General features: G+C 38.8%; 7 protein-coding genes across 8 annotated transcripts; 3 read left to right on the top strand and 4 right to left on the bottom strand.

Moving 5' to 3' along the window:
* Positions 1-300: 300 nt before the first annotated feature.
* On the bottom strand, positions 301-19,253 carry LOC128855357 (protein Skeletor, isoforms B/C). Its single transcript, XM_054090210.1, has 9 exons — positions 18,575-19,253; positions 9,753-9,826; positions 9,533-9,681; positions 9,107-9,454; positions 6,039-6,456; positions 5,835-5,970; positions 3,605-3,827; positions 1,369-1,525; positions 301-1,192 (listed from the first exon to the last, which is right to left on the bottom strand). Exons 1-9 carry the CDS (start codon positions 18,747-18,749, stop codon positions 689-691), a joined length of 2,184 nt encoding a protein of 727 aa, XP_053946185.1. The 5' UTR covers positions 18,750-19,253; the 3' UTR covers positions 301-688.
* Positions 19,254-24,630: 5,377 nt separating this feature from the next.
* LOC128855356 (protein fem-1 homolog A) lies at positions 24,631-33,550 on the bottom strand. Its single transcript, XM_054090209.1, has 8 exons — positions 32,814-33,550; positions 29,725-30,047; positions 29,478-29,658; positions 28,995-29,170; positions 28,836-28,931; positions 25,648-26,393; positions 25,459-25,584; positions 24,631-25,389 (listed from the first exon to the last, which is right to left on the bottom strand). The coding sequence occupies exons 1-8, from the start codon at positions 33,026-33,028 to the stop codon at positions 25,165-25,167; spliced, it is 2,088 nt and encodes a 695-aa protein (XP_053946184.1). The 5' UTR covers positions 33,029-33,550; the 3' UTR covers positions 24,631-25,164.
* Positions 33,551-35,267: 1,717 nt separating this feature from the next.
* On the top strand, positions 35,268-36,626 carry LOC128854958 (uncharacterized). The gene is made up of 5 exons (XM_054089490.1): positions 35,268-35,476; positions 35,537-35,830; positions 35,891-36,006; positions 36,067-36,389; positions 36,578-36,626. Exons 1-5 carry the CDS (start codon positions 35,371-35,373, stop codon positions 36,624-36,626), a joined length of 888 nt encoding a protein of 295 aa, XP_053945465.1. The 5' UTR covers positions 35,268-35,370.
* A 310-nt stretch (positions 36,627-36,936) lies between these two features.
* Positions 36,937-38,030, bottom strand: LOC128859593 (uncharacterized). Its single transcript, XM_054096531.1, has 4 exons — positions 37,711-38,030; positions 37,497-37,589; positions 37,159-37,437; positions 36,937-37,093 (listed from the first exon to the last, which is right to left on the bottom strand). The coding sequence occupies exons 1-4, from the start codon at positions 37,744-37,746 to the stop codon at positions 37,019-37,021; spliced, it is 483 nt and encodes a 160-aa protein (XP_053952506.1). The 5' UTR covers positions 37,747-38,030; the 3' UTR covers positions 36,937-37,018.
* Positions 38,031-40,318: 2,288 nt separating this feature from the next.
* On the bottom strand, positions 40,319-41,198 carry LOC128855355 (pre-mRNA-splicing factor SPF27). The gene is made up of 2 exons (XM_054090208.1): positions 41,028-41,198; positions 40,319-40,959 (listed from the first exon to the last, which is right to left on the bottom strand). Exons 1-2 carry the CDS (start codon positions 41,100-41,102, stop codon positions 40,363-40,365), a joined length of 672 nt encoding a protein of 223 aa, XP_053946183.1. The 5' UTR covers positions 41,103-41,198; the 3' UTR covers positions 40,319-40,362.
* Positions 41,199-44,022: 2,824 nt separating this feature from the next.
* LOC128855353 (single-strand selective monofunctional uracil-DNA glycosylase) lies at positions 44,023-45,863 on the top strand. Of its 2 annotated transcripts, none has more exons than XM_054090207.1 (4): positions 44,023-44,172; positions 44,352-44,814; positions 44,876-45,142; positions 45,207-45,863. In XM_054090207.1, the coding sequence occupies exons 2-4, from the start codon at positions 44,380-44,382 to the stop codon at positions 45,465-45,467; spliced, it is 963 nt and encodes a 320-aa protein (XP_053946182.1). In that variant the 5' UTR covers positions 44,023-44,172; positions 44,352-44,379; the 3' UTR covers positions 45,468-45,863. The 2 variants fall into 2 exon arrangements, with proteins under 2 accessions (XP_053946182.1, XP_053946181.1); XM_054090206.1 differs by having other exon boundaries at positions 44,300-44,814.
* Positions 45,864-47,417: 1,554 nt separating this feature from the next.
* On the top strand, positions 47,418-48,754 carry LOC128859584 (tRNA-specific adenosine deaminase 2). Its single transcript, XM_054096521.1, has 2 exons — positions 47,418-47,519; positions 47,575-48,754. The coding sequence occupies exon 2, from the start codon at positions 47,585-47,587 to the stop codon at positions 48,083-48,085; it is 501 nt and encodes a 166-aa protein (XP_053952496.1). The 5' UTR covers positions 47,418-47,519; positions 47,575-47,584; the 3' UTR covers positions 48,086-48,754.
* The last annotated feature ends 12,194 nt before the right edge of the window (positions 48,755-60,948 follow it).

Below are 60,948 nucleotides of genomic sequence, written 5' to 3'. Positions count from 1 at the left end.
ATTAAACGACATTCATCGGGAGACTCTCACCACCTTCTTAAATTTCCAACTACGGAATACCGTTATCGGAGTCCAACCACCATCCATTACAAAGGAAGAGCTTCAGCTCCCTCTTGAGACCCGCGTAACTTTGGCTCAATTACGTACTTATCCAGAAGCGACCCCGCCATACTCAATACATCTCCGACATGTGAAACTGCAGAGCCATCTCATCTAGTTAGACGATGACCTTCGCTGACTACACCGCAGTGGCAGGGCTTAGTGAACTGTTGCAACAACAAAAAAATATAAATTTTCCATTTCTATTATTTGCCAATTGAAGTATGCATATATGGACATATCTACAATTATCAAACATTTTCTTTATTTACACAGAAATGCGCTAAACTACAATACATTGTGACTTTTACAACTAGTGTACACTCTGCGATGTGGGTAAATATGTACGTGTACGAGTATGCGTAGGTGTGACTTTATGCGAAATTCTCATGATCGTCGCATATTCGTATATTCTTATTCACGCGAGTATTTTTTACTGTTTTTATTTATGCATAATGAATGAAATAGTTTCGAAATCAGTCAATCATTAAATATGAAAAAAGAGCTGCAACTTGTTGCTTCATAGTCCTTGCCCCTGCAAAGGACTGGGGCTGTGAAAATGATGTCGCAGGTTTCCTATACCTGTACATTACTGACCAGCAAGTATTAGGCTTGCACTGAATCTAAAACACCACAACAACAACACTAATTTCATTGGCACCATGACGACCGCCTGATGAAGTGCTCCATTACGCAAATTTGAAAAACTGTCGATGATATGTATTTTCCAGCCCATATTGGCGTGTGTGAAGCTGTTATAGTACACAGTATCGGGCCAGGTGATGTTTGGTGTAATCTCCAAAGTGGCGGGCTCTTCATTGGGACAAATGTTGATTAGTGAACGATTGAATTTCTTGAAACTGGGAAAGTTATCATCCAAACGACGATCATAATTAATGGGATATTTGGAGAGGCACAACGGGCCGGCAGCAGTAGGTTTGGGTCGTCCACGTCGTGTAAATTCAACACCCGCCAGCACTCGAATTTCGCTTTGTTTTGCATCGCTGAGACGATCGTAGCCGCCATGTGGTTCATCCGTTATCACCATGGGATGGTAATGCTCCGGCGAATGTGGGTTATTGCCACCGCGAACCTAAATGGATGAAAGAATTCGTAGCTGTTAATGTGGCCTTGGTCTACATCCTTATAATATCAACTTAAATCCACTTGAAGCGCTAAAAGCTTTCGGATTGGGCTCTGCAAAAGTTCTATTACAATGTGTGTGTGTTCCCTTTTTATAAGGCCCTATAGAATAACATATGTATGTACCTTAAAGGTGTATGTAAGTCCACGTTTCAAATACAGCTCAGGTGTCATGTAACCGTTTATGTACCAAGCCAAACCACTGGAAACGTGCCCGGTAATCCCTTGATAGCCGCGTAAGCCGCCGGAAGGTCCCAGATAGGCTCTGAAAGTCCGTTGTGTACTGAAAGCATATAAAATAATGATGCGATAAGTGGAAAATTCATATGTCGAAACCAAAAATACCGAGGCTTAAGCTGAGGTAGAAAATTCTGAAAAAAAAATCGAAAATTACCTTTATAAAGGGTCTTTCAAAAGACGCACCTAGATATTGTTTTAAAATATAGGCTTGCCAGAAAAAGTATCTGTACACAAAGAAATGAAAGTAGGTAGGTAGGTGGGGTAGCTGTCCCAATGACACACTTAGACCTTTCATAGGTTCATTGTGATATAACTGGAACTTATCCTTACCCTATGGGTTCCTTTTCAAACCATCCGGTAGCTTTAATTATCGAGCAAGGCTTCGTTAGTTTTAGATGCCTTATGTCCGCTACATCAAAAAAAAAAAAATATTTCAAGAGTGCGGAGCCTCCTTGTCGCTAAGCTTTCACACTCACTTAAAAGGTGTCTGACTGTTTCCTCTTCTTCTGTATTTAGACAGCTTCTACAAAAATCGAAGTACGGGAGTCCTAACCTTCTAGCGTGGCTGCCTATTAGACAATTACCGGTTAATACCTCGATCATTTTTCTTATAGCTCCTCTGTTAAATCTTAATAAGCTTTTTGATCGACCGCTGTTCCATTTCGGCCATGTCTGTCTGCTCAGTTCGCATGTTGAGAGGTTTTGCCAACTTGTATTTACCTCATTGATGGTTTCCCTATCTATCAGTAATTTACAAGTGGCTATATGCATAGGTATCAGCGTCTTATCCACTTGGAGGTCGAGCGTTGTACCAGTTCAAGCAAGTTCATCTGCCTTGCAGTTCCCTGCTATATTCTTGTGGCCTGGCACTGAAATAAGGTGTACTTTGCAGTATTTCGATACGTCATTTAGAAGTTTAAAACAATCTATGACTGTTTTTGACGAGTGTGTTTTAGATTCTAGCGCTTTTGTTGCTGATTGACTGTCCGAGTATATGAAGACTTCATTTGTGGATAATACTCTCGTTTTTATTACTTCCGCCTTTTACTTCCTCTGTGACTTCCGCCTGAAATACACTGCAATGATCAGGGAGGCGAAAAGATTGGCTAACTCTGAGTTTATCGAAATAAACCCCTACACCTGCTCTGTTGTCAAGTTTTGAGCCATCTGTATAGATGTTTAAGCCATTTTTCTTAACAATAAGCCTGTCATCCCATTCCTCTTTGGAAGGAAATACTGTGACGAAGGATTTATCTAAGGTAGTATCCTTGGTCTTACAGAAACCCATTGTAACAGGAATGCAGGGGAATTTTTCTAAAATTGAAGAGTGTCCTCTCTGGTTTGTTCTGAGTATACCGATTTCCCTTAATCGGCAGCTGTGTGCTTGCCGAAATGCTCTATTGGTAATAGGTTAAGCATAATGTTTAGTGCCTCTGTGGGTGTGGTCCTCAGGACCCCGCAGATGCAAAGATTGGCCATTCTTTGTACATGTACCATGGTTTTTTTATATATAACTTATCTAAAGCCGGCCACCATACTAGTATACTGTATGTTAGGATTGGTCTTACTACGCTGTGCAAAGCCAATATACGATAGATGAGGAAAGGCCCCAACTTAGTCCTATTTATTATGATAGCTGTTTACATGAAAGTAATGTATTAAGAAATTCATTGTAAAAAAAACTAAAACATTTAAAACTTTTATGAGAAATGGATTGGATTTCTACAATTTTTCTATCAATTACGTTGGATTTCATTCGGGCGATTATATTTATATAATTGGCGCGTACGCCTCTTTTTTATATACACTCGGACGATTATTTCCACCAAAAAATTATGAATTGTGGGATTTGTTGTTCTTAAAGATCGACCCTTTTCAGAATAAATTTCAATAATTTGAACACATTTTTCTATCGTATATATTTTGTATCTGTCTATTTGGCAAATGTCAAAGATGATATTAAAAAGGTGCCGTCTAGGAATTATTCACTACTGACATCTAGGCGTCACTTTTGAAAGACACTTTGGTATATTTGCGTTTAAACTCTTCTACATATGTTGGGGACTTCGAGTTCCTTTTTTGCCGAAAATTGCGAAATACAGTTGAATACATTTATACTTACGGGTCATATAAGCGTACTCGTTCCCATATTTGTATGGGTGTTTCGGGACGTTTTGTAAAGCTGAAGCAATCATTTACAGGCTCCGTTGTATTGAAATCGATGAGGATATCACCTTTTGGATATACAAAATGGAATGCCGGCTCTGAGTTAGAATCCAACTGCCCCAAAGCCCAGACTATGTAATTACTTCTGTCGAGCCGGATCTCCTTGTCACCGGAATCCGCTATTAGGAGACACCAAAAAATAGTTATCAATTTTGGTATGTTCTTAAAATGAGTAAAATTTTAGGATGAATGAAGCTAAGAAAAACTTAACCAATAAATTAGGCGTACTTGTTGAAGCATTTAAACAGTTGATTATTTTTATTTTATTTGCTTAAACAGTCACCGCTTCAGTGATTCAAATGCTACAGTCGTTAGCCTAAGCCCTTTCCCACTTAGTTTTTGTAAACACTAATTAAGTAAGTAGGTAGCAAAAAATATTTGGTATTTTGCCCACTATATTTTTATATTGACAAAGTAAAAGGATGCCTTCGTTGGAATGGCGAACGATTGCGATTAATTACGTTGGTGAGAGTGAAGATTTTCCGTACCAGCGCTAAACTGCTCTGTTAGTTTCGCTTTTTCCAAACTGGATAAAGAGACAAAGCGAATGGGTCTCGTGGTGAACGAGGACAAAACGAAGTAGCTCCTGCGTATCAGTACCCACGTAGTTATGACAAGTAGGCAATTGAGTAGTAAAGCCTTTTCTCGGCGAACAAAACTAACACTCTACAAGGCTCTCATTATGCCCGTCCTATTGTATGGCGCTGACGTTGGCAATATCCGATGAGGCTTCCATTGTAGTATTATATTTGAGAGAAAGATTCTGCTGACTTAGATCTTTTGCACGTTGGCGAGGACGAGTATCGTAGACGTTGGAACGATGATGACCTTTACGACGACATAGACATTGCGCAGCGAATAAAAATCCAGCGGCTTCGTTGGTTGGGTCATGTTGTCCGAATGGAAACGATCCGGCTCTGAAAATATTTGATGCTATGCCAACTGGTGATAGTAAAGGAAGAGGAAGGCCTTGTTAAACTCGGTCAAAATCGCTTAATCGGTTATCGAGCCAATCAAAAGATGCAGAAAACAAAGCAAAATTGGTCAGATTTGGTGTAAATAACGAAACCAAAAAATAAGTACGACGAGCGGTGCCACCTGTTGGGTGCAGAGGAAGAATATAGCTTTTTGTTTTGGTTTGTTAACAGTAATAGTAGCCCCGCCAATGTCGGGCATATCACCGGTCGTCTTCGTCTAGCTCATCTAAAGGTAGGCCCAGGAAACAGCTGTTTCGATGGGTTGGGTCCAGAGGGAGAGGGGTGTTAGATGAGTCGGTTTTAGGTGGTTAGTGTCGTGCGGGGTGCCTTCACATGCCGGACATATGTTTGGTATGTCGAGGTCATTCTGGATAAGTAGGAGTTTAACCTGCTACAATATCCAGAACGTAATTGTGCCAGTGTTACACGTGTCTCACGAGGAAGCTGGAGCTCTTCATCTGCTATAGGTGGTGGTTGGACTCCGATTACGGCATTCACAGGACAGGAGTCCAATATATAGAATATAGTATTCTTAGGGTGCCTAACACATCGATTGAACGTTTCATATAAAGCGTAGTTGTCATGTTAAGACTGAGTTTCCGTCTGTCCCTCTAATGTTACAAAATATAAGTATGTAACTCACATTGCTCATGAGTTCGTTCGATTACAAAAATTAGTAGTCAGTCAAAATTAAATTTTACTAAAATGTGTGCGTGCATTTAAAGTTCGGTCTGCTCCGAATTGGGATTTCATCACTTGTTTTAATTAAATTCTTTGTAGTCAAGACTATTCATCACTGTTATGGCGAGCTTCAACGAGGAATTTTTGCTGGCACTTGGCGCTCGAAGAACGTAATGACTGTATCTTTGTTATTATCCAATTATGAGTCATAGTGAAAATAATTCTGAAAGTGTGGACAAGATCAGACCGTTAACCGGCTCTCAGCGAATTTGATAGAACCAGTTGAGGCGCTGAAGTAGCAACGGTTATGAATCAGTTTGTGAATATATATTCGTAACTACCTTGGTAGTGCTCTAACTACATATTGCACGTGTATGTTTTGAATAAAGTTTTAAAGACTACATACGTACATACATATGTATTGTTTTATATGCATGTGATTATGAATGCTGATTTGTAAATACTCACACGAAATCAAGGTGCGTCGAAAAGTTATGGTGTTGATGCCATCCTTGCGACTGTACGTATTAAGCTGAAAACTGTCCAAACCGCCAACCACATCGTCGCGACATACACCTTTATTTTGACCCAAAACTTGCACACACTAAAATATCATATAAAATCAAATTATTTTACCTTTATCGAATAAAAATGTGTATGCCTGTCTCTTACCGGCGCTAAGGACGTAATGTTGTAGTCCACTGAATAGCCGCGAATATCATCGATATATGCCACAACCACATCGGCGCCAATCATTTGACTCGCCGTCTCCGAGCCTGATATACCGAACGACATATAATCATTCTTTTCCACCTGGCCGGATAGTTGAAGTGTAATTTGTGGACCGAATACTTCCCAGGAGACTTGAAGGTTCTTGTGCAACTGCCGGCAGTTAGGCAGAGAAAATTCATAGGGTGTTATTTTCACCAATGACGGTGGCACGTTCAGATTGTCGGAAATCAAGACATGTCCAAAATTCTCATTATCGGCCAAATCGTATATACTAATCCAGTCAATGTCAAAAATTGTTTTATCGCCGGGCAATTCTAAAGTTATAGTTTCCCCTTCATATTTGCGAATGGGATCCAAGCTACGTTGAATAAACAAATGTATGAGATGAGAAACCCGAATGGGTAATGTTTTAATAGTAAAAACTATATGGCACATAACTCGAAAAGTACTCAGAATTTGTCAAAAAAACGAAAAAGGTTCAATTATTTATTGATATTTATTTATTTTATTGCCTGCAAAGAGATCTCTTTGAACACTTCATCCTCCACTTCCTCAAAACACTTTTCATAAGAAGATTTTAAAAGCTTTCCGCGAATTTCTTTTTAACGCGCGAGGTCAAGTTAGTTAAACTCGGAGCATTGTTTTTGGTAAAGAAGAGAGGTGTAAGTTGGTGCATTGTCGAGCATGGTGAGCAAACAAAGAATCGGTTCTCTACCATTCTGGGCTCTTGCTAAAAATTCTCCCTAAAACACTTCGGCACACTCACTCTTTATTTACTGTTTGGCCTGGTAGAAGGAATTCTGAGTCGCCCACAACAAGGCAAATAAGGAAATCCATCAACAAAGCTTCAAATTCAGAGTGGCGTTCCATCTTCCTCAATACAAAGTCTATGCTTGTGTGCCTGCGTCCACATTCCACTTTTTCATCCGGAGAATTTTTTCCGCGAAACCACTGATGTTGTCCCACGTTTACTCGCTGCTTAGAATCTTGTCGATTATATTTTCAGTGGCTATGTGACCCACTGCATTCTCCAGCGTTCGACGTTCTTGTTCCCAACGCATGCATTGGAAAAAGTTTGTTCAGCGTCATCTAAGGGTGCGTCACCGTATTTGAATGAGGAGTGTTCACATTACCCTATTTTGCACCCCCCCAAAGCATTTGGGTTGTATAAAAATGGACTTCACCAAAGTTGCTGCAATACCATGTAGTGACGTTTCTTATTAGTCTGGCCGTCCATCTGCCGCGTATTTCGATTCTCCAGCGGTCTTGTCTTAATCTCAGCGTTTCATCCTTTCTTTCGCAAGCTGCAAGTTGGATTACTCTTTCTTCCATCTTCTCGTTCTTTAGTGCCCACAAATTTTTCCTCTCAAAGCCTAGTAAATCTATCGGTATTGAACCACTTATCACTTAAACAGCTGGTCCTGATATTGTGTGGTAGGCAGACACATCTCTCGGAGCTGCCGTTGGTTATACCGATGCTAGGAGATTGCATCGGTGATTTGCCTTTAGCGCAATTGCTCACATTCATCATTATTTCCCGTTTCCTTTGGGTTGGTCCTCCAATGTTTGCCATCAGCCTACTGAGTAAAGATGCCATATTAGCGGTTTTCTCTGCTGCGTGTTTTGTTTGGGCACAGAAGGTTAGTCTTGGATCCAATCTTATGTCTAGGTATTTTAGAACTTTTTCTGTAGTTAGAGTATTTGAGCAAGTTTGCATGCTTTCTTCTTACGGGATGTGCTTCTCGGTTAGAAGCATTAACTCCGTTTTCTCTGTGACTAATTTGAACCACGTGAATCTAAACACGTTTGTTTAAGTATCATAACTTGGATAAATTTTCTACGAATTTCGTCAAGGTTTCGTGCTGTGATGACTGCGGCGATATCGTCTGCGTATCCGGTTAGAAAGATACCATCGCAAATTTCTATATTGAATATCTCGTATTAACTAATATTCCGCAAGTCGAGCCCAAGAATTGAGCCTTGTGCCGCTCCTGATGTGACGTCTATACATCAAAAATCCTCTGGGGTTTGATAGATGAGTTTGCGATCCCATAAATTTCTCTTTATGCGCTGTACTTATGCTGGAGTTTTGAACCTTTGCTCTAAGGCGGCCAAAATGTCCGCCCGTATTACGCTGTTGAAAGCGTTCCTTGTCTCTAAGGTGACAAGGAGGACTATGCTTATGGATTAGATACTACCCTGTTGCACTGCTTCTACGCTGTTTATGACAGTATCGGTTTGCCCCTATTGTAGACTATCCGCGTTAAAGCCGTTCTGTCTTGCCGAAAGTCCTCCGGCATGGTCTATGGCTGCGGCCGCCTTCGAGGCTTGAACAGTCTTTCAATGCGCTTTCCTGCTGTGTTACCTTTCCCCTTGCTTGTAAGCACGAGCTGCTGCTTTTCCCAGATTTCTGGAAAAATTCAATCTCTTATACAGGCGTCGTAAAAGACTAGTAAGACTAGTGGTCGTATTTTTGCGATCTCCTTGAGGACTTCTGTGGGTACTCCATCCGGTGTTAGAGCCTTGTTGTTTCGGAGCTTGCCCACGGCTAACTAGAGTTCCTCACTAGTGAATAGTGGAGGTTCTTTTGTCACATTTATTTGACACTCCGTTCCTTCTTGATTTCATGACTTGGAAAGAGTTCATTTACTATGTAATTCATCACGTTCGAGCTTAGTTCCGGTGTAGCTGCCCAGGCTCCCAGTTGCTTCACTACAATCTTGTGCTCAAGTCCCCAGGAGTTGGACGCATTGAGCGAAACAAATCAACAACATTAGCATGGCCCACCTTAAACTCTTTGCACTACTCGTAATTAATGGTTTCAACATTGTCGTGTCCCCATCGTCTAGTTTTCAAATTTTCCACACACACTATCTAACAGATTGCTCTCAAGAGAACCAACACAAGCAAAATTAATAATTTGCAGAATATTTCAAACACGGCTCGTTTGCATGACAAATTTCGGGTACTTTTTGATCAGAATATATACCATTGTTTTTCACACTTACTATCCCATTTCGTCGGGTATCTTACTACCGCGGCTTGACGGCTGCGCTCCCACGCCAGTCCAAAAGAACGTACGCTTACCCAAGCCATCATAAGTGAAATCTTTGATACTTATCGTTTTCGAGTCAATGAACTCGATGGCGGTGCTGCTGACATTGTGACTACGGCGAGAGAATGTACCGCCCGCCTGTGTCCGTGGTGGTTCGAATTCTTCCGGTATGTAAACATCACCGAAATTATTCTGATTGTTAAGATCGTAAACAGCCAACCATTTGATTTCAGTTATCTTCTTTCGGTCGGGCAGGGTGAGCGTAAAGTCTTTATTGTGATAACGGTCCAATATGTTGGCTCTGTGAAAGCAGGCCGTGTAATTGTCGTTCGAATAGAGACAGCTTTTGTAGCCGTGCACAAATATTTATAGTACATACTTGCCATATTCATCCGGTACAATGAATCCCTGTGGTCCGGGACGATTTGATGCGCCGGCCCAAAAAAACGTATCAGCGCCATTGCCGTCATAATTAAAACCAATTATTAAAAAAGTGTACTCATTTACGGCGTACACATCGCCGGATACCTACAAAAAATATATATAATTTTTCTTAAGAGAATTTTTTCTAGTGAGCGTGGGAAACTTGATTAACTCACCTGATGATGATATGAATTTATTTTACCTAAATATTTTCCCCGATATGGGCCATCCTCCCCGTCTTCGTCAGCCACTGAAGTATTATTGGAGAGAATAGAAAGAATTGCATTACTTGAATTGGAAAGCAGTTATATTAATAAACAATAGATTTTTTTATCCACTATAGTGACCAATTACTGCGAGTGAATGGCATTCAGATACATCTTGGGTCTGTGTTGGCAGTCGGAAAACTCGATATGCACTAAAAAATCTATTTCACCCCCAAAAAATCCCTTAGGCTTACTACAAATTTTGAAGGGCACATCAACTAACCTTTACATATGTACAGATATAGGCCTGAGAAGAAAAGAACAATGAGTTTATCAGCATGAAGAATTGAACTATTATGCTAAAGGTTAGGTGAAAAACCTTGTAAGTTTGGCCTAAGACCCATATGACTACTGTGAACTCTTCAAGTGGTTTTGCCTTTGGAAGAAAAAAGTTGCAATAAAGTTAATTACTAGGTTGTACAACAAGTTTTGCGATTCGATAAGAGAGGGGGTTAGGTTAGGTTGAAGCGATTGTCCTGTGGCACACAATCAGGATCATAGCCCATGTGATGTTGGATGAGGAACGTGTCCTTATCTCTACTAAAAACAGTGTATAATTTTCAAAATTTTAGAAGATCCCTGATTTCCGCAGAACTGAGATCTTCCAATTCATTAAAAATTGGCACCTAAAATGGTTTACCTACGCCTGGGTAGAGCAGGACAATGGCACAGAATGTGCGAGATATTTTTCTTCCATATCTAGGCAGCTGCTGCAGAAGTCATGTGTTTGCACGCTCATCCTCTGGTAGTGTCTACCTATTAAGCAGTGTCCCGTAAAAACTGTACTTATCTTGGCTCAGCAGAGATTCTGTGCGCTTAGCACTGAGAGTCGGTCTCAATTGACGGGCGATTTTGCAGGTGGTTTCGTTACGCCATCTTTCGTTCGCTGCTCTTTCGAATAAGGATAAGTAGCTGACATGTTTGTAAGGGTATGCTATATAGGCATTTGTCTTTGTACTCAGAGAGGGCGTTGCTACTTTTTTTGTTATATTCGTACACTCTTCATATGAACGTATGGGAAGTTTCGTTTCAATCTGTCAATTCATTATTCGTTTACAAGCCATTTAGTACCGACGTGTCTCAGTATTTTCTACAATGGAAGAAGTCAATTATCGTACAGTGATTGAATTTTTATCTTTAGAAGATTTAAAAGCAAAGGAAATTTATGAACGAATGTTGAAAGTGTAGAAGGACTTTTCGTCATCATTTAGTACAGTAGAAAGATGGGTTGCTGGTTTTAAACGTGGCCGTACAAGCCTTGAAGACGATCCACGGGCAAGGACATCCAAAAACAGTAATAACACCAGAAATCATTAGAAAGAATACAACATATCGTATTGGGAAATCTTCGAGTAACTGAAAGAGATTTGCATCTCATTGGGCAGTGTAAGCAATATTTTGACTGAAGGAACAAAAACACATTCGAGTGCGACAATGCGACTATCTCAACAACATTTAGAAAGTTTTGTGAAGCATAAAATGAATTTTGTGCTTCGAATCTTCACTATGGATGAGTCTTGGGTCAATCACCATGATCCTAAAACAAAGCAAGTAGCAAAAGAGTGGTGTGAACCCTCGGCTTCGAAAAGAGTTCATCCACAAATCAGCCATGAAGGTGTTAGCTCAGTTTTTGGTATGCGAATGGAATTTTGTTTGTGGATTACTTGCAAACTGGTAAAACAACGTATTCTGAATATTATTGTAACCTCTTAGACCAGCTAAAGGAAAAATTCGTGAAGAAAGACCCAGTTCGCAAAAGAAAAAAATATTTTTATCATGACAATGCACAGTGCCGCAAGTGCATTTTTACAATGGCTGAAATCCATACATGAAACTTCGAATGGTTGGAGCATCCAAGAGTATTCACCATATTTGGTCGCCGCTAGCGACGCCCATGAGTTTCCAGACCTACAAAAATGCATGCGTGGAAAGCATTTTACATCAAATGGTGAGGTCATAACAGCTGTGGAAGCGTATTTTGCAGCTCTTCCAGGTTCTCACTTCAGGGATCTAAATCATAAATTGGAATCTCGTTGGAATGCGTGTATTTTGTTTTTCTTATCGAACCGCAAAACTTATTGAACAACTAATAGTAGTGTAGTGCGGTTACGCGTGCCGTAGAAACAAAGTAATTGACATATTTTTGCTTGCTTAATCTAGAATCCAGGAATCTATTTTATGCAGTGGTTACGCATGCGTCAAACTTTAACGATCGCCAAATGCTTATTCTTGCTAGAATTCAGACGCCCACCTGCGAATTGGCATCCAGAATATGCTTAAGTTATAGACAGTTCCATCCACCATTCCTTGAGCTCATTTCGATACCCGTACGAACGGACTGCGATGAAGTGGTAAGGTACATGCATTAGCTATCAAAATATGGACGAATAAATGCATTGTTATTGAATAAAAGGGTGATCCTGCAATCTGCACAAACCCCAAAAACGAATCAGATTCTTAAAACGATTATTGGCATTCATAGGATATAACTTCAAATCGTCAATAAAATATTTTTTTAAAACTTGATCAGATCCAGTTGAGGCAGCCATTCAAATGAACTGCTGCTTAAAGAATTCACGGAAATTCTAATTTAAACGAGTCCTTTCGAAATATAGTAAAAATATTTGTTTTCTTTTTGGGCGCATTTATATGTCAATCTGTAAGATAGTAAAGGGTTTTCCAATAATAGGTGTTACAGGTGAATGGATTGCGCTATCGAGAGATTTTTAATGGCGGAATTGGATGGTCTTGATCTGGACAACGTTTATTTTCAACAAGACGGCGCTACGTGCCACACAAGCAACGAAACCATTGATCTTTTACGGGAAAAGTTTCCGGACCGTGTTATCTCTCGAAGAGGTGATCACAATTGGCCACCGAGATCTTGTGATTTAACACCTTGCGACTTTTTCTTTGGGGTCACGTGAAAGAGAAGGTTTACGCCAACAGCGCGGGGTCGAATCAAGACCTCAAAGATGGAATTCGTGAGGCTATCGAGGACATAGGGCAGCCACTTTGTAATTCGGTTATGGAAAATTTCATGAAAAGGATATTGTCCTGTAAGCGTGGTCGTGATGGTCATTTGCCTGATGTTGTTTTCCACTATTAACGGCATACCTTCCTCTTCATAATTAAGTAAACATCCGATAATTTAAAAAATAGTTTTTTTCTTTGAATATCAAAATAACACCTCTTATTGGAGAACCCTGTATATGCGTTACAACTTTGTAGCAGTAAACGGCGCTTTGATACCATTATGAGACCTCCAAAAGGCAGATATCTACAGTCAGCCAGAGCTGTTGATTTAATGAAGAAGATTGATGGGAGAAAGGAGCGCCCAGTGACCTTAATCGGCAAGCTGCCAAACCTGGACATTTACAGAGAAAGACCTCAACAATCCTCTTCTCTTGGGGGCTAAATGGTAAACCTCGCCTGTGAGCCGATTGTTCAATGGCCGGTAAACACAACTACTAGTTTGGAGATTGAATGGCGTGGAGTCTCCAGGACTTTTTGAGTCCTCCGTATATTGTACTGGAGCCACAGGATCGAAATAAGGCATGAAGAAAAGGAACTCCATCTCTACTGCGCTTTTCTGAGAAATATGATGTGCAATTCCCTTTTAAAAACAGTCAGGGGGATGCCGATGGCCGGATATGAGGTCGCTGAGAACAATTCCGTCCCCATCATCGCAAGCTCATCAGCAAATTTACTTCCCTCCATGTTTCTATATCCTGGAACCCGGATCAGAGAAATGTTACCTGCACACCTATGAGATTTGATCTCCGCCTTACAGGAGTTTACTAGTTTCGTTCTGCACCATGCCGTCGTCCGAGCCTTGATAGCGGCTCGGAGAAAATTTTAATATCTCCGTCGCTCCCTCGTTCCTTTAACATTTTACATGCCTGCAGGTTCGCAAAGACTTCTGCTTAAATAACACTAGCAGTATTTGCAGTTTAAAGGAGATAGACATATTGGCTGATTTAGAGAAAACCCCTACTCCGACTCCCGTCAGTGAAGACAGAGGTGCAAGCTTCGGTGCAGATTTTCCCCAATGGTAAACCTCCGAGTGTATTTCTGCCATGAAGAAGCTTCTCAAAAAAAAATATCTGGCATTTGAAGTGGGCTTGAAATTGTAGGTCCCTCCATTTGTGGAACAACATCAAAGCGCTCGCCACTCATAAGAGGAGGAGCTCGGCCAAACACCTAACAGAAGCGTACGCGCTAATTCTAATTTTTTTTTAACTCGATCTACCGTTATATGTTGTCTCTAAGCTTTTACAACGAATAGCGTTATTTTCTAGCCTTTGAAATTATTTATGGCACGTGCAAAGAGAGAGATACCACACTAGACATGCGTGACATGACGAGCAGGCACTTCAAGTTGTCCTAATTATTTCGGGAAAATTATATTATTTGTGGTTATTTTTATCGCTTCTATATACAAAATACATACATACATACAAAACGCATTAATATGACTCATATATTTTAAGCCAAACTTGAATTTGGTAAATGAAGGCATACCTACATATGTATTGTGTATATAAATATAGCATTAAAGAGTGTAGAGTGGCTATCTCCATCGTTTTTGATAAAACAAAAAATGCACACGAATGCCTGGAAAGTTTCTTTGTAAAGCTGTGAAGAATTGCTCTTTTTATTTATTTACGTACCTACTCATTTGCACTCTCTTGACGGCGGAGCCGACACGTCTCTCACACATTGAGTGTGAAAGCAAAAGAGTTACGGCACAAACTTGGTACTCATTGTTCACATGGAAATGAATAATTAAAAGTGTAGAAAAAACCACCAACGCCTGTACATATACAAGTGTGCACATATGTAGATTCAAGGCGGAAACACACAATTGCCTCAGTGCATATGAAAATATGTTTCTTGTATAAATATTTGCTCATGCATTTGCTTTGGATTTAGTTTAATTCTAATTTCAAAATCCGGCCTAAATTTATTTCGATTGCACCAATTTAATGCTATTTGCAACGTCGTACGGCATTTGCAAATAAAAGTGGGCAGCATTGTTTGGTATTTTTCTTGTTCACATACATACATATATGCACATGTTTATCAAGCATCAAAACATTTTTCGTTCCACGCCACCAGTTTCACAGGTTTTGCACTGAAAGTGAATTGGAATTTCGCTTCTGTTACAGTTAACTTATCTTTCTTAGTTTCGTGTCTGCTAAGCGCTGTCTAATTATTAGCAAAGAAATAAAGCTTGAAAGCGAAAACGGTTGAAGCAGTCGAAAAGAAATGCACAGAAGTTAACGCATACATATAGACATATTGTATATACAGTGCTGGGCAAAAGTATACATTCACCCACAATTTTCGTGTTCGTTTGAAAGCCCAAACTCTTTATTCAACATTGTATTGATACAGTTTTATTTGAAACATTTTTTGAATCACAATAAACTAAAACAATCAAAAAATTTTATATAAAATAACACAGTTATGAGGGAAATATGCCAAAACAGCGCTGACAAAAGCCTACTTACAGTACAAAAATAACTTACTATAGTGTAAAAACTTTACTTAATCCTAGATTTTGTTGCTTTTTAGTATTTAGTTGGTCCACCGTTAACGTCAATAACCGCTTAAAGCCGTCGTGATGTCGAGATAATTAAATTTGTCGGCTCTGCAGATGTTATACTCTTCCAGGCTTCTATTATACGCTCTTTGTGTATTTATAATCTGGGCTTTACGGTGGTGTGTTTAAGTTTCGGTAAACCCCCTGTGTGACTGATGTCACCCCACCAAATAGTTGATGGGTTGTAGTTTATCTATTTCTAATATCTGGAAATATACCGTTAGCTGTATTTTAGCAACGTTGATTTTACTCTTCGTATTCATGCAGTAAGTTCTCAGTATTTAGTTGGCGCCCCCCGTATTTGTATATGTATATACGAGGTGAAGTCCAAAATAAACAAGATTGAGCTAAAATAGTCTGTTCTGATAACTAAAATTGTTCTGATAACTTCGAGTTTATTTATTCAAAATAGTCCCCTCTGGCCTCGATACCTTGTTTTGTGCGGTCTAAAAACTTTTCGAAAGAGTGTTTCACACCGGAATCCGGAACGTCCTTCAGGAGGTTGGTACAAGTCTTTTGGATCGTCTCTATGGACGCAAAACGTTTTCCTTTCATGGCCAAATGCAATTTTCCAAATTTTCCGAATAGGTAGAAGCCACAGGGAGCCATATAAAGTGAATACGGTGAGTGATTGATGGTTAAAATGCGATTTCTTGTAAAAAAATCAGTCACCAGAGTGGATCGATGAGATGGTGCATTATCATGCAATAAGCGCCAGCTTCCGCCTTCGCGGTATTCAGGGCAAATTCGACGAATGCGATGCAACAAACGCTTCAAAATGACAAGATAGAAATTTTCATTGATGGTTTGGCTTGTTGGCACGAACTCCTTGTGGACAATTCTCTTGGAATCGTAAAAATAAATGAGCATCGACTTGATTTTTGACTTCTCTAAACACGATTTTTTGGTTGGTGACTCGTCTGGGGCCTTCCATTCGGCACTTTGACGCTTAGTTTCAGGTTCGTGTTCAATACACCTCGTTTTATCACCAGTTACACCACAATGGTGTAAAGGAAGTTCTCGTCTTCTCTCGCCTCTTTAATGAGGTCTTACGAATGTTGAATTCTGAGCAGTTTTTCGTGCTCAGTTAACTTGTGCGGAACGAAACGTGCACAGACCTTTCGTAAACCCAAATGATCAGTTAAAATGCGATAAATCGATGTTTTGGAGATATTTAACTCCGATTGCATGAATTTCAACGATGTTTACGGTTCAGTTTAGAGAAATTTACGAACAATTTCGATGGAGTTTTCGGTGATTACTGGTTTTGGGTGGTATGTTCATTATCATTTACCATCTCAGTCCTCACAACCATCTCTGAAACATGTAAACCTTCATGAACTCTGGCACGAGATAAAAAATCATCGCCATAAACTTTTTTTATCAATTCAAATGTATCGGTAAACGTTTCACCGATTTTAAAACAAAATTTCATATAAGCTCTTTGTTCAGTGCTTTGTAAAGGTACTTATTTATGTATGTTCCTTAGAAATACGTGCAAAAAAAGTAGTGTAAAAAAATGCATGCGACATATGGTAAATTTCGGGTAACTTTAAATATTTTCGCAAAACACCGCACAAAAGAAATAATTAAGAAGTCCATATTACCTAAGTATTTATAAAACAAAAACCATTCATTTTTATTACAAAAATATTAAAATTATTATAGTGTGCAGGGAAAATTCCATCCATAACATAAATACGAAATATGTAACAATTCAAATTAAAATTAGAAAAAATAAAATCCATAAATAATAAGGACTTGGCTTCACTTGGTGTGCCCAATTAGCGCCGGTTAGTACGATAAAGAAAGGACTCGCGCACTTTGCTAAACTCAACCAAATTCGTGTAAGCGTTTATCGCGAAGACGAAGAAGAAGAAATGAGTTGGAACTCTAACTCCACTAATTTTGGGACCACAACTGCTGAGGTGTGAGCTGCTGCGTTGTCGTGATGGAATAGCAAATTCACTCGACTTCCTCGATTCAAACGAATGCCAAACACAAAGAATTCGACCTATTTGACTGAAAGTTGGTGTGTATTCGTCCAAGAGATGCTATTAACTACACTTAACCAAATCAATTCATTCGCAATCTGCTTCAACCCCAGTATGCCGTAGTCAGGATCTTACTGGAATCAATCCTGATGGCTCGCAAGCAACTCCACACCATTACAAAGTCAGGCGTTCCTAACATGGAGAACAGACGCTGACCAAGTAACCGCCCACTATGAGTCAGTCGCTCCTGGATTTTTCTATTGTTCACCATGCTCGTACATGATGAAGGGAACATTCTTTTATTTTTTTTTTTTTTTTTTTTTTTTGTTGAAAGGCCTCATCGAATCACCTTTAACACAGAAACCTCATCGAAATAGCTCACTTTTATACGCGCGTTCTCTTATACCGCGCTCTGCGTTTTTGACGTTTAAGGTCAGAGCGCACTTTGAGGGATTCTGTTCCTCGTTTGGTATCGAGATTAAGTCTTCGGTCAGACTTTGTACCCGAAGACACTACCAGTTGAGCTGCCATACTGCTCAGGGACTGGTCACCCTCGATTTTAGTCACCTTTTACTACAGGCATACCTTATCTCGGGCAAATTCTAACCTCTGACCCGCTGGGGTCACTAAACATAGCCCCGATATGCGCCAGTAGTGCCATCTCTCTGACTTTGCACAGACTTTTCAAACGATCAATTTTTAATGGTTAGGTGTACAAAACACGACTGAATTCAGTATTGGTGAAGCTGCAATACGAAATACAGCACATAATAAAAGGAATGAAAAAAGGTGCTTACTTTACCCACCCTATGATAACACAGCATATGTAGGCTTTTGGCAACGCTGGTCTTGCGTTTTCCACCTCACAACTTTGTTATGTTGCATAATTTAAAGAAAAAATTAAGGAATGGATTTTTTTTCTCTATTGTGATACGAAAAAGGTTTCAAATAAAACTGAGTAACACAATTTTCAATAAATTGTTTCGGCTTTAAAACGAACGCAAATAATGGGTGTATGTATACTTTTGCCCATCACTGTATGTACGTATTTTCATTGAAACATGCTTGCGTACACAGCCACATACACTCGCACTCATCGAGACTAATTTACTAATGTTGTAGGTACTTACAGCCAAATTGGAGTAAACATCCCGCCAGTAGTAGGAGTGTGAGCAAAATTTTCTCGCATAATTGCTGATTCCCATAGAAATTTCTTGCATGACCGCCATAAGTTTTGCAATTGCGTGGCCTCGCCAGTTTGCAGTCGTCACGATTTCCGTTTTTGCGCGCTTTCGATAAAGACATATCACCACCGTATCAAATCACTGTGTATTTGTATATTTGTATTGGGCCAAATAGTTTCAAAAACTATTGCGATTTATATATAAAAATACAATATACTAAAATATATACATTAATATATTTTTCTAAATGGTTATACTATTTCACTTTTTCGGTTTCTGCACATTTTTGCATACATTTTAAAGAAATGAATCACTTTCACATACAAACTTATATGTATGGCGTACACTACAAGAGCAAAATGAACCAACAAACAGCGCAAAGAAAACGAACTCTATGGTCGTCGCCGAAAGCAACACTCTACCATTGCTGTTGTCCGCACAACCGCCCTACGCAACACATACGAATATGTGCATGTCTATGTGTGCGAGTACAGAGCAAAATCAGCGGCGCATGCGCGTATGTCTCTATATTGGCTGTGTGTATGTACGCGCGCGTGGATGTGTTTGTATGTCCCACCACAAATTGTATCAGCAACAATATTGTTGACGCACTAACTCGTCAAAGTTTCCGCAACGACTGAGTGACCACTCTTTGGGCTTTTTCATTTCAACCTGTTGATTGCGTTGGCGCTGAGCGAGGGCAGAGACTGAGCTGCTTTGTTCAGAGCGAATTTTTATAAGAATAACGAAAATAACGTTGCTTAACAGCTCGACGTGCGTGAGTATTTCTTGAGCCATAGCCAATGGTCATAGATGCAAAGGGGAAAGAGATAAAAGAGAATTGTTTTTAACAAATTTAGTTATCATAACAAAACAAAACTTGATAAACAAAACCAGCGACAACGAAAGAGTATCCGGAAGTAACTCTATTTATTTAATAGAATATTGTCTTAAACTACATATATATTTAAGGGCAGTTTTTAAGCGGCGTAGAAAGGTGGATGGGTGGTCGCCATAGCCGAATGGGTAAGTGCGTGACGACTATTCGGGAGTGCTTGGGTTCGGATATCCGTGCATGAACATCAAATAATAGCGAAAACAAGTTTTTTTCTAATAGCGGTCGCCCCTCGGTAGACAATGGAAAACTTCCGAGTGTATCTCTGCCATGAAAAAGTTCTTCATAAAAAACCATCTGCCGTTCGGAGTCGGCGTGCGACTCCCTCCCTCCATTTGTGGAACAACATCAGCACACCGCAAATAGGAAGACAAACACCTAATTGAAGTGTACGCACCAATTATTTTTATTTTCTTTAGAAAGGTGGATAAATGGATGGATATCAATAGGCCGAGAGATCTTAAATGAAAATAAAAGAAATTTAGCATAGCAAGTCATTGTAGTATTTGAATATAAACAAGATTAATTCCAACTTTCTGACTCCTTAAAGAATTCAAGATCTAGGGTTTTCCAAACAGAGGTGTTATTTTGATATTCAAAGAAAAATGCTTTTTTTTTATATAATATTATATAAGTGATGGGATGTTTATTTATTATAAAGAGGAAGGTATGCCGTTAATACACGCTTACAGAACAATATCCTTTTCATGAAATTTTCCATAACCAAATTGCAAAGTGGCTGCCCTACTATTTATATGTCCTCGATAGCCTCACGAATTCCATCTTTGAGGTCTGGATTCGACCCTGCGCTGTTGGTGTCCCTTTCACGTGGCCCCAAAGAAAAAAGTCACAAGGTGTTACATCACAAGATCCCGGTGTCCAATTGTGATCACCTCTTCGAGAGATAACACGGTCCGGAAACTTTTCCCGTAAAAGATCAATGGTTTCGTTACTTGTGTAGCACGTAGCGCCGTCTTGTTGCAAATAAAAGTTTGTCAAGATCAATACCATCCAATTCCGGCCATAAAAAAACGTTAATCATCTTTCGATAGCGCAATCCATTCACCAATAACACCTCTTATTGGAAAACCCTTTATATTATGATACAAAATGTAGCCAATCCAACACCCAGTTCGTTGCGCTGAACAACACAATTTCACAGAGTCATTTGAAAAGTCCGTGCAAAGTCAGAGAGATAGGTTTAGTTAGTAGCATCTCTTAGTGGAACACACACCAACTTTCACCCAGATCGGTCTATTTCTTTGTGTTTGGCATTCATTTGAATCGAATTCTAATTCCCATTTAATTTGCGCAAACACCTTCGCCATTGCAGACTTCAAAGCTGGAACCCTCTCGATTTACCTTTTTTCGACCTTGGAAGAGTTCGTAATATAAATTTTTAGTTTAAAAGTGACTCTGGATTTTTCCAATGCTCTCTCGAAGGCCGACTAACGATATACACTTGCGAAGACGAAAATATATTAGCAGTACCAAAAATATATTAGACTTAAAACAAAATGTTAATTTATGATTATTATTTTGAAATATTACACTATTCTTTGACTGAACACATAATTAAATCGATTCTATAACGAAAAACAAAAATTTTTATAACAATAGAAATTCATATTTAACATTAAAATAGCAGTGGTCATATAAACAACGCATTCTGACAAAGTTTATAAAAACATTGAAAAAAAACTGCATTGACATAGTTTTCAGATACAAAGTTGTAACTAATATTTAGTTGGATTTCCCTAATTCTTTTATTACGGCTACCACAACGGCGGGACATTGAGTCCACAAATTGCTCAAATCGCTGCTTCGGAATCTTCAGCCATGCAATCTTAAAAAATTTGTGGATGTTACTCGGTCTTGCATTGTGTACAGCTCTTTTATATTTAAGGGGTTATAAAGGGTTTTCCCAATAACAGGTGTTATTGGTGAATGGATTGCGCTATCCAGAGATAATTAACGAGTTTTATGCCCGGATTTGGATGGTATTGATCTGGACAACGTTTCTTGAAAAAATTTATTGATCTAAAAATTTGTACAATTATGTTATCTTTTAACTGTATTTTAAGACTTAGTCTCAGTAAAAATATTTATTTGGAAAAGAGCTACAGCTGATCTCCGTGAGCTCCTCTCAAAAAAGACGTCTTGCGATGACCACTATATCTCTGAATTGAATCCTCTGAAGTTAAAAAAAAACCAAACAGATTTCGTTAAAGTAAATGTAAATCCTAATCGAATGAATTAGCAAAATAAAATTTGTTGTCAAAATGGCAGTTTCTCAAAACAAACCCGATTTTTGATCCAAATTTCGGCCTTAAATTGTTTACAAAAAAAAAATGTATCGGTGAGAAAAAATCTTCGATTAATTACTTAAAAATATATTTAAGAAGCTCGTGTTAAAACTTTACAGTAATCGGTTTAACCATTTAACATTTTCGAGTAATGTTGGTCACCGACTTTGAAAACACCATTTTGAGAAAAACGTGTTTTCAAATTTGCGTGTAACCTCGAAAATATTCACCGGAACGATATTAAATTTTCTGTGTGTATTCTTAAATATACAATAAGAGAATAAAATAAAAAAAATCGCTTTTTGTTTGAAAATTCCAACTGGATACAACCCCTTAATGGATTCAGACGGCCAATCTTCTACGGCTATAAACCCAGGAATATTGTTTTTCAGCCACTGCTGGGTGGTTTTTGCTTTATGGGCTGGAGCGGAATCTTGCTGGAAGATCCAACGCTCTGCATTGAAGAGAGGAATGCTCAACTGCTTCAACACGCCGTCTAGGACATCTTCCTGGTACACTTTTGCCCCGGGCTTACTCCATTTTTGGGAGAAATGAAGAGATGTAACGTTTTTACAAGACACTCCCAGCCACACCATTACGGAAGCTGGACGGTGGCCACGCTGAAACCTTGGAATAACATTTTTTGCGTCTTTAGAAGTTTTAGCATAGATTTTGTTGTTTTGCTTATTAAAAATTCTTCAACAGTGAAAATTTTCTCGTCTGCGAAAAGAATATCTATTTTGATGGCAGTTGGCCGCGTGCCACCGAAAAGCTGTTTGCATCTGTTGGGTCTCATTTTCTTTAAGACACCTTTCTGGTCTAGAGACGTGAAAATTGAAGGCGTTAAAATTGAGGAAAAACAATTGGTATCAATTGAAAATCGTCTTTATTCATTAGATCAATTCTTTATTTACAAAAACAAAAATATATAATTATATTTTTTTTCAATGACAATAATAAAACAAATTGCTTCCCCTGACGGGCTGCTCAGGTATCATACATCTAAAAAAAAAAATTCGGTCGAATATTCATCAGGCGATATGTCGCTATGGTGGGTAGCAGATTTATAAAAAAAATGTTTCTAGATATCTGTTTATTAGAAAAACAAAAAAAAGATTTTTTCACGTTTTCGCTCTTAAAAAATAAAAAAATTGATTATAAAATTATAATTATGCTACCCGCGAGAGCCACAAGTCTACTCAATAACATATAAATAATTCAAATCAATCCGTTCAGTACTTTTTGAGAAATTACCAACGCCAGCTCGAAAAAAATAGTTTCGAGAAAAACACAGTTAACGCGCTTATACCTGGCGTCGTACTCCAAACCGGTCTCGTTTTAAAGGACTCTAAACTATGTATGGCATCTTCGATTTCGTGTTTTAAAGCATCAATCGTCTCTGGATGGTTTGCATAGCATTTGTCCTTAACGGCTTCCCACAAAAAATAGTCCGACGGGCTTAAATCACAGCTCCGAGACGGCCAATAGATATCGGAATTTCGGCTGATTATTCGGTTCTGAAAAACGGTAGCCAAAAGTGCGAGTGTAACTTTGGCAGTGTGACAAGTTGCACCGTCCTGTTGAAACTAAATGTCGCCCATGTCATCCTCTTCAATTTTTGGAAACAACTCGTTGAGCATGTCACGGTAACGCCCGCCATTTACTGTAACCGCGGTTCCTCGCTCATTTTCGAAAAAAAATGGTCCGGTGATGCCGTCAGACCAAAAAGCGCACCAAACAGTGACTCATTGTGGATGCATTTGCTTCTCTACAGTAACGTGGGGATTTTCTGAGCCCCAAATCCGACAATTTCGCTTATTAACGTAGCCACCGATGTGAAAATGAGCTTCATCAGAAGAAGACTCACCACTTTGGAAATAGGTTTTCAATATTTCCCAATTTTGTTCAAGCGTATAGCGTCCCATTTCGTAAATGTCAAACCTTTAAGTAAATTATGAACACATTTGACATATCATTTGTGTTACTATTCTCAAAAAAATAGGTGGTTCAAAAAGCAAACGCTATATGTCCCACCCTGTATCATAACATGAAAAAAAATCGATTTTTTCACATATTCTAGATCAGAAAGGTGCCTTAAGCGCGTTGTCAAACGATGACCAGAGCGACGGAAGGCTTTCATGTGGAGATCATCTCTAATTAGTCTCCACATGGATCCGATCGAAACATTCATTTACCTGGACATGATTTGATGCTTTCTAAGTAGATTTCTGCGAATTCTTTCTCGAACGGCTTTTATGGCTGCACGGGCTCGAGCCACGCGAGGATGACCACATCTTTTTCTGTCTGCCACTTCAGACGTTTGTGAAAAACGATTGATCGTGCGGTAAAGAAACATTCTCGAAATATTAAGTTTTTTCAGCAATTCGTAAATCTAACTTGCACTTTTGTCACACTTTTGTAATGCAATCCCCGCAAAGCGGTTTTCCTTAGCTCACCACTCCATTGTTAACAAGCGAAATTTGCCACAAAACTGAGTATAATTTATGAGTAGACAACGCATAGGAACCAAAGCAAACGTAACTTTTTTCTGCGAATTCGTTCTCGGCGAATGCACTGTAAAATGTGTCACAGAATTTATGGCAAGACTAATTGTGTATCCATTTCTGCAGAGTATTTTCATCAATAAGTTGTTATTGTTGTCGTTTTGCCAGCATAAACATTCACCATGTTGGGAATGGGAGTGCTGCTGGAGTTGCAGTTATTGGCCGATTCATGCCGGTAGCATAGGCTCAACTGTCGTGGGGAAAGCCCCAATATAGTTAATAAAAACACTTTTTACATTAAGTTGTCTGTTAATATTTTTATTAATACAATAATTATATTGGTGAGTTCAAATGAGAGTATACGTAAGTGTTATTATTTCATATATGGAAATATGAACTAGGATATTTTAATGCAGCTACGTATATTATGATTGATCAATTGGGATGAATTTTAAATATTATATGTATATATGTATGTATGTATGTATGTATATCCTTATGTATTGTACAATAGTACTGAAAATGTCAATCACCCACATTTAAATAGTGACTCCTATATTTATCGTTATTTAACTTATTTGAAAATCTTAATTAATTTTATCTGTGTTTAAAAATTATGAAAATTACTGCCTTTTTACTCAATTTTAATGATTTATTATCTTTACTACCATTTACAAAGCATTCAAATTAAATTATATATCACTAGTCAGCTTTTTCTTTGCATCTTCATTCCTTTAAATCGCATACTACTTAGGTTTGTTCATGGACATATTAATTGCGTTCGAAACAAAAATTGTATCAGATATTTTGCTTTGGCATGTACGTATACTTTCAAGGCTCATGTTGTTTAACGAAATCTTCGAGCAATTTTGGTATTTGATTACGATACGGAATTTTGTATTTACTTATTATTGTAGCAGTTAGACACTTGAGATTCACATAGTTCATTAAGGGTATCGTATTGGCTGGGTTGCTTACAATCAAATTAAATGGGCGCTCATCCGACTTATTGGGCTGGTCTAAATCTGCGCCGTGTTCTAACAACAATAGTATAATCTGGTAAAGAAAACGAAATATGATTACTTTTCAACGCTCATATGAAAAACTAAACATTCTCACACTCACATTATTGCTATAATTATACGGTTGCACAGCAACATGCAACGGCGTTGATTTAGCCTCATTTTTAGCATTCACATTCATACCGCAGTCGAGTAGCAATTTAATCACGTCTGCGTTTGGAAACACAATCTACGGTAAAAAAAAATTAGAAGTAGTTTCACGACGACAAAAATTATCACTACGTTAACTTACCGTTAAATTGTTCTCATCGGTAAGGTAGCCACTCTTTATGACATTCAGCCGCGAAACGCATAGATGCAGCAAAGTGTCGGATGTGCAAGCACTGCGCACAGTCGCGCGAACCAAATCACGCACAGCACAGAACACAGACTTCTTTTGCTCATGCGTATTCGCCGTGCTGATTAACAAGTAAATTAGATGCGCTATGCACTTCAAAATGCGATCAAAATTTTCTTGCTGTTTTCGATAGACTGGTCGCACTTGGAGTAGTTCTTGTGAGTCAGCGATGGTTTCAGTTAGCAGGCGAAATACGCCGAATACATCTTCGAATAGCGGTAAGTGATCTTCCTTTATTTCATCCATATTGTCCTCGTCGTCATCCAGTGCGGCGGGGCCCTCTGCGTTAGCTCGTTGATTCCTGTTGCGTTCGTGCAAGTCAATCATTAAGCGTACCAATGCTTGAGCGGCATAACAAGTATCGAAATGTAGTATTGAAAAATGCGTTACTCGCACTTCCAGCAGTAGGCGCCACAAATCGATACAACGTTGCAGTTGCAGTGAGTCGGCATATGAAGCGCCACGAAAAGTTAAGCGGAAGAGCGTATCTTTGTGCGTTATGCCGAGTATGCGCTCACAAATCATCAAACTTTGAATACGCATTGCATCCATATCTGTTGCTATGTTGTCGAGCTCATCGAGTGTGGAAAATTCAACGGCATTGCCGTAGGCAGGACGCAGTGGTACCCTGGGTTCTTTTTCTGCATGCAAGATAAAGAAAGAAGGCAGAGAAACAATACATCAGATTAGTTTTGTAAGATAATAGCAACTCGTGATACTGGTACACTGTGTTACGATATCTGCAGACGACTTCTACATTTTCACTGATAGCCAGGCGGCGATGAAATCCCTCACAAAACAGTCGACAACCTCCAAGGTAGCAATGAAATGGCGCATATCTCTTAACAAGATGGCTGAGTCATTTCACTTAAGGGCAACATGGGGTCCAGGCCACTGTGACACTGAGGGAAACTGTAGAACCGATGAACTCGCGAGACTCGGCACCAAATTGACCGATGAGTACACAGACAATTACAGAGGCATACCCTTACAGACATTTAAGCCTTTTATCATAGAGGAAATTGTAAAAGCAGCAAATGAAAGATGGCATAATGAAACCACCTGCAAAATCGCCCGTCAAATGAATCTCTGCTGAGCCAAAATAACAGTCTTAGCACACTGATTTCAGTTTTTACGAGGATTGATGTGCAAACACATGAAGCGGAAGCCGTCCAGATAAGGAAGAGGTCGAGACGATCCCGAAACCTTTTGTGCCATTGTCCTGCTCTATCCAAACGTAGGTATACCATTTTAGGTACCATTTTTTAATTAATTGGAAGATCTCAGTTCTGCGGAAATTAGAGATCTTCTAAAATTTTGCAAATTACACACTGTTTTTAGTAGAGATAAGGACAAATTCCTCATACAACATCACAATGGGATATGAGTCTGAGTATATCCCACAGGGCAAACGCTTCAACCTAACCTAACCTAGTAAACGCTTCTATATTAGACTCCACCAGCTTCAGATTGAAGTGGGTGATGAGATAAATTGAAATGTATATTGGTGAGGTAGGGGTTTTCGTAGTAGAAGTTTTGTTTTTGCTGTAACTGCATAAAACATTCGCCATAAATGTTTGCGGAATGCTAATGGAGCGACAGCGCTTGGCCGGATATACATCCGGGTCGTACCGGTAACTTAGAGCCAACTGACAGACCCGTTAGTCCATTAATTGCCGCCCTCGTCGGTGTAATCCAACAATACGACCCAGGGACGTTCCCACGACAGTCGGTTCTACATAACCGGGACGACCCAGATTTATATCCACTATACAATTATGTCAGTGTAAGGCAGAAAAAATGAGAACGAGTTGCCTGTTTGTTGTTGTTGTTGGATATATACATATATATATAACTGACGCGTACATCCGTTTTAGGTGATTAGCCGAGCTCCTCCTCCTATTTGTGGTGTGCGTCTTGAAGTTGAACGTAATAGGACCAAAATTACGCGGGTCTCGCGAGACAGTTGAAGCTCTTCGTCTGCAATAGGTGGTGGTTGGACTACGATAACGACATTCGGGGGTCGGGAGTTAGGAAGGTGGTAAGGGTCTGCCGATGAATGTCGTTTAATGTTTCTCTGTATACTGTCTGGTCCAGTAGTTGTAATTGAGTTTTGTCCTGGGTCTCGTTAGAATAGTTGAACAGATTCCTCCTGCAGTGCCTGGGAGATGGCTAAGGTGGTGCATTCGCTAGCAGCCTAGAAGAATTTGTTTGTTGAGGATTTTGTTGTACTTTTTAACTGAGAGCATTGATGCTTCATGCGACGTTCCCATAACAGTCGGTTCTTTCTAACCGGAACGACCCGGATTTATATCCGACTAAGGACGGTCACTTCAGCAGCACTCCCCGTATATGTATGGGGAATGATTATGCTACTACAACAACAAAAACATGCTTCATGTGGAGTTGTTGTTGCAGAGAGGACACCAGGAGGCATCCCGTAGCTATGCTGATTGCAGTATTCCCACATATCTGGGGCTTTGTCTACTGCGTATCACTGGTGCCAGGCGACCAGACAGGCGCTGCATAATTCAGTTAATTAAATTCAGGCCAATTGCCTAAAATGTCGCCAGCAGCATTTGTTTGTCTTTGCCCCAAGTACTGCCGGCTAGCTATTTGAGGACATCGTTGCGGTTTTGGACCTTAGTAGCCATTGCGGTTGTATGCGCTGAAAAGGAGAGCAAACTATGAAAGGGGACATCCAGAATTTTGGAGTATATAACATCAGTGAAACTTCCCTACCAGTTCACCAGTTCAATTGTCGCGGCGGAAAGAGCACAAGCAATTGATTAAACCGTCTAAGTTCAGAAATTTTATTTCGAAAAGCTACCTACGATTGTGGATCGCACAGATTTTAGCCACAGACAACCCCTTCAAATCAACAGAGAGTACTTTTTTCGAAAACATGTAGTTCCACGGCAATCGCCGACTTGAAGTGTGATCATACAAACAAGTATCCTCAATTGAAATATGACAGGAGTGGTTAAGGAGATAAAAAAAAGTAGGAAACTTCTAATACTCAACTAAATTCTTATATTAAAACTGTCTAAAAACGTCTGAATTATAATCGTTTAAAGACTTACCTAAGTAAGGTGTAAAAGAAGCGCGTATAAGATGGGCTAAACGCCAATGACGTACCGCCAGTCTACTTTCATTATGTTCATCCAGAAAAGTTGAACCTAAATTTAGACCAAACAAGTTTTTCTCAGCTATAATAAGAGCAAATCTGTTTAACTTATTACCGATTAACTCATTAGCCTCGATCATCATCTGAGGCGAGTATGAAACATGAGATTTCAAATAATCATAAATTTGTTTTGCTCCTCTAACGCAGGCTGTTCGCAGGGCATCATCGCCATAACGACTCTTCATGTAAGGATCGGCGCCATGCTCCAATAATAGCTTGGTAGTTTCTAATCTATGTAAATAATAATAATATATGAAATAGTATATATTTACTGCTTAAAACACACAACAAATGTTCATAACGGAAGTGTTCTTGTATATTCAACCTCTCTTACAACAACAATGCAATATTCTGATGATTTATGTATATAAATATTTGCATCGTTGTTGACTTCAAACTAAATTCGAAAATCGACAAAATAAATAAAATTAATATTATATTAAAAGCCAAAATTGTGTATTTTATCTAAATTGTGGTGTTAAGCTTAGGTTGAGCTATTAATGATACTGATTAAATATATTTAAATTGCTTTAATAACCTATGTTCCTGTATGGCGTAATGTAGGGCAGTCTTTTCTTGTATGTCCTTGGCGTTGACATCAGCGCCTTTTTGAATTAAATATAAACACAATGTCACTGATTGCACAGAATTTATCAAACAAGTGCCACCATTCATGTTGGGCTTTTTGATATCGGCACCAGCTTCGACCAAATATTGTACTGAAATATAAAGCATATTCGATTAAAAAACAGGAAACGCATTAAAGCAGAAATAAGTACGCTTACCGATTTCAAGATGTGTCATAAAACAGGCACTACGCACTGGAGTTGACCCTGAATCCGAGGTGGCATTTATATCACAGCCAATGCGCACTAAATATTTCACCATTGGCAACTTGCCAGAGACAACAGCGCACCAGAGTGGAGTGACGTAATGAAATGTGCGATCTTCAGGTACCTCATAGAGGCCACGCTGTTCGATATCGGCCTCGCAGACGGTAACCAAATACTCAGCTATAGGTACGCAGCCCCGTTTACATGCAATGAAGAGTGGTGCGCAGCCATTCCGCATTTTCTTAACAATTTCACGGCGGATGTCACGACTGCAGCTAAAAGATGTATAAAAATATAATTTTAATAGTTGTTAAAAAACAACTTAAGTAAACAATGAACGATGAACCACATCAGAACTGTAACTAAAGAACTGTAATAAATTTATCTCAAAATCTAATGAAAGTACACACAAATGGTCAATAACCACGTTCACCTCGAACTTTAACAGAAACATAGAACTGAAATTTCGTTCAAAAAAAAAAAGCACTCAACCCAAATTAAATTTTGCTAAAACGTGTCAGTTCTGCCAAAGGACATTATGCATATTCAATGACACTCTCTCTCCCACCGGGACTAAGAAGGTGATCCGCAACGTTTCCACGACAGTCGGTTCTACGTTACCGAAACGACCCAGATTTATATCCGGCCAAGGACTGTCACTCCAGCAGCATTTCCCGTATGTAAGTATGGGGAATGTTTACGCTGCCACAACAACAACAACAACAGGTGATCCGCAAATGAACTGTGTGGTCGCACTCAGTATTATTTCGAGTCAATATTTCAATAATATTTCGAGATCAATCTAGGGGTGTCGCAACGTCGTATCCTTTCCCCTTATTTTTATATCCGCCCAAGGACTGCCCCTCCAACTGCATTCTCCGTACATAAATCTTATTCTTGATTGACGCGATAACCGCTTAAGCAATTTTGGCCGAGTTTAACAAAGCGCGCCAGTCGTGCTAACCGGCGCCAGTTGGACACACCAAGTGAAGCCAAGCCCTTCTCCACCCGCTCTTTCCAACGCAAAGGAGGCCTTCCTCTTCCTCTGTTACCACCAGCTGGTAGCGCAACGAATACTTTCAGAGCCGGAAAATTTGCATCCATTCGGACGGCATGACCCAACCAACAAAACCGCTGGATCTTTATTTGGTGCTATTGTTCACCAACGTGCAAAGATCCAAAAATCTTCCGCAATATCTTTCACTCAAACACTCCAAGTGACGCCTCATCGGATATTGTCGAAGCCTTTGCGCCATACGTTAGGACGGGCATGATGAGAGCCTAATAAAGTGTTAGTTTTTTTCGTCAAGAGAGGACTTTACAACTCATTTGCCTATTAAATCCAAAGTAGCACGTGTTAGCAAGATTGGATTTCAAGGCTGACATTGTTATCGGTGTTAACGGTGGTTCCTAAATAACCGAAGTCTCTTAGAACCTCGAAATCATAACTATCAACAGTGGCGTGGGTGTCGATACGCGAGTGCACCGATAGGAGGTACTTCGTTTTGTCCTCGTACACCAACAGACCCATTCGTTTTTTCTACTTTATCCAGTTTGGAAATGGCAGAACTAACAGCGCGTTTGTTAAGGCCAACGCAGTCAATATAATCGGCAAAAGCCAACAATTATACGCTCTTATAAAAAATTTGAAATTGGCAAAAAAAAAAAAAAATTGTGTGTATTCATTCTCCTTTCATGGGTATTTTCCCAAGACTTGGCGTATTGTGAATATCTGGTCGATGGTGGATTTCCCAGTTCTAAAGCAACACTGATAAGATAGAAGGAAGCCGCGGTAATTGTCACAGAGTGTAGTGCCACCCTTTTTGTGGTTTGCACAGAGCACACTTAAATTCCAATGGGTGGGATACGGTACACTAGACAGGGCTAGTTTACTGCGGCGGCAGCCCTTGGTCGGGAAAAACCCGAGTCATTCCGGTAACGTAGAACCGACTTAAATTCCAATCGGCAAGCATGTTTTCATCCGACCATATTTTACAAAGCAGCTTTACGTGCTTTTACGCATACACCGTCGGCTCCCGCAGCTCTGTTGTTTTTTAGCCGCGATACCGCCATTCTCACCTTGTGGTTGTTGTTTTGTTGTAACAGCATAAACATTACCCATACATATACGGGGAATGCTGCTGAAGTGACAGTCCTTGGCCGGATATAAATCCGGGTCATTCCGGTAACGAAGAACCGACTGTCGTGTCTCACCTCGTCATGGACGGGTAGCGGAACGACAGTCCCGTCGTCAACGATTGGTGTATAGGAATCTTCACATTCTCTGTACCATTTAGCAGGTTTATTTTCTATTTGCTCTCCAGACCCGAATTATGATTGACTATTTCAGTAAAATTGGAAAGACCTCTGTCGTAATTGGCAAGTTTACCATTACCAGCAGTGTGTGCCCCATTTGCATAGTGCGCAATGTTTTAAGCGGACTACAGGGAAGGCTATACAGGGGTTTGGATGCCCGCATAGAAGTACATATATATATATACATTTTACTGTTAATGTATATGTATTTAAAAAACATGATAGAAAACGATTTTTCTAATAGCGGTCTCCCCTCAACAGCCAATGGCAAAGCAACGAGTGCTTTTCTGCCATGAAAAAGATCCTCCTTACACCAAAAATTGGAGGTAAAGCGTGACCATACACTCAACAAAAAATATACAAATATAAGAGCAAGAAAAATTTCGAATGTTTGAAGTTTTGGTTGACCTACATGCATCCCATTCGAGGGTACTTATTCAAATTTATAAGTACATATGTTTGTACTTGCAACAAAAATTTGTCTACAAACATATTTAAACATATGTATATGTATGAACACCTTTAGGGGGCAGTTCAACTAATACCAACCTAGGCGGTGCACCCATAGTTGTGGCCATTTTCTACATGGACTGACGCTCTTATGCAATTGTTAAAAATTAACAAAAACGAACACACGCTAGAGACAAAGACGGCACTTGTAATAAGGTAAGCATATCGCTACTTGGTAAATACAAATAATTACAAAGTTTTTTTTTTTTGCTTACCTTTCCAATTCGTCACATGTCGTTTTGGATAAAATAGAGTCTTCCGTACACCGTTTACATTCCTCTACCAACTCATGATTAAGTTTTGTAATTTTTCTTTGCATGCTAGGCACAATATATGACAGCCATCCATTATCTCTGCTCCCATTATCACCATCACTCTTCAAATTTTGTCCTGTTGCGCCATGTTCAGAACTAGCATTTCTACTATTCATTGTGCCGCCTGGTGTAGGGCAAGATGACTTGATGTAATTTTGGTTTTTTCTTTGTCTGTAGATGTATACCCTTTCCACCTCAAACAGAATTTGCTTAGCGTATAGCTCGCACCAGGTTGAGTGCTTAAAGAAATTATGTATTTATTTATTTTATTTACTCGGTAGCTTTGTCAATTTACTGAAATTTCTCTCGTTTTTTTTAATTATCTATTTACACAGTAGCTTTGTAAATTTACTGAAATTTCTTTCGTTTTCACACTTTCCCTTTATTTCCCATATTTTTTCACTCTATTTTAACATACAATTTATTTTTAATGTTAAAGTTGGATGCACCCGCATAGCTACAATCTATTGCACAATTTTTATGTACTATTCTTGCAACTCACTTCAATACTTTTAAATTTATATTGTAAACAAAAATCGGACAATTAAAAATATTTTGGCAAAACTATCTGTTTTGTTTTATCTCTCAAAGTATAAACACATTGGCGACAGCGAGGGCAAGTACCTTCTGTCAAATATTACAATACACACGTTCCACGATACTGTCAGTGTCAAAAGAAAACGTACACCACATATTGACAAGTTTTAGTCATTTAGTTAGTTTTAGTCATTTTTCAAAAATTTATTGTAATAATTTTTCACCTAATATCATATATTATCATTATTTTTTATAAGAATATAGTTCCTATTAAACAAAGTGAAATAAATATATGGCTTTCAAATTTTCCATAAGCTTATTTGGCATGTACATATGTTGTCATTAGGGGTGGGACTATTCGAATAAAAATTATTCGAATAATAAAATCTTTTATTCGAGAGGTATTCGTAATTCGAATAATATTTATTCGAATTTTTTATTCGTTTATTCGAATAATGCTATTCGAATACCTCACTATTCGAATACCTCACTATTCGAATACCTTACTATTCGAATACCTTACTATTCGAATACCTTACTATTCGAATACATCACTATTCGAATACTTCACTATTCTAATATTTTTGGTAAATATTTATTTAGATTAGCGGACTACTAATCGGTTTATGTACAAGTGCATGCACCATGAGAAGGGCCAATGTAATTTTTATATTTTTAAAAGCATTTTCTCCCTGATGTAAATGAATATATAGTGAGGTATTCGAATAGTGAGGTATTCGAATAGTGAGGTATTCGAATAGTAAGGTATTCGAATAATGAACTATTCGAATTATCTGAAACGAATAGTATTATTCGTTTTATTCGAATAATGTTTATTCGAATATTATTCGAAAATAATCCCACCCCTAGTTGTCATTGACTTAACCCTTTGACTTTGTTTTTTAATCAAAAAATTCAAACTTGAAATTAAAAAATTGTAATAAGCGAAAAAAGCTATTATTTGAAAAAATTAATTAAATATAAATAAATAAAAATACTGCCGAGCACTTGTTGAAATAATTATAGCGTTGAGGGGTCTGTTTTATTCGACACAGGCAGCCACTCCACGCTACTAGATGATATTCTAGTCGACCCTCCCGCCGGGACAGAAGAGGTGGTCCGCGAACAATTTGAGTGATCGGCATTCGTCAGCCATCTTTTAAGATAAAAACTTAAAACAGACCAGGATAAATTAGAGAATGTAGAGAGAAATTTAATGCCCTAATTTAATGCAATCAAACACTTTTAAAGTAATTATAGACTTCAAGGCACAAATCTATAAATTGGTAGAAGATGGTATAAGGCACAAGTCTATAATTACTTTAAAAGTGTTTGATTGCATTAAATCAGGGCATTAAATTTCTCTCTACATTCTTTAATTACTACTTTTGTTTTTTCTTTTCTAAATACTTCTTTTCTTTTCCTACTGCTTTTTTTCTTTTTATTACACCAGACTTATAGTTCCTGGCGACGCTCAAGCATGCATGATCTGCAGCTTATATGTGTGCGTGTCGGGTGCGTGACGCTAATAGCTCCTGGTGACACTCAAGCATGCATGTCGTGCAGCTTATATGTGCGCATGTTGGGTGCTTGACGCTAATATCTAAAATTTTTGATTTTCATCATTCAAAAGCCGACAACAAGTATGTGTGACTCGAAGCAAGTACGAGTGTTACCCGACACACACACATATAAGCCTGCTGGACATGCATGCTTGAGCGCCAGCAGGAGCTATTACACACGGAGACATCTGGAAGGGAGACACTGGAAATTCTCTTTTCATGTCTCATTCGCGGTCACACGGGCAAAACTGTTTTCGGCAACAATCGTTAGCATATTTTGACGTTTCTCTCATTCGTATAGCCGTGATTTGTTTGAATTTTATATTGTGAAGAAATATATTAGTTTATTGCGATTAAATATGGATTACGAAGAAAAATGTGAACTGATTAAAAGCATATGGGAATGCATTGGTGAGGCTGCGGAATTAGACTCTGACGACAGCGATAAAGAAGAAATACTTTTAGGTAAGCCTCTACATGCTTGTAAAATGTGCGCATTAAATTGTTAAAGTATACTCCAATTAGGATTAGCAAATTTGGGCGAAAAAGTTTCATTGTTGCCTATCAAGAGGACCAAGCGGCAATGGGTAAAAGAATGGCGAAAAAACAGATGCGATCACGGCTCGCTCGCTTTTTTAAGCAAAGAGTTGCTGGTGTACGATGAGCAGAGCTATAAAAATTTTCTACGGATATCAAATGCTCAATTTCATTACTTGCTATCGCTAATTGCAGATGATATTCAACGTTCTGATACTTCAATGAGAAACGCGATTCCCGCAGCAGAAAAATTGGCAGTGACGCTGCGGTTTCTCAGCACTGGTGAGTTAAAGAGATGGTGATATATGTATAACATTGTTATAAGCAGTAATTTATTTTCAGGGGAGTCTTACGTCAGTTTGGATTACCAGACGCGAATATCCAAATCCTCAATTTGCAAGATAGTTCCCGAGGTATGCAGTGCTTTGTTTAACAAATTAAAATCGTCATATTTAAAGGTATGGATAGATTGTATAATATAATAAATATTTCGCAATTAATAACATATTTTTTCGCAGTTTCCGAGCAGCAAATCCGAATGGGAGGCTATAGCAACAGAATTCGCGTTTAAGTGGCAATTCCCGAATTGCATTGGCGCATTAGATGGAAAGCATATAACTTTTCGTCCCTCACGCACTGACGGAGCTTTTTACAAAGGCACGAACAGCATCATTTTATTAGCCCTGGTGGATGCTAATTGTAAATTTATTTTCGTTGACGTGGGTTGCAACGGCCGCACTAATGATGCTGGAGTTTTTCTACAAAGCAAGTTAAGTACTGTTCTTCAAGATGAGAAAGAAATACCAAAAGCAGCCTTAATTGGAAACAATCGAAGCGTTCCGTATGTTGTAGTCGGAGACGAGGCATTTCCTCTGCAGGTGCATTTAATGAAGCCATATCCTTACCACACGCAATGCCAAGAAAAACAAATTTTCAATCGAAGACTCTCCCGGGCAAGGCATGTAGTGGAACATGCATTTGGAATTTTGTCGAACCGATTTCGCGTTTTTCTTGCTCCTATAAATCTAGATGTGGCCACTGTAGAGAAAATTGTACTAACGTGCTGTACTTTACATAATTATCTAATTGAAAACGGCGAAACATACACTGATAGTAGCGGAAATGTAGAACCTGTAAACAATAACTGCCCAACTGGATCGAATATATTATATAATCCGAGAAAAGGTGAAGCGGAGAATGTTCGTCAAACATTTCTTAAATATTTCAATGAAGAAGGCAAACTGGATTGGTTAAATAATAAATATATTAATTTCTTTTATTTTTAGTACGTAATGTATATATGTATATAAGCTTTTGTACTTCAATAAAAAAAATTAAATTAAATATACTTCATTTATACTTTACTTAAAATACATAAAAATTATGACTTAAAAAACAGTCTTATATTTTTTAGATACTTTGGGTTTTAAATTTCTTCGACTTAACTTAAATATTATAGGAAACACAGTTTTATGTTTCGTAGCCACTTTGGTTTTCAGATTTGGTGACTTTACACGCAGTATCACTTTTTTGGCGCTTAAGTATCTAGAAACGGAAAAAAGTGGAAGTCAGCATAAACATGTCTCACAGGTTTTATGAATTATACCTACTTTACAGCAAAAATCATCCTTGTCAGAAACTTCATCCTTGTCCGATGATGATGATGTTGCTAATGATGCAGGAGTGCGATGTTTGGATTCATCAATATATCTTTTTATAATCGTCTGTATTTGCCAAGCAGCGCTCTGTTGTTTGTCATGGTCTATTTCCTCCATTTGATTTGCAACCAAAGTTCCCAACCAGGCGTATTTTCGGGAGTTTTTCTTTTTTTGAATCATTGCTTTAAATAAAGAGAATTCCTGCTGCATTTCACCAAACTGGTTACTTTTCTATATAAAAAAAACCAATTATATGATATATTTTTTTTATTAATCGTAATGTTATGTACCTTTTTTCGTATTTTCGATGGCTCGTCGTTACCGCTCGAGCTACTATTTTCAGAATTCGTATAAGTTGAGCTACTCGAAGAAGAAGAAGGCATCTGAAAAACAAATTTATGACGTATGTTAATTATTCTTTCATATCAGTTATCTAGTATACGTCTGACGATACCACAATTTGTATTTTCTTAAAATTTGTGACAGATTGCATTTTAATATTACCTCAATATTGTCTTGGCTCTGGCACTTGTATTCCATTTTTTCACTTTCCGCTATACTTTTTAACACACGGGACTTTATCTCACAAATGACGAAAACGAATGAAGCAAGCGTCTAAAAAATGGTTTGCAGCCAACTTCAACATTGAAAACACGGATAAGCACACAAAGTCCCGATTTACACGAGGAGACATCTGGAAGGGAGACACTGGAAATTCTCTTTTCATGTCTCATTCGAGGCCACACGGGCAAAATTCTTTTCGGCAACATTTTGACATTTAATGCTTTAGCATCGTCTGGTTCGGATCTATTCTCGCACACGCTTACATGTAAAGCGGAAAACGTTCGTCAACAATTTCTTAAATATATGAATGAAAAATGCCAACTGGTTAAATAATAAATAATTTGTTGTTTTTTTATTGAAATATATTTATAAATTTTTATACTTGAATAAAAAAAAATAAGATAAAAAATACTTCATATGTAAATAATTAACTTAAAATTAACTTGAGTATCTAGAAATGCAGGGAAAAATTAGAAATCAACATAAACATGTCCCATAACTATTTTAAATTATACCTACTTTACTAGCAAAAATAATCGTGCATTTCCCAAGCAGCGTTCGGATGTTTGTCATCGTTGTTATCTTCCGTTTGATTGAAAACCAACACATAACTTAGAACTTTCTTCCACAAAAAAAGAAAACGAATGAAGCAACTGTTTCCCTTCCAGGTGTCTCCTCGTGTAAGTCGGGACTACGGAAGTTTTTCCATTTTTTTTTATGTCGACTTATGTGACCCCAACTATTTCTGTTTCCATTTTTTTTATATTTCCGCAAATGCCATCGCTTTTTTAACTCGGTTCATATAATCTCTTGATTTAATGCTACTTCTCCCCCGAACTAAATGTTTCCCTTCCAAATGTTTCCGTGTGTAAATTGGCACTTAAACATATTGGATTGATTTGTAAATGAACTGGTGTAATACTTAGATTAAGAAACTTGTATGTTAAAAATATTCCAGTTATTTAATATTGTTGTACTATTAAAATACCTTAGTCTTAGTGTACTATTTATATAAACAAATAAATCCCCAAATAAATAAAGCAAGATTTACTGAACGGTGGATTCCTTTCACCCTAGCTTTTCAGCTTCTACACTCGAAACCCACCACCCAGCCATCATAGGGAGTCTCACTGGTATTATTTGCTAACGATTGTTCTATAAAGGCGCCGGGCAATGACATCGATGGCTTGTGTTCCGACGTGAACGTTTATCTCGTCAGTCTTTCTCGCTTTTTCACTGCAAGGAATCTCAAACTTCTCCCATTAAATCCACGGCTACCCTCTTTACCACCTGGACGAAGGAGATCAAACTTCAGCTAAAGGTGAAAGTCGATGGCACACCAATATCCGCAATTAACAGCCCCAAAATTTTGGCCGTCACCCTCGATAGTTTGCTCTCCTTTTCAGCACACGCAACCGCAGTTGCCACTAAGTTCGAAAACCGCAGCAAGGTCCTCAAATCGGTGGCCGATAGCTCCTTGAGTAAAGGAAAAGAAATGTTGCAGGCGACTATTTAGGCAATTAGCCGGCCGCCTCTGAATTTTGCAGCGTACTTCTAGTCGCCTGGTAATACGAAAAGTAAAACATTTGCTAGAGGATGAGAACCCTCGCATGTCAGGAAGCATCTCTTCAACTGCACTGACCAGATCTAGGACAAAACTCAATTACAATCACTGGACCGGACAGTATTTAGATAAACATTAATCGGCATCTGTTGAGAGACCTTTACCACTTTCCTAAACTCCCGACACTCGAATGCCGTTATCAGAGTCAAACCACCACCTACTGAAGACGAAGAGCTCCAATTACTTTCTGGATATTGTAGTAGGTTAAACTCCTACTTATCCAAGATATACCCGGACATACCCAATATATGTCCCGTATGTGAAGGCAAACCGCACGACACTAGCCATCACACCATCATTCACGAGTATGTATGTATATGTGCATATACAAAATTTAACAATTTGTTTCACATTCTCCGTGGGAACTTACCTTAACACTTATAACGAAACATGATTTTTGTGACACTAAGCGAAACATAAGGTAATTTTGACCGAAATCGTTACTTTTTATGTTTTTTTATTGTTATGTTTTTTTTTCAGTTAAAATGAGGTAAATAATAAGGTACTACAATAATTATTAAGCATTTACAATCAAAAAAAGTTTTTATTTTACATAATTGACATGTCAATCATTAAAAAAAACATGAAACTGAAATTAACGAAACCTATAAAGCTTGAATACAAACACACGGTAAATCTGACCGACCGAAATCGAACTTGGGATGTGCACAAGACAATAGCGTCACGCCAACTAAATGAAAACCTGTTCAGTGGCGATGGTAGGGGGAGGGAGGAAGGTAGGAGGAGGGGCAGCTGTCAAGGTCAAGCAGTTTAGCCACTATTCCAGCACGAAATTCACTATCGGTCATTTTGACCGATGTTTCGTTATGAGTGTTAATTTTGTATAACATAAGCTGGTTTTACAGGTTCTAGTTCGATAAACACGACAAATAACAGTGAATTGATGTCCATAAAAAATACGTATTTTAAAATTAACAACATTTTATTACTACTGTACTTTCAAAACCTTACGCGTTCCCATTGGTCAGAGATGTTTGCTTTTTTGTTTTTAATTTTTCAATTTCTACACGTCCCTTTTGCAATTGTTCTTCTAATTCAGCGCACTTTTGCTCGATTTCATAATTTTTAGACACCAAAAGTACCCAATTGGCCTCTAAAGTTTTTAGCTTTTCTCCAGCTTGGGTCTGTGCTTGTTTTCGTTGCCAATTAATATCTTGTATTTGTTTTTTTGATTCTTGTAACTGTATTAGAGTTTTAGCTTGAAGCGCGGCTATCACTTCTAAGTATGCTTTCCACGATTCAATGCCATAGTCAAGCATTAACTCGAGATTCATTGCACGTACCCACTGATGTTCTAATTGTGCCATTGAATTTTCTATGGATTCCTGCCAAGCAGTCACTTCGGACAGTTTGCCAGACGGTGGCGGAGGCAATTCATAACGTTTCATACTTAGAGTTTCCATTGGCTTGCGATTTTGTATGCGCTCAAATTCGCTAGCCATTAATTCGGTTTCGAAAGCATTTGCGTTTAATGGTGGCAAGTGATCGAGATAATTCTTGGTCGGCCTATAACGCCGGCATTCTTCTTCGACCATGGCAAGAGCCTAACGAGATGAATTACGAATTATTTAATTTGACAACGCTTACATATGTATATTCTATATATAAATACCGATTCCCGAACTCCAGCGTCATCGTATCCTTGGTCTATGTATGGTAACGCATCTACAGTCACTTCTCCAGCCATATTGTAATCGAACGTTTGTTTGCAATTTGGATTTACACAAATAAACCAAATTGCAATATTTAGTTTCTTCCTCTTCTTTGATGTTAATTCACAGGGGAAGCAAACTTTTTGAAGTGAAAACTTCTTTAGAATCGTTGGGAGTGATTTGAGAAAAGTGAAACGAAAAAAGCGACACTCTTGGCTACGAATATTACATATACACGTAGCGACGAACTAAATAACTTTCAGGCCAGCGCCGACAGCATGGCGCGATAGCCGAGCGGCTAGCAATGTGAACTTCCGATCCACAATTCTTGGTTCGAATCACAAGAAAAACATTTTTTTTATACAGTTATTTTATTTTTTTATTTTATGATATGTTTATGAGGAGTCGATTTTCAAACAAATACGAGTGCATATGTGTAATTGTGTTAGAGTTTCGGTCACGTCCCAGCAAAACCTGCGTGCATATGTGTTTGTAACATTCAAAAAAATGTAATTGTGTTAGAGTTTCGGTCACGCAGGTTTTGCTGGGGACGCTCATAATACCAACCGCGTGTGTATTTTTATATTCGTAAATATTTTCATTTTTAAATATTTTCATTTTTAAATATTTACCGCAATTATGCCGAAAAATAATTCAGAAAAGTGTCGTGAATATCGACAGAAAAAAAAATCAATAAATAGCATCACGGAATTCATTCACGAAAATTTAATAAAGTATACACCAGAAGTATCGCGGATACTTAGAAAAGATTACAATAAAGTTCCAATGATTTTAAGCGGCGATTTTAACGTAAATTTTGCATTGGACACAGCGGTTCCTTTAATTGACGTTCTCAATACAACATTCAATTTAAAAATGTGTAACAATCGCACTGAATCGACAACACGATCAAAAACAACCATTGACGCGGTATTTCAAAGACATGTTGACAACATCGAAACCAAAGCATTTGTATCATATTTTAGCTATCATAAGCCACTCGTATCATTTGTTGAAATTGAAAACATTGAGGATGAATAATAATAAAATGAAGAAAATAAAATATGAACTTTATAGCAATATTATAATGAACCTATAATTATCTAGCTCCTAATGCTGCTTTCGTCTTATTCTCTCTCAGTTTGTTTTACGGAAGGTTTCACTTCTATCGCGTCTAACCGTTAGACTGGTGTTTTTTTTTTTTCTTATTATTTGTTAGACCGGAACTTTTGTTGCTCCAACTCGAAACTTTTGGAAGACTAGCCTCGTCTACTCCTCTGCGAAGATGGGGAGTGAATTGCTTGTGTCCTCGTTCCTCTCAATTTTTTTGTTGGCTGCAGACTAAAAACTAAAACCATTGCAAGCAACGGAGTTGCCGTGTCAGGCAACACTAACAAAGAATTCGCAAGGTTTAAGCAACAAACGTTTCGCCTTTAAACGCGGTCTTAAGAATATATACGAGTATAACTATATTCACATACATAAGGTCGTTTCTCTTCGCCAAGTGTTAACAAGTGGCCAAGGTGGATTTATTAAGGTGAAAGCATTCACTCAGCTGAATTTTTCACCGTAGGTATGGCTTACGTCAAAATGATATGCTTTGTTTGTATGTATTGGTATGTTTACATTCGTATGTTTACATTTGCTGGCTGATTTTGACGTGATGGTTGGACCAAACGCAACAACAAATACAGGTAGGGTTTTACTTATATGTGCTTGCTGTCACCTGTAATAAATTCGCCTTGCAAGTGGCGAATAGATGAAGTAACTGTTATAAATGAACATATGTTGGCAGCGCGGGTATAGAACCGCCTTAAATTACATGCGTTTGTAAGATGAGGCATAACCGTTAATCACCAGCGGCGAATCTTACTCGATAACTTTGTTGTTGCTTTCGCGGGGAAATTTTTCGTCAAGCATAAAGATAGCGAACGGCAAAATTGCGAATAGAAGAGGCCTATAACCAAACTTGCTAACGGCGAATCTTACGCGACAACTTTGTTGTTGCTTTCGCATATCAAAATCCTTCAAGCTTTAGATGGGTACTGAGATAATTTATTGAATATATGTTGTCCTGTTTATGCAGTTCCTTCGAGAGTCCTCTTGAACAGAATGGCAGTGGACAGCGTGTAATAGGTTGACGGGTATCCGATGCCAAATTGGCGGCGGGGATGGTTTCGTTGGCGGGGGAATAGCCGTTGGTTATTGTTACAAATAAAACAAACGAAAAGATTCCACTACAAAATTAATTTTATTGTAACCACAAAATGTCAGCTGAAAATCGTTCCGTCGCAATAATGTCGAGTTGGAGGTTACATTGAATAATTTTCGACTATGATATGTGTACTCACATTATACAAAGTTAAGTGCAAATAAAATTATTTTTGAGTAAATATCCAATCGTTTTGTTTTTAAGCTTAACATTCCGGATTTACCCCGACGGCCCTGTACATGAGGCATGCGCCTCCCTATCGCACTCTTGTATTCAAATAGCGAACCGCACACGGGTCGTCGGCAACTCGTACTCATCACAGATGCATGCAACATGACGCTTATCGTACAGCAGTGTTGGCATTTTGTTGTTGAATAATCGGCTTCAAAATTTCTACAAGCTCCTTAAAAGCAGTTTAAGCATTCTGTAAAATGTCTGAAATTTATAATCATTGGAATCATTTGTGTAAGCAAAAGTCTGAAATTTGTAACCATCCTCTTGTAACTACCTTGTGGCAATGAATAATCAGCTGTTTGAGTTATTCCTCCTTTTACTTTTATTTCTGCTCCGATGGAGAATAATAATAAATTCCTCGTAATCGCTCGACATATTGACAACTTTGCATTGTGTGCGGACAAGCAAGCGTATCGTAATCGTCAGTACCATAAAAATAATATAGTGCCGCTGACGATACGACCCGTGTGCCGAGGCCCTTAGGTTACAGAACAGAGTTTCTATTGTGAACAGTTGGTTAAGGAATTTCTTGGCATGGATAACTTGATTGCCTTTAAAGGATTCGTTGCCATCTATGAGGGATTAGTTTCTAACGCTTGGTTAAGTGGACACATTTTTCAAAGCTGTAGAGGCAATTTTCGCTGATTTGTAATACTAATGTGTGTGGTTTGCAATGCTTTAGTCATAAACGTTTTGAAATGAGCTTTTTTAAATTTTAATTTTCTGTTGTGACTTATACTGCGCAGTATAAATGCGTTTATCTTTAACAATTTACCTTTGTTGCAGAAAAATTATTGATTTAGAAGTCATTCGTATAAAGTTATTGTTATTCAAATAGAACGACTTTGTTCGAGTAATCACCGGCAATGTCTCGGAGGAAGTTTGCGAAAAACACTTTGGCAGGTGCAGCTGGCACATCACATAGCAGCGACTCGACCCTGTCACTGAGTGTGCTGCAAGGGTTTGCCGCCCCCAAAAAACGTTGTCTTTCGTCGCACGTGGGTGAAGATTCAGCCATAACTATTAAGAAATCTCAAGAAGCATTATCGCATTCCATAATAAGCCCCACTGAAGTTCCGGATAAAGAGCAATCGTTTTGGAATCGGTTTTACATATTGGAATGTCAGCTGAATAAAACTTTGCAAGACATTGTACGACCACCAAGTATTACCCATGTGTACAATCCTGTGGAATATGCATCGAGTTTGCATTGCGCCTACTTGCAAAAGTTCTTGGACGGCCCGAAACATATAATGTTTGTTGGTATGAATCCAGGCCCTAATGGGATGGGTCAAACTGGAGTAAGTCTTCATAATTCTGGTGCAAAATTAAAGCAAATCTATTGAGTAATATATTTTTCAGGTGCCATTTGGTAATATATTAACTGTTCGGAATGAAATGAGCCTTTCCGGTTCAGTACAGCAACCTCCTTCGGTGCATGTAAAGCGACCTGTACGGGGATTTGAGTGTAGTATAGAAGAGCCTAGTGGTGTACGCATTTGGAGTTTGTTCAAAAAGTTAGCAGGCGGATCATTGAATACTTTTGGACGACAGTGTTTTGTACACAACTTTTGCCCGTTAATTTTTTACGATAAAGCAGGACGAAATATAACACCCAGTGAATTGAAGGTATATTATTTTAAATTGATTTTCGCAAATATTTCGAATAAGATGTATGCTTTTTTAAATACAGGGTGATTATAAGGAAAAGATCGGTAAAGAGTGCCTTGATGTACTTGATTTAGAGTTAGACTTGGTAAAACCGGAAATATTGGTGGCTGTCGGGTTATACATGTACGGAATGGTCAGTCGTTCTCGCCATGCAAAAGATTTGAAAATATATAAGCTTCCTCATCCGAGTCCTCGCTCTTTGAATAACCAGAATTGGCCAGAAAAAGCCGAACAGCTCCTCCTCGAACTTGATCTTGTAAGGTATATTCGCGATGAAGTGTAGTATGTAAGTGATTCTAATGAAGTATTAGTTTTTCCAAGAAGTTATAAACTTTATAAACGTGCATTTAATTTTAATTTTCCAAATTTTGAAGTAGAAATGTTTTTCTTCAAGTCTTTCTAAGGCACGTCGTACCTGTATGTATACAATATAAACAAATATTTAAGTTTATAGATGAAGTTTAATGCATTATAAATTAATTTGCAATTTTTTATTCTATGGTTGTTCGTATAGTAGCACCACTTTTCAAGTGGCTGGAACTGCGAAGTTTATTTTTTCACGGAGGTCATATAAAAAAATGTATTTTTTGAAACATTGAAGTTGTAATAGAGTTAATTTATATTTGTACGGTGACTAATTGCTATAATAAGGCACAAAGTAAATATATTTTAAAAATAATGGCCCCTATTATGAGTTGCATTCGATCTTCGATATTCGTTGGTTGTCGAAGATCGAAAATCGAATGTCAATTTGGTATTATGAGCGGTGCAACGCTGTCGAAATTTTCGTTGTATACCGAATTTAGAGTCGAATGCAATTTTGCTTTCGATTGTGTAGCGTATTGTGGGAAAACTTGTTAAAATGTAAGTTGTTTGCGATTATTTATTGTTTTATAGTAACCAAATAATAAATATATACTAATTTTGTTAATATTATGCAGGAATATGTCAATATATGTTAATATTTTGCGAGGAATTTACAACGGACCTGAATTGCTTGGGACCACCAGTTAGAACGGCAGCAAAATGGATTAAGGTTAATAAAGTTTTTTTTGTGATGTTTATAGAAATACATTTTTATTTTTTTATTATTTTCCCTTGGCAGGTATGGGCTGAAATACGTAGAGGAACTGAAATACATATTTTTTTCGAATGACGAATAATTGAATAAAGAAAATTTATAACAAAAATAAAACAGAAACTGTGGCGTAAAGGTTTCTATTTAATACTTTTTAGATTTTTCTATAATATTCTAAGAATTTCATTTCTTATGTTTTCTGCTTCTCCGTTATTTGACTCCACTTCAATATCTTCAGCATCATCGTTGAGGGTCTCATCGGATAACTCTTCATCCGGAAGTTGAACATTATAAAACAAGCAAATGTTGTGCAAAGCTGCACACACATTAATAATTTGTGTTGCTTTTTTTGGAGAATAGTGAAGAGCTCTTGGCTCGGGTGCACTGCTGCAAATGGTTTTTTGTACTGGACAGTAGGTTCATAAACGGCTCTTTAGATAATCCAAAGTTCTTTAAAAAACTGTAAGGAAATTTCTGTAATATTATGTACGTCAACACATTTTGAAAATACTAAACTTACTCAGTGGAAGCCATTTCAAGGGGGTTGGATGCGCCCCTCAGCTGTTTTCTACATCTAGCTAGTTCCACTAATCTTTCATCGAGCGTTGAATCGTCGAACCACAACTCCGTTGTACTCCATTTTCACAAAAAATACTTGTTTTTAACTTTTAAAATTGTTGTTAGCAAAGAATTTCAACACAATCGGTTTTTCTTTTATTTTGATTTGCTGTATCAGCTGAGAAAAATTATCTATTGTAAATGCATCGAGCGATCGAAATTCACAATAGTCCTATTCTTCAACGAATGAGCACCATAATACCAAATGAAAATTCGTTCGATCAGCACTTTCGACTATAGTCGAAGATCGAATGTTGCTCATAATAAGGGCCAATATCTTGGTGTGATTTTTTATTACAAAATAGGCATAATTGTTCTTAAGCTATCATTAAAAAGATAACCCGTATTGTATAGATTTCGAAAAAGCGCGACGGCGTTACAGGGTCGCCAATGTGAAAATGTAAAAGCGTTAGACGAATATTTCAATGCGATTGCCACATTGTACGTTCTGTTTTCTTTTTCTATTGTAACGCCTGGAGCTTTTGGACTTGTTTGTCTTCTTGTCGCCCTGTTTATTTCATGTTTCGCTAATTACTCGAACGTCATTGATCAGCTGATTTATGTTTTATTGTTGACAATCAAGAATCTGTGTACCAAATTCCTGTCTGTATAAGAAGAAGAGATACGTTGTACAACAAAGTAAGTATTACTTTTCTTACAGGCATTTTATTAAATTAAACGCCTTTATTTTTAGTTGTATTTTAATGGAGGGGTTCATGAGCGAAGCGTTTAAAGAAGCTAGAAGAGTGCTAATAGCTGGAGAGGTGCCTGTGGGTTGTGTATTCGTTTTTCCTGTAGATGGTATTGGCACAGTGATAGCACGAGCCGGAAACGATGTTAACGCAACAAAAAATGCTACTCGACATGCAGAATTTCTTTGCATAGACCAAACTTTGGAATATTGTAAACAGAATGGATTATCAGTTCGTGAAGTTTTTCCGCAAATCACCGTTGTGGTCACTGTGGAGCCTTGTATTATGTGTTCAGCTGCTTTACATGATTTAGATGTGAAAGAGGTTTTATATGGCTGTGCTAATGATCGGTTTGGCGGCAAAACTTTAGTGGATGTGCCATTTGTTACAAACAAAAGTAATGGCAGGCCGCAAGTAAACGGTGGAATATGTGGTGACGAAGCAATGGCATTGCTGAAAGATTTCTATAAAGGCGAAAATCCATCTGCGCCAATCACTAAAACTAAAAGATGACTTGAATTGGTGCCAATGTTGATATGTGTACAAGGAAGGCGCATTATCTGGAAGAAACAGGCGTAGTCAGACAAGGCGTATGACAAAGAAATATTTAGTAAAATGAAACACGCTTTGAAAAAAGGATGCAAAGGGGGGATAAAAGGGTGTATCTCCATCTCAAAACTTAGAACCGCATCCTCCGAAAGCTTATAGCTCCTGGTGACGCTCAAGTGTGCATGTCCTGCAGTTTATATGTGTGCGTGTCTAGTCCATGACGCTAATATCTAAAATTTTTGATTTTCATCATGCAAAAGCCGACAACAAGTATGTGTGACACGAAGCAAGTTCGTACAAGCTGCAGGACATGCATGCTTGAGCGTCACCAGGAGCTATTATAGTTTTTAAGTAATTTATTGTTAAAGGTGACACTCCCTTGAAAAAGGTTGCAATTTAGAGAGTGGAAAAAAATGTAATTCTTTTTGGTAAAAATGGGAGCAAAAAAGTATTTTTTTACTCAAAAGGAAACAAGCTGCGAACGGTTAAAAATATATTTTTTAAATAATATTTGAATGTAAATAAGGTAGTTTATGGTCAATGTAAATATTTCATATATGTCAATATTTATTTGTAGAAATGGATACAAATAGGTTATTAGCGGAAATTGCCGAGTCTGATATTAAAATAAAAACTTTTTTCACTTAATCCAATATTATATAATATTTTGTTAACTAATTTTTAAATTTAAAACCGATTGCGAAGTCTGCGATGCAGTCTTTGTGATCAGCGGCGAGATACCCGTTGACCTCATGACCCAAGAAGAAACACGTCATCACTAGCGTCGCGGAACGGAGATGCCAAACCATGCTGCGGTGGCAAAGCAGATGGAACACAGGGCCAAGGGCAGATGAGCGGCGAAGCTTATTCTATCAATAGGGGAAGTGAACTACTTCTTTTTAACTCGCTACAAGTGCTAAGACATTTTGAACCCTACCTCTTCTTCTTCTTAATTGGCGCGATAACCGCTTACGCGATTTTGGCCGAGATTAACAAAGCGCGCCAGTCGTTTCTTTCTCGTGCTAACCGGCGCCAATTGGACACACCAAGTGAAGCCAAGTCCTTCTCCACCTGATCTTTCCAACGCGGAGGAGGCCGCCCTTTTCCTCTGCTACCACCAGCTGGTACCGCATCGAATATTTTCAAAGCCGGAGCGTTTGTATCCATTCGGACGACATGACCCAGCTACCGAAGCCGTTGGATCTTTATTCGCTGCGCTATGTCTATGTCGTCGTAAAGCTCATACAGCTCATCGTTCCATCGTCTGCGATATTCGCCGTTGCCAACGTGCAAAGGTCCAAAAATCGTACGCAGAATCTTTCTCTCGAACACTCCAAGCGTTGCTTCATCGGATGCTGTCATCGTCCAAGATTCTGCGCCATACGTTAGGACGGGCATGATGAGAGTCTTGTAGAGTGTTAGTTTTGTTCGTCGAGAGAGGACTTTACTGCTCAGTTGCCTACTTAGTCCAAAGTAGCACTTGTTGGCAAGAGAGATTCTACGTTGGATTTCAAGGCTGACATTGTTATATGTAGGTGTTGATGCTGGTTCCTAAATAAACGAAGTCTTTTTTCAACCTCGAAAGTATAACTGTCTACAGTGACGTGAGTGCCGATACGCGAGTACGCCGACTGTTTGTTTGAAGACAGGAGTTACTTCGTTTTGTCCTCGTTCACCACCAAACCCATTCGCTTTGCCTCTTTATCCAGTTTGGAGAAGACAAAACTAACAGCGCGGTTGTTAAAGCCGATGATATCGATATCATCGGCATACGCCAACAATTGTACGCTCTTATAAAATATTGTGCCTGACCGATTAAGTTCTGCGGCTCGTACGATGCTCTCCAACATCAGGTTAAAGAAGTCACACGACAACGAGTCACCCTGTCTGAAACCTCGTTTGGTATCAAACGGCTCGGAGAGGTCCTTCCCAATTCTGACGGCGCTACTGGTGTTGAGCAACGTCATCTTACATAGCCGTATTAGTTTTGCGGGGATACCAAATTCAGACATCGCGGCATACAGGTAACTCCTTTCCGTACTGTCGAATGCAGCTTTGAAGTCGACGAAAAGATGGTGTGTGTCGATTCTTCTTTCATGGGTCTTTTCCAGGATTTGGCGTATTGAGAATATTTGGTCGATGGTAGACTTTCCAGGTCTGAAGCCACACTGATAAGGTCCAATCAGTTGGTTGACGGTGGGCTTCAGCCTTTCACACAATACGCTCGCTAGAACCTTATAGGCGATATTTAGAAGACTAATCCCGCGGTAATTGGCACAAATTGCAGGATCGCCCTTCTTATGGATTGGGCAGAGCACACTTAAATTCCAATCGGTAGGCATGCTTTCATCCGACCATATTTTGCATAGAAGCTGATGCATGCACCTTACCAGCTCCTCGCCGCCATATTTGAATAGCTCACCCGGTAGTCCGTCGGCGCCCGCGGCTTTGTTGTTCTTTAGCCGCGTTATCGCTATTCTCACCTCGTCATGATCGGGTAGCGGCACGACAATTCCGTCGTCAACGATTGGGGTATCGGGATCTTCACTTTCTCGGTGACATGCGCAGCTGTCACTGTTTAACAGGTTCGAGAAGTGTTCCCTCCATAATTTAAGATTGCTCTGTACGTCAGTCACCAGATCGCCGTCTTTGTTCTTACAGGAAAACGCCCCGGTCTTAAAACCTTCTGTAAGCCGCCGAACTTTCTGGTAGAATTTTCGGGCGTTGTTCCTATTGGCCAGCATCTCAAGCTCCTCGCACTCACGTATTTCGGCCTCTCGTTTCTTCTGTCGAATAATACGTCTCTCTTCCTTTTTCAGCTCTCTGTAGCGATCCCACATGGCTCGCGTTGCGCCCGATCGCAGCGTGGCTCTATAGGCGGCATCCTTTCTTTCTGCGGCAGCGTGACATTCCTCGTCGTACCAATTATTTTTTCGGGCTCGCCGGAATCCGATTTCTTCTTCGGCGGCGGTACGTAGAGAACGAGAAATGTTGCTCCATTGTTCGTGGATGCCGGTTTGTTGGGCAGTACTCTCTGAGAGCAGGAGTGAGATTCGAGTGGCGAATCTTCTGGCTGTCTGTTGTGATTGCAGCTTTTCGATGTCGAACATTCTTTGCGTAGGTAGATGTACGTTTTTTGCTGCACAGAGGCGTGTGCGCAGTTTGGCTGCAACAAGGTAATGATCCGAGTCGATGTTGGGTCCTCGGATCGTACGTACATCTAATACACTAGAAGCGTGTCTTCCATCTATCACAACATGATCGATTTGGTTTCGCGTTTTTCGATCAGGAGACAGCCAGGTAGCTTGGTGTATCTTTTTATGCTGGAATCTGGTGCTGCAGACTACCATGTTTCGGGCCCCGGCGAAGTCGATCAGCCTCTGTCCGTTACCGGATGTTTCGTTGTGCAGGCTGAATTTTCCGACCGTGGGACCAAAATTTCCCTCCTTGCGCACCCTGGCGTTGAAATCGTCAAGCACGATTTTTATGTCGTGGCGGGGGAAGCGCTCATAGGAACGTTCCAAGCGCTCATAAAAGGAATCTTTGGTCGCATCGTCCTTCTCTTCCGTCGGGGCGCGGACGCAAATTAGCGAGATGTTAAAAAATCGCGCTTTGATGCGGATTATTGCGAGACGATCGTCCACCGGAGTGAACGACAGTACTTGGCGAGGAAGTCTCTCTCCCACAACAAATCCGACACCGAATTTGCGCTCCTTTACATGGCAGCTGTAGTAGACGTCGCAAGGTCCTATGGTTTTCTTACCTTGCCCCGTCCATCGCATCTCTTGGATGGCAGTGATGTCAGCCTTTACTCTCACGAGGACATCAACCAGCCGGGCAGAGGCACCTTCCCCATTAAGGGACCGGACATTCCAGGTGCATGCCCTCAAATCATATTCCTTATTTCGTTTGCAGGGGTCGTCATCAGTGTTGGAAGTTCTCAGCCGAGGCTTTGTAAATGCTTTCATTGGGGAAGATTTTTAAGTGGCGGGTCCCAAACCCAGCGCACAACCAGCTATCCTGGAATGCTTCGCCTTCTCACGTTAGCTCACTCCCGAACGGGTGTTCGGAAGCTACCTAGAGGATACGTGGGCTAATCCCGGCCGTTGTGAGCTGCTTGAACCATATGTAGAAGAATCGTCCTGGCCACTCCCAAGTGAATGGCGATCAGTAACTTTCCCCACTTGCGTGGACTTCTACACATGGAACCATCCTCCAAAAAAAAAAAAAAATTAAAAAACCGCTCTCGAAGTTACGAAGTCTCGCCAATAAGAAGCTGTTACGTTATCAAAGCAAAATAGGGTCATAATTAATATTTTCATAGAAGAAATGGATTCGTCATACATTTAATTGACTAAAAACAAACTTTGGACATACATATCTTTTTTTACTACACTTTGCCCACGTAAGTTTTGACCTCCACGTCACGACTATTTTTACATTACTAACTGTACTTTTTCAATATTTTTTTAACAATACTCAGAAAGCTAGTACTGTGTCTTGCTAAGCCTCTTCTTGATACTTCATCCACAAATGTGAAGATAGGCTCATTGGAAATAAGTTCCATCAATGCCAACTTTCTTATAAGGAAGGTTGGAATGTTATCGATCGCGTCGGAATTATCCAATTATTCTCGCTGTTGTAACTCTTTGGGAAGTGCCAGTTTTTTGCAAAACTTGAATTTATTACAAGAAATAAAGCTTTTTAAATTCTCCATTAATGCATCTTTTATACATCTCTTGGATATGTGACATATCTATTCCATGTATTTCATGCTATATTAGTCGTGGACATACCGATACAAACTCTTTAAAGAGTTGTTGTAGTTGAGTTTGAAAATAAAATGCTTTTCTACAAATTTTACTTTTCCTCCACTATTACTCAAAATATCTAGTGCTAGCAACCCAGTGTCTTGCTAATAATACGTTCACATATAAGTAGACGATCTACTTCTTCGCGCTTAACTCAAAATCCGTAATTAAAAAGCGCGATTTCCCATACAAAATTTCTCTTCCAAAATCTAAGATTATAAAATAATCCCAGATAATAACGATACTTATTGACATACAACCCTGTGTTTTCTGTGTTATCCATAATTATTATTACGAATGTAAGGAGAAACATCAAAATAAGAATTAAATGAAATTGATGCCGGCAAAGCAAACAGGTCTATAAACATAGTGCTAATAAATTTTTTGGTAAATATTATTAATAAGGGATTCATTTTACAGAAAAAAGCGTGTGTCCATAAACGTTTTGTCTTCTTATTACTTATTATAAAATGTAATATAGAATATCCCATGCGCATTGCTGCCATAACTTTTTGCAACCTCAGTGAACGTCGCATACGGATTTCCTCCAACTGTTTATTATTAGCAGTCAATTGCGCAATTAAATTGGAGAAAAACCTCTTAAAGCAGTATTGACAGCTGATTGTCAATTTTGCAGTTAATCTGCCATATGCGAACGGGTAGATTAATTTGGTGGATTTATAGGTGATTAATGCATATGTGAACGTATTATAAGGATGCACAATAGCCCCCATCCCCAACATCAACACTGAACTGAAATCCTTAATTTTTGTTCATATTTTTATTTTCATTTGCAGGCATCCGGCAACACTATACTCTTGTCATTTCCGATGAATTGTTATTCTCGTTTAAAATTGGAAAGTGATGATATTGAAAAATGCATTTGCATTTAATTTTCATTGAAACCTTTCGAATATATATTAAGTACAAAAACAAGTAAAAAAAAGCGTGTGAGTGTATATTTTGTGTTATTTAAGTGAAGTTTAACAAAATATATATAATTGCCAAACTATAATGAAGCTCCCGAGGGCACTTTGAAGGCAAATAACTACAATACTACATATTATTTCCGAATAATTGGGAGATTGGGAGTTACAAAGGTTGTTCCTGAATCACTGCCTAACATTTCCACTAAGTTTCATTAAATAAGTCTTTATACTTTGCCTAAAATTGCCCATACCACATTATACTAAACTCAACACGATTTCTGGGTCTCAAGTTTCAATTTTAGTTTTTTAGTGAGGAGTTTAAAGTCGCTTAATTTTTGGCAAGATTTTTTTGAATACGATATTAACAATTTTCTTCGATATGAAATACTTTCGAACTTATGCTTTATATGGAAAAAAATTCGTTGAACTACCTGTTGATTCTATTGCATTTAATTATTCCTATATACTTTTTTGGATAACTAAAAAGACATCCCAGCTTTTAAAATAATTTGCAAAATAGATTTCAGACAGTTTTTTAATGATCTGAATTAGGAAGCAGTGAAAAATCTTTTGTTTATGGTTTTTATTAATTGACATACCCTTTAACCAAAAGCTGAAAAAGGAAACCTAATGTTTAAAGAAAGTGCAATAAAAATTTTTAAAATAAACTTAAAATCGAATATCTTAAAAACGGTCAAGTTTTGGACATCATTTCACATAACAAAAAATATTCAAAAATTACCCAAATAATAATGCCCTTAATATTCTGGAACAAATTTCCCTTTACAGTGTTGGGTAATGAGTTCCACACTCTATAGTCCGGGAGCCAGGGGTCGATTTTGGACTGCGTTTTTATACCGTTAAATTCTCGACTATACTTGTGATTTAGCTTTCATGAATATCGACAGTGAACATCAGCTGACGCACGTGATTGTGGGAGAGTAAAACGTGTCGAAAAAAAATTTCTACCAACTCATTTTATACCGGCTGAAATTTTTTTTATGCATTGTTGACATTTAGTAGAATAAAAAAAATTGTCAACTGCGGCGTAGAAGGGGGAAAATACGTCAGTACTCCGTCTAGAAGTTCAATTATAGGTATACTTGACACCATTCTTTTTTGTGGATATGAAACATATAGTCGTTTTGCCTTTGACACTAATGGCTGCCCAAACCATGACAGAACCCTCTCCGAAATTACCTTCCATTTCCTTCACCTTTTTCTTCCGTTTATCTTGAAAATACATTTGGGGCTCATTTGGTCCGTCCAGATTGAATTTCTTTCATCGGAAAAAAATACTCTTTCACATTCATCTTCCCAAAATTGGTACTTTTTTGCAATTTTTCTTTTAGGCTTATACACTTCGCCCAATGCTGTTCTAGTTTGTTGCTCCCTTCCGAATAATACGGATTGAAAAATAGCCATTCGTTCCTGTAATCAACTCCACGTTTGAATAAAATCTTTTTCCCGCCAGCCATTCCTCGAATTGGGGGACAAATAAAAGGACGAGAAATGAAACGAATTGCACCTCTATTTCCATTAGTTTTGCGACCACAACTGCTGAGGCGTTAGGTGCTGCATTGTCGTCATGGAAAAGGAAAATCACTTGTCCAAACAAAAAGAAATAGAGCGTGCTGGCTAAAACTTGGCCAGCGTTCACACCGTGAAGGTATTTTCACTTTGAACTTTTTTTGCAAACAGATCGTTCCCATAAATTCCATTACAAAATAGGAGCAAAGTAGGGAAATCTGTTCCGGTATTGTATTGTATTGTGGAGGCCGTCATAGCCGAATGGGCGGAAATTGAAATTTGAGAAAGGCAAGCAAAGAAGCACCGAGGGATTGGTAACTCCTAAAACACTCAGGGTAAAGGGCCCATTGCATTCAAATCTCTGGATAGTAAAGGGGTATCTAGTTAAGGAGGGGAGGAGGGAAGTTACAGAGAGAAAAATATGAGATAGAACAGAGTTAGAGAAAAATATAGCTAGTCCTGTGAGAATTTTCCAGTTTCTTTAGCAAAACTGAAAATATCCTGTAGAACGAATTTTACTCAATCTCATGACATCGGAACCCAAAATTCGTAGCCTTGATCTAGGTTGGAGCTCGCAGAGAGAATGCTCAGAGCTATCTGGTTTCTCTAAGCAAGACGGACAAATCGGGTCCTCAATGATTGCAATGGTGGTCACATGCTGACCCCATGGATTGTGTTCTGTAATATTACCATTCATCATCACAATCAATCGAACGTCTTTTCTACCAAGTTTTAAAAGAAAGTTCGACAGTTTTCTGTTCGGGCTTGTCACAAAACACTTTGCAGTTCTGCTGCGTTCTAGACGGGACCATCGTAAATTGCATACATAATCGCTTATCCAATTCATGATTGCTGTAGAACTGATTCCGATTATTGGCTCTGGTCCCTGTGGGGTTACCGCTGATCCGCAGTTGGCCAGTTCATTCGAATGTGCCCGGTTCGAAGGTTCGGACATGAAACACGAAATGATGGATCAAGTTTTGTCTCATAACGGTCACCTCTAAGCAGACAACGGCAAACCTCTGAGTGTAGGTATTTCTGTCATAAAAAGCTCTTCATAAAAAAACCATTTGCCGTTCGGAGTCGGCTTAAAAACTTTAGGTCCCTCCATTTGTGAACAACATCAACGCGGACACCACAAATAGGGAAAGGAGCTTGGCCAAACACCCAATAAAGGGTGTTACTTCAGCGAAGTTTATTTACAATGATAAATGTAAGAGGTGGAAGTGATGTCGGTACTATAATTCATCCCGAGCTTGGAGTTCCTCTCTACCCCTTCTTCACCCTTCTTCGTTGCGCTCAAGTAAAAGAAGAAATGCAAAAACTAGGGCACAATAAAAATGCAAAACCGAACTGGAAAACTATTAGGCTTAGTACTAAACATCAAATTGTTTGACCATTGAAATTACAAACAACTTCATTGCTTTTGCACTTTCGTTCGCATCTTCTTTGCTTTCAACTGGACCATGTATTGTTGTTGTTAACCCATTTAACATGTCTTTGATTTGTTTTAATTTTGTGGTTGCTTTTCCATTTTTCTTAAGTCTATACAGTTTTATGCATGTTTGTATGTGTGTGTGTGTATATATTGATTTCGTTTTTGTAGTTTTCCTTTGTTGGTATGCGGACAGCCGGAAGATATTTGCGCAGCCCGCCCGTATGTATGGAGTAGTGTGTCGGTTGACTGGCGCGCTGGTTCACTGGTTGGCTAGATGGTTGGTCGTCCAAATGTGGATTGATTCTTTCCGGTGAACATTTGCGCGAAAAAACGTGAGCAAAGCAATTAATTAGTCGAACACAGAAATCCTTTTTTTGGTGGCGGTGCCATGATGGTGCTGGTCCATGCCCAAGGTATTGGTATATGCATTGCAGATACATACATACACCGTAAAGCGATGCGGCGGGGAGTGACATGGTGTAGTTGCTGGATTTTGTAGAAAAATTTTAATTGGCAATTGTTGTGCGCTTTGTTTGGTCATAAAAATTCCGCCCTGCAAACTGCGCTCAAGCGTCTGTCCTCTTGAAAGCATGGCGCATACATACTCAAGTACATTCAGGTGTATGTAAGTATGTATGTATATATGATATGTAGGGCTATACATCTGCAATTGGCTGGGTGTGTGAGTTCATAGATGTATAAGTAAATATTTATATCCCAACAAACCAAAGTTGACTAAGTTCCATATCGATTCGGTTTCAAGTATGGGTGGAGTATGGTTCAAGGAAGTAGTAGTTAGTTGTGACTAACCTGCAGGCGCAATACAGTAATAAATGCATTATCTTTCTGAGTGACGTTCAAACTGCGTTGAAGGTGCTATATTCTCGGGATATAAAAACCACATAAGTCTTTGTGTTCACAGAAAGACTAAACTTCACCTTCAGAAAATTTCCGCCACAGCTTAAATGATACAGCTAAAGCAGGGGTACTATTTATTTCTAATTTTTAACATTTTAAGGTATTTAGTACTTTGTTAGGTGTCCTTTATTACCACTTGAAGTCTACGTCGTATGGGGTCAAGCAATTGTTTGTGTGTTCAGGTCCAAAAATCTTTCGAAGAATCTTTTCCTCAAACACAGACGCCTTATCGGATATTGTCATCGTCCACGCTTCTGCGCCATACGATAGGACGGGCGTGATGAGAGCCTTGTAGAGTGTTAGTTTTGTTCGTCGAGAAAGGACTTTACTACGCAATTGCCTACTAAATCCAAAGTAGCACTTGTTGCAAGAGAGATTCTACATTGGATTTCACGACTGACATTGTTATCGAAGTCTCTTACAGTAACTTGGGTGTCGATACGCGAGTACGCCGACGTTTTATTTGATGACAGGAGGGGTACTTCGTTTTGTTCTCGTCCACCACCAGATCTCTTCACTTCGCTTCTTTATCCAGTTTGGGAGAACAGAACTAATAGCGCGATTGTTAAGACCGATTAACTATTGATGAACTTAAATGTACAATTTCAGCTATTTTACGATGCGGCATTCCTCTTTTTAAAATGCTTCAAAACTAGCTCATGCTTTTCTATCGAAGTACGCGGTTCCATGGTTAAAAAAACAAGCGTACATAAGACATGGGCTGAAAAGTTCCGCACCTAACACATAGAGTTGTCAAAATCTCATGATATTCTATTCATTAGTTCGTTAGTGCGTTACTAAGAGTGTGCTAAAAGTGGCGCTACTTTTGTTATTTTCAAAACAATGAATCAAAAAGAATTTCGTGTTTTCATTTTACACTGCTTCTTGATGGGGAAAAATACCGTTCAAGCGAGGTAATGACTTGAAAAGTGTTATGGGGGCTCCGCTCGATCAGAAACAATAATAAAACGATGGTTTGCTTACTCCAAACGTGGTCGTAGGGACACCGATGATGCACAACGCAGTATACGTCCAAATGAGGCGGTAACACCAGACACCAGAAAACGTCAAAAAAATCCTCAAAATCGTTTTGAATGATCGAAAAGCGAAGTTGCGTGAGTTAGCTGACATCGTAAAGATATCAAAATAGCGAGATGGCTTTATATTGACTATGAGAAAGCTCTGTTCAAAGAGTGTGCCTCGTTTGCTCACTGTGGACCAAAAAGAAGAAAGTGATGGTGATGGCAAAACTACATAAATTGAACTTCGAATTGCTCCCACATCCACCGTATTTGCAAGATTTGGCCCCTTGCGACTACTGTTGCATTGGTGAATAAAGCTAATTTTGAACAAAAAAACGTATTTTCTTTGTAAGGCCCGTGACTTTTCAGCCCATGTGTTAAAATTTAAAAGCGCTTTATATCAATCTCACTCTACAAACTCAAGGCTGAAAGAATACTAGGTTGCGCCTTCCGAATGTGCTATCATGTTACAGCGCATGAATAAACAAGCAAAAGGGAGGGGAATTACTTGTTTGGGAAGAGGAAGATTAGGCAAAAGCAATAGAAACTGCCAAACATATGAAACTATACACGCACACAAACTTTCTTGACACGGCGTCCTTCGCATAAAAACGCAAAATCTAATTACATTTGGAGGCTTTATATTCATTTGTGCTTTCACAATTAAACATGCGGTACTTTGTTTTTATTAGTTGGTTAAGTTTAAGTCTCACAAATCACAATATTACCAAGCCGTTTGGTTCGTTTGTTTTGTATTGGTATGGGACCTGACGTCAGACTTATCAAAATCGCGAAATAGAACGTAACTGTTTTTGGAAGACGCCACCTATAGTACTCAATTCGCCATGGCTTACATATACATCGGTCAGTTCTTAGAGGTTTTCAAAAAGCGATTTGCCAAAGGTTAACATCCTCGCCTTGTAACTACCAATGGTATCTGTTTTCCGGGATATTTATAGGCAACTGCTTTCGTTAATAAAACACACCCTTATTTTATCAAAAGAAAAAACTGTGATTGATAATTTAATAGCCAAATAAATGGGATTGAAATTCATCTTTCAGTTTTGCTTTCTAGCTCGTAAATAAAGGCAGGCATTAATAAGTCATGGGCAGCCAATATCCTTTTCGATTTTTATTAACATGCAGGCCGATCCCTGCATTTAACCTTACATTAAACAATCACAATCAATTTTTATATTATCAAAGGCGCTGGGATATCAATAGAAAACATAAATGTGAAAACTATAAAAAGGGAAACCGCACGGCACCACAGGGTCCGGCACTCGAAGTGTAACCAACTTCTGACCGCTGGTGCATCAGCCGTCTGTTAGTTGGCTAAATGACAGTCCAGAGTATTGTTTACAAGCGCGCGGAAGCATTTTGTCGAGAGTAAACACGAAAAAGAAAATCAGTAATGGATTTCAAGCGTAATTCAGCGATTGTTCGAGAGCTCGAGCACCTTAAAGTAAATAAAGTTTTTACGGTAAGCATAACTCGTTACAATGATACTGCTAACATGGCGAAACGTCATGGAGGGGGTCATCAAAAGACTGCAACGTCACGTGAAATGGTTCAAAAAGTAAAGAAGCGAAATCCCCGACGGAGTGCCAATCAAATGGCGAAAGAACTGAAAATATCTGACCGTAGCGTCCGCCGCATACTGAAAAATGATCTTAAAGTCAGGCCTTACAAGATCCGAAAGGTGCATAATCTCACACTAAAGCATTAACAAGTCAGACTTGAGAGAGCAAAAGAGTTGCTTCGCTTGTCCCAAAGCGGTCCATTTCCGAACATTGTGTTTTCTGATGAGACAATTTTTCAAATTGAGGAATTCGTAAACTCCCAAAACGGTGTGGTTTATTTGACCGACTGTTCATACGAGAATTTGAGTCATCGATTGGCCACCAGGAGGCAGCAACCACCGGCAGCACAGGTAATAGTTTGGGCCGCAGATGGGCGCTCTCCTACCCTTTTCATCAAGCCTGGCCTCAAAGTAAATCCGAAATATTATCGGGAAAGTATTCTGGAGGGTGCTTTGAAGCCGTGGGTAGACAAACATTTCGTTGGCAGACCATGGACTTTCAACAGGACTCGGCACCATCTCACAAAGCTCGTGTGAACCAAGAATGGCTAAAAACCAACGTTCCGAATTTCATAACATCCACACAATGGCTCTCGA

Source organism: Anastrepha ludens, chromosome 2, assembly GCF_028408465.1.
Source record: "Anastrepha ludens isolate Willacy chromosome 2, idAnaLude1.1, whole genome shotgun sequence".
NCBI classification, from domain to species: domain Eukaryota; kingdom Metazoa; phylum Arthropoda; class Insecta; order Diptera; family Tephritidae; genus Anastrepha; species Anastrepha ludens.
Note: the sequence above shows the minus strand (reverse complement) of the source record. Positions and strands in the feature narration are given on the sequence as shown.

Coding starts and splice junctions, on each gene's coding strand:
- LOC128855357 (XM_054090210.1), bottom strand. CDS start 18,749: ATGTCTTTATCGAAAGCGCGCAAAAACGGAAATCGTGACGACTGCAAA. Junction 9,827..18,574: donor ATGTTTACTCCAATTTGGCT/GTAAGTACCTAC, acceptor ATAATACTTCAG/TGGCTGACGAAGACGGGGAG. Junction 5,971..6,038: donor ACATTACGTCCTTAGCGCCG/GTAAGAGACAGG, acceptor ATGATATTTTAG/TGTGTGCAAGTTTTGGGTCA.
- LOC128855356 (XM_054090209.1), bottom strand. CDS start 33,028: ATGAATAGTAGAAATGCTAGTTCTGAACATGGCGCAACAGGACAAAAT. Junction 29,659..29,724: donor TATGACACATCTTGAAATCG/GTAAGCGTACTT, acceptor TTTATATTTCAG/TACAATATTTGGTCGAAGCT. Junction 29,171..29,477: donor TACGCCATACAGGAACATAG/GTTATTAAAGCA, acceptor TTATTTACATAG/ATTAGAAACTACCAAGCTAT.
- LOC128854958 (XM_054089490.1), top strand. CDS start 35,371: ATGGATTACGAAGAAAAATGTGAACTGATTAAAAGCATATGGGAATGC. Junction 35,477..35,536: donor TAAAGAAGAAATACTTTTAG/GTAAGCCTCTAC, acceptor TACTCCAATTAG/GATTAGCAAATTTGGGCGAA. Junction 36,007..36,066: donor TAAAATCGTCATATTTAAAG/GTATGGATAGAT, acceptor ATTTTTTCGCAG/TTTCCGAGCAGCAAATCCGA.
- LOC128859593 (XM_054096531.1), bottom strand. CDS start 37,746: ATGGAATACAAGTGCCAGAGCCAAGACAATATTGAG. Junction 37,438..37,496: donor CATCGAAAATACGAAAAAAG/GTACATAACATT, acceptor TTTTTTATATAG/AAAAGTAACCAGTTTGGTGA. Junction 37,094..37,158: donor AGGATGATTTTTGCTGTAAA/GTAGGTATAATT, acceptor TTCCGTTTCTAG/ATACTTAAGCGCCAAAAAAG.
- LOC128855355 (XM_054090208.1), bottom strand. CDS start 41,102: ATGGCTGGAGAAGTGACTGTAGATGCGTTACCATACATAGACCAAGGA. Junction 40,960..41,027: donor ACGCTGGAGTTCGGGAATCG/GTATTTATATAT, acceptor TCATCTCGTTAG/GCTCTTGCCATGGTCGAAGA.
- LOC128855353 (XM_054090207.1), top strand. CDS start 44,380: ATGTCTCGGAGGAAGTTTGCGAAAAACACTTTGGCAGGTGCAGCTGGC. Junction 44,815..44,875: donor ATGGGATGGGTCAAACTGGA/GTAAGTCTTCAT, acceptor TATATTTTTCAG/GTGCCATTTGGTAATATATT. Junction 45,143..45,206: donor TAACACCCAGTGAATTGAAG/GTATATTATTTT, acceptor TTTTAAATACAG/GGTGATTATAAGGAAAAGAT.
- LOC128859584 (XM_054096521.1), top strand. CDS start 47,585: ATGGAGGGGTTCATGAGCGAAGCGTTTAAAGAAGCTAGAAGAGTGCTA.